This window comes from Salvia miltiorrhiza, chromosome 7, assembly GCF_028751815.1.
Source record: "Salvia miltiorrhiza cultivar Shanhuang (shh) chromosome 7, IMPLAD_Smil_shh, whole genome shotgun sequence".
NCBI classification, from domain to species: domain Eukaryota; kingdom Viridiplantae; phylum Streptophyta; class Magnoliopsida; order Lamiales; family Lamiaceae; genus Salvia; species Salvia miltiorrhiza.
In genome coordinates this window covers 8,438,596-8,496,593 of record NC_080393.1, presented here as the reverse complement: position 1 = coordinate 8,496,593, position 57,998 = coordinate 8,438,596, and the positions used below count along the sequence as shown (strand labels likewise).

General features: G+C 34.7%; 5 protein-coding genes and 1 long non-coding RNA gene across 6 annotated transcripts; 4 read left to right on the top strand and 2 right to left on the bottom strand.

Moving 5' to 3' along the window:
• The first annotated feature begins 15,965 nt into the window (after nucleotides 1-15,965).
• Nucleotides 15,966-17,159, top strand: LOC130992304 (uncharacterized). Its single transcript, XR_009091267.1, has 3 exons — nucleotides 15,966-16,469; nucleotides 16,551-16,885; nucleotides 17,038-17,159. It is a non-coding gene; the product is annotated as an uncharacterized LOC130992304 (long non-coding RNA).
• A 6,570-nt stretch (nucleotides 17,160-23,729) lies between these two features.
• On the top strand, nucleotides 23,730-26,809 carry LOC130992303 (DNAJ protein JJJ1 homolog). Its single transcript, XM_057916872.1, has 4 exons — nucleotides 23,730-24,338; nucleotides 24,444-25,661; nucleotides 26,246-26,304; nucleotides 26,382-26,809. Exons 1-4 carry the CDS (start codon nucleotides 23,853-23,855, stop codon nucleotides 26,434-26,436), a joined length of 1,818 nt encoding a protein of 605 aa, XP_057772855.1. The 5' UTR covers nucleotides 23,730-23,852; the 3' UTR covers nucleotides 26,437-26,809.
• A 1,010-nt stretch (nucleotides 26,810-27,819) lies between these two features.
• On the bottom strand, nucleotides 27,820-31,171 carry LOC130992302 (probable polygalacturonase At3g15720). The gene is made up of 10 exons (XM_057916871.1): nucleotides 31,020-31,171; nucleotides 30,823-30,948; nucleotides 30,576-30,722; nucleotides 29,641-29,811; nucleotides 29,523-29,546; nucleotides 29,211-29,418; nucleotides 29,042-29,123; nucleotides 28,839-28,944; nucleotides 28,622-28,738; nucleotides 27,820-28,170 (listed from the first exon to the last, which is right to left on the bottom strand). Exons 1-10 carry the CDS (start codon nucleotides 31,020-31,022, stop codon nucleotides 27,940-27,942), a joined length of 1,215 nt encoding a protein of 404 aa, XP_057772854.1. The 5' UTR covers nucleotides 31,023-31,171; the 3' UTR covers nucleotides 27,820-27,939.
• A 13,751-nt stretch (nucleotides 31,172-44,922) lies between these two features.
• Nucleotides 44,923-47,170, top strand: LOC130992300 (butanoate--CoA ligase AAE1-like). Its single transcript, XM_057916868.1, has 2 exons — nucleotides 44,923-45,371; nucleotides 45,543-47,170. Exons 1-2 carry the CDS (start codon nucleotides 45,045-45,047, stop codon nucleotides 46,992-46,994), a joined length of 1,779 nt encoding a protein of 592 aa, XP_057772851.1. The 5' UTR covers nucleotides 44,923-45,044; the 3' UTR covers nucleotides 46,995-47,170.
• Nucleotides 47,171-47,615: 445 nt separating this feature from the next.
• On the bottom strand, nucleotides 47,616-49,096 carry LOC130992301 (embryo-specific protein ATS3B-like; the record flags this gene model as incomplete). The annotated part of the gene is given in 4 exon segments (XM_057916869.1): nucleotides 47,616-47,933; nucleotides 47,935-48,018; nucleotides 48,688-48,795; nucleotides 48,896-49,096. Coding segments are annotated over 4 exon segments (582 nt in total), but the record flags the coding sequence as incomplete, so codon positions are not given.
• Nucleotides 49,097-50,099: 1,003 nt separating this feature from the next.
• LOC130992299 (large ribosomal RNA subunit accumulation protein YCED homolog 1, chloroplastic) lies at nucleotides 50,100-53,857 on the top strand. Its single transcript, XM_057916867.1, has 2 exons — nucleotides 50,100-50,692; nucleotides 53,366-53,857. The coding sequence occupies exons 1-2, from the start codon at nucleotides 50,181-50,183 to the stop codon at nucleotides 53,763-53,765; spliced, it is 912 nt and encodes a 303-aa protein (XP_057772850.1). The 5' UTR covers nucleotides 50,100-50,180; the 3' UTR covers nucleotides 53,766-53,857.
• The last annotated feature ends 4,141 nt before the right edge of the window (nucleotides 53,858-57,998 follow it).

Genomic DNA, 57,998 nt, shown 5'->3' with positions numbered 1-57,998 from the left:
TAAATATGATCACGTGATAAAATAGAGCCGACATTGTATCATATAGTTGAATATAAACGACGTTGTTTCAGGCATAAATTTGGCCAGAAAATGGGCGAATATGCAAAATGCAAAAAAAAAAGAATAATCTTAATACATATTTTAAAGTTGGCGTGCAAAATGAAAATTTGTTGAAAGCTCAATAACTTATATCCAATTAATCTTACAGATTAATGATCATCTAAGGGCTAATTCATTGTAGACAATCAAGATGTGGGCTAGTAACATTACGAGCAATTCCAAAAGCATTCAAGCAAATGGCCGTAGCTTTGCTCTCATCGCTTGTCTTTATGTCCACTCCATCAACTATAATGTTTGTGCACGGAACGACGTCGCTGCAACGGAAGCTGATCGCCGGATTCTTGGGCTCCGACGTTCCCAAGAGCCCGGTTAGTCTCACATCGCTCACTTTGACCGCCGATTTCTGAATCAACAACGCGAGATTGTTAATAGGAATTCGAATTCAAATTAACGAGCTTTCTTTTAATAGAAATTGCATACTTGAATCGAACATGTCTTATGAGGGCAGTAGAATTGGTCGATGATTATAGGATTATTAACCATTGTGAAGGTTATATTTGAGAAGCTGATATTCCTTGCAAAACCAGAGCCTCCCTACATTTAAAAATGAACAATGTAAGAATATTCATATTGTTTTACTATTATTATATTGGAAATATAGGTTTAGCTTGATAATATCATCATTTTGTTACAATTTTAACTTACCAAATCATTAATATATTATTGAAGCAGAATAAATACGTTTTGAGACAATTGTAGCATGGAAATGATCCAACATAGGAGAGTACAACTTGCAATCAAAGATGACACACGAACGTTACACGATGATGTTTCACATTTGATCAACTGCACTGATTTAGCCCCATACTATGACTTTTTTTCATAGTTTTAATAAAATATGGGTGGAATTGTGTGAATCTTACTAATATAAATAAAAATAATACAATTTTTTTATGAATGAACCAAAAAAGAAATTATAGTGATAATTTTTTATGGACGAGGGATTATATATTTGCTCATTATTGTATTACATCTGTTCAGTTTTACCTGCCATGTCTTGATCCTGACCCCATTCGTAGTTCTACTAATATTGGAATTATATATGTGTATTGCTTCGACTTCGTCGTGTTTTCCACCTTGTCCAAGACTCCCAATGCTGCGAATTATGATGTGATACATAGTTAATAAATAAATATTAATTCAGATTTATTAATAATATTTATAATTTAATACTAATATTTAATTATGATTTATTCGTTTGGAATTATAATTCGATAATTAACTTAATTAAATAGATAAAGGCACGAGAAATTGTTGTTACTAACCTTATTCCATGTCCGGGCCCACATGCTATCTCAGATATATTCATATTTGAAGTGCCTCCTTTAATCGCGATACAATCGTCTCCTATTTTTATGTTGATATTTACATGAGATATTAAAAATATTAATTTTTTTAACTATAGATGTATATATGAAATAGTTGAATTCGACCTGTTTCCATTATACAATCGTGAATGTTAATATTGGTGGAAGAGAGTATATCAATCCCATCAGTGTTGGGGCTATTTGCAGGGGCAACCATGTGAAGCTTAGAAAGCGTTGCATTCTTACAATCAGATACTGAGAGATGGAATTTTTGGCTGTTTTTATGTTTCAATCCCATGATTTCGAGATTATTGCATCCAACAAATGACATTGCCTGCAAAAATTTCATATATCAAGGCCTTGTATTTTCTAATTACTCTACCCAAAATAAAATGGAACATATATATGTATATATATGTGTGTGAATCTATGCGGGCTTACAATTGGTCGAGAGCCGTTACCCTGAAATAAAACACAAGACAAGTATGTTAAAAGGGCGGCCACATTATATTTTATGGTCAGAAATCTTTGTTCAAATTTCGAAATGGTACAACTTTGAAAAATAAAAATAAAAAATTGACCAAATCGTTTATAATATAGTAAGTAATTATAAAAGTTAAAGATAGTTGAATTTAGTTCATACAGTAATTTATGAAAATAGTGAAGAGTATGAACTTACAGAGTGCCACCATGAATCTCCTTGACCGTCAATTAACCCTAAACCATTCCCCACAACAGCAAGGCCATCCACTCCTTCAAACTTCAACCATGCACTTTTATTTTTATTTGTCCATGCTCTTTTTGGTTGAGCAACAATGCTTCCTAATATCTGTCTCATACACACACATGCTCAAACTTTGCAGCTTTTGTATTCTTTGCATGCATATATAAGAAATGGTTCAAACAAAAACTTTTAATTATCGTGAAAACGAAAAATTATTTTAGATATCCTCAAGATCTATCGTTAATGCATCACATTATTGAATAAATGTATTACTTAAGTTTAAATCTCATAAGTGGCGGATTTTTTTTTGTTGAATGCAATAAATTTTACTTGTAAATACAATAACTTTATATATCCAATGTATTGTTCTCACATGTAAGGTTATGTTTTTCCATATCTGTGGTGATATCTCCAAACTCTATACCTTTTGTTATGAAAAGATAATATTTGAATATTTTGATTACCTCAAATTTAAGGTGGCGAGATTTGCATGGACCTCCAAACTCTAAAGCAGAAACCAAAAATGTCTTCCCATTGGGTACACTTATCTCAACACTTTCCGCTGCTTTCTGGCAAGCTGCTGCCCACATCTTATTAAAACCCTGCATTTATATGTCTAATTAATTCATTTAATTAATAGTGTTTTTACGTATATTATACAACTATCCACAACGCGCGATCTTTCATCATGCATACGATATATAGCTCATACCATACTATTAATTACTCCATATACTCTACGACACACAATAGACTACAAAAATTAATAAGATGTCAAATATAGAGTACCAATAAGATAATTTTCCCTTTTAAAACGATTAATATGCTTGTCTAGTCAACGTCTGAAAAAATGAAAAATTGAAAACAAAAAAAGACGAGAATAAAATTGTGGCATGAAGAAAGGTTAATGGAGATTACGTTAGAATCATCTGTTTTTCCATCTCCCACTGCCCCAAACGTTGTAACATCAAATATTGTTTCTTGAGCACTAGAGAAATGCATTGCCCACAACAAAATCGAAAAATAGGCCAAAATTTCCTGCAAAAAAATATTGTAACAAAAATAGATACAAAAATAAGGCCTTGTGGAATTAATAAGTAAATCGATCCAAGAAGACAATCAATTATTTTACATGCACACAATGAAATAATAATGTTTGTTATTAGTATTTCATCATATCGACAAATATTTAACACACATAGAAAATTACAATTCCCGATGGATGATTATTCTTGGAAAAACACTCTAGCTATTTTTTTTACCATGTTTGGGTACGGTGTGAATGTGTGCAGGTACTTACAGTGCAAAATATATAGATTAGTTAATTTTTCTTACCATTTTTGGTTGTGTGTGTGGATTGTGGGGCTAATGTCAATGATCCAAGACCAAATATATAGATTGTGAGGACCCATTCAAGGTCAATAGAAATTAAAGACATTGTAAATTATATTTGAATAGATATGGGGATTTACATAATCATGCATGAAAAGATAACAAGAGAATTAAAGGTCTAATTCCATCTTACTCGATCGGTCGGTCACCAACGCAAAATAAGTGTGGTTTTTGAAGTCGTGTAAGATGGTTTGATGTGTTAATATATATATTCACGATTTAAATGTATATATTTGTAATTTTATCAGTGTTATATAGTGTCTTGTTCCGTGTCATATCTATTAGAACGTCTTACATAAAACTCTCATTTACTTATTTGACAAATTAATTGTCGAGTTTTGTGTTAATATATAAAATAAGAGAGTATTTGGCTATCATATACAGTTTGGTTCTTCATAACAACTTGCCAATTACTTATACTAATTTACCTTATAAATATCATATGACCTTTTTGACTTACTAATATACATTGAAGTAACGAAATTTATTTCAAATATGTATACAAAGCGTCAAACCCAACACATATTATCACCCGCCTTCAAAAAAAAAAAACACGTATTATCACCAAAAAGGCAAACCAGTAGTTATCATCAATATATTTTTAACGGATTTTCGTCTCATGCAAATCTGTATAGTAGAAACATGTGTTGACTTCCATAATTGAACCATTTTTGTAATGTTGATATCTATTATATAATAGGATTAAGCCTTAACCTATGTGGCATATCTAAAATCTCACAATTTCAAAATTTACCATATATAATCTTCATCACTTATTAATTAATTAACTATTACATTCTATATAAAGATTCATTAATCATAATAAATATAATTAATATCTATATATATATATAATATTAACATTACATATAATCTAAATTAATAAATTTTATTATTTATTTATTTTAGATAAAAATTAGATTTACATGTCTGATAAGAAAAAAATTATAATCTATATACGATAAATTATTTTAATTGAATGTTAGTGATTAGATGTATATTTGTTATTAATTTTATATTTCTCAATAGCGTACATATTATATGTATATGTTGCAATATATTGTATTGTATGAATATATATATATATATATATATATATAATATTTATATTCTTAGTTTTCAATAAAATTAATTTTAAATTAAGTTTGAATTGAGGCATGCACGTATATGTAAATTATAAACGGGTCCGGTCATTGATTTACATGTTTGCATAATAAGGCACAAATTCTATAAACTGATTACTTTAAAACAAAATCTTATTTTATGTCTATCAAAATAATTAAAATTTTATTTTTATTTTTTATAAAATAAATCCATACATTTTATTTATATAGGGAAGAAAAATATATTTTTCATTTCTGCAAACTTTATTTGTTTCTGTTCGTCCATTACTATAATAATAATAATAATAATAATAATAATAATAATAATAATAATAATAATAATAATAATAATAATAATAATAATAATAATAATAATAATAATAATAATAATAATAATAATAATAATAATAATAATAATAATAATAATAATAATAATAATAATAATAATAATAATAATAATAATAATAATAATAATAATAATAATAATAATAATAATAATAATAATAATAATAATAATAATAATAATAATAATAATAATAATAATAATAATAATAATAATAATAATAATAATAATAATAATAGGATTAAGCCTTAACCTATGTGGCATATCTAAAATCTCACAATTTCAAAATTTACCATATATAATCTTCATCACTTATTAATTAATTAACTATTACATTCTATATAAAGATTCATTAATCATAATAAATATAATTAACATCTATATATATATATATATAATATTAACATTACATATAATCTAAATTAATAAATTTTATTATTTATTTATTTTAGATAAAAATTAGATTTACATGTCTGATAAGAAAAAAATTATAATCTATATACGATAAATTATTTTAATTGAATGTTAGTGATTAGATGTATATTTGTTATTAATTTTATATTTCTCAATAGCGTACATATTATATGTATATGTTGCAATATATTGTATTGTATGAATATATATATATATATATATAATATTTATATTCTTAGTTTTCAATAAAATTAATTTTAAATTAAGTTTGAATTGAGGCATGCACGTATATGTAAATTATAAACGGGTCCGGTCATTGATTTACATGTTTGCATAATAAGGCACAAATTCTATAAACTGATTACTTTAAAACAAAATCTTATTTTATGTCTATCAAAATAATTAAAATTTTATTTTTATTTTTTATAAAATAAATCCATACATTTTATTTATATAGGGAAGAAAAATATATTTTTCATTTCTGCAAACTTTATTTGTTTCTGTTCGTCCATTACTATAATAATAATAATAATAATAATAATAATAATAATAATAATAATAATAATAATAATAATAATAATAATAATAATAATAATAATAATAATAATAATAATAATAATAATAATAATAATAATAATAATAATAATAATAATAATAATAATAATAATATCTATTATATAATAGGATTAAGCCTTAACCTATGTGGCATATCTAAAATCTCACAATTTCAAAATTTACCATATATAATCTTCATCACTTATTAATTAATTAACTATTACATTCTATATAAAGATTCATTAATCATAATAAATATAATTAACATCTATATATATATATATAATATTAACATTACATATAATCTAAATTAATAAATTTTATTATTTATTTATTTTAGATAAAAATTAGATTTACATGTCTGATAAGAAAAAAATTATAATCTATATACGATAAATTATTTTAATTGAATGTTAGTGATTAGATGTATATTTGTTATTAATTTTATATTTCTCAATAGCGTACATATTATATGTATATGTTGCAATATATTGTATTGTATGAATATATATATATATATATATATATAATATTTATATTCTTAGTTTTCAATAAAATTAATTTTAAATTAAGTTTGAATTGAGGCATGCACGTATATGTAAATTATAAACGGGTCCGGTCATTGATTTACATGTTTGCATAATAAGGCACAAATTCTATAAACTGATTACTTTAAAACAAAATCTTATTTTATGTCTATCAAAATAATTAAAATTTTATTTTTATTTTTTATAAAATAAATCCATACATTTTATTTATATAGGGAAGAAAAATATATTTTTCATTTCTGCAAACTTTATTTGTTTCTGTTCGTCCATTACTATAATAATAATAATAATAATAATAATAATAATAATAATAATAATAATGATGATGAGAATAAGGCTTGTATTAATGGAAAAGTAAAAGAGTACAAAACATCCAAGAAAGCGCAAAAGAGAGCAAACAAAAGACCGAGCCTCATTAAAACCTTCTAAGAAGAAGAGACCTTAGAAGGAAAAAGAGTACTCGTGAAAGACTCACATTCGGTTCAGGAGCGGGAAGAGACAACTTCAGGAGTTCCGGCCTAACCATCACCCCTAAGAAGCTCGGCTCAAGAAAACCGGAAGAAGAAGAACCAAGAAAGAAAACAGGAGACCAACAACAAAAGAAAACAACCCAACCAAAGCCTAAGGGAACCAACGAACCTGCTTATATAACCATACGGATATGACTATGCGTCGACATATCCCTTGCAACCGCAATCCTAATCTCCTCAATCGCAAAAGGCCACCAGCCTTCCTGCCGATCATCATTGGCCATAATATCTGCCGGTTGATTACCCTCACGGTAAATATGCGAGACCATCAAAGAAAAATCCCGAAGCAGGCGAAGAGTATGCTGCCAAAACGCCCTAAATCTCCAAGGAACATCACTCGAGCGAGAGTACAAAAGGTGAACCACATACATAGAGTCAGCCTCAACCCACAGATGCCGCCAGCCTCGGGTATGAGCAATGTGAATAGCATAGATCACAGCCAACAATTCCGCCTCGAAAGCAAAGCCGTTGCCGCCTTTAAAATGAAAACAACCTCGGACATGAGACCACTTGTCTCGAAAAACCCCACCCGCAGCAATAACTCCAGGAGCTCCCGCCGCCGAGCCATCTGTATTAACTTTAATCCATTGACCAACGGGAGGCCACCAGTGAACCTCCACCATACAGGGGGGAGGAGCAGCACGGCTCCTCACCCCAATCGCACGAGTGATCGAATAGTCAGCCCAAGAATTAGAAATATTACCCAACTTCCGGAAAACCCCATCAATCTCCATAAAGTAAGCCTTGACAAAGGCCAAAACCGCACGTCTATCAAAGCACAAATCCTCAAAAATAAGCGCATTGCGTCCCGACCAGATACGCCACATCAGAGTGATAATTCCCGCCTTCCAAAAGGAACCAATTTGGGAACTCCAAGAGAGATTCCAAGCCAGAACTAAGAAGGAATGAATATCCATGCACCCCAAGAGATTCTCTTTACCAAACCAACCTAAAAAATCAGTCCAAATAGGGCGAACACACGAGCACTCCCAAAGCACATGCGAAATCGTCTCACTATCTTGGAGACACAAAGAACAAGCATTGGGCGCAATTAACCCTTGCCGGATCAGAACATCAAAAGTAGGCAAGCGCCCATGGAGGACACGCCAACAGAGAATAGATCGCCTCATCGGAATAAAGTCCTCCCAGATCCATTTGCCCCAGCTAACAGCAGGAAAACGATGGCAAATATTAGAAAAAGCCAAAGAGGCCGAAACCTCACCCTTAACCGACTGTTTCCAATATCTCGTATCCCTCTGGCCGCCCATCGGAATACGCAGAATATCATCCACAATATCAGGAAAACGAGAAACAAAGGATGTCGTGAAATGCCAAACACCATCATAAAAATAATCACTAACCGAGAAGCTATAATAATAATAATAATAATAATAATAATAATAATAATAATAATAATAATAATAATAATAATAATAATAATAATAATAATAGGATTAAGCCTTAACCTATGTGGCATATCTAAAATCTCACAATTTCAAAATTTACCATATATAATCTTCATCACTTATTAATTAATTAACTATTACATTCTATATAAAGATTCATTAATCATAATAAATATAATTAACATCTATATATATATATATATAATATTAACATTACATATAATCTAAATTAATAAATTTTATTATTTATTTATTTTAGATAAAAATTAGATTTACATGTCTGATAAGAAAAAAATTATAATCTATATACGATAAATTATTTTAATTGAATGTTAGTGATTAGATGTATATTTGTTATTAATTTTATATTTCTCAATAGCGTACATATTATATGTATATGTTGCAATATATTGTATTGTATGAATATATATATATATATATAATATTTATATTCTTAGTTTTCAATAAAATTAATTTTAAATTAAGTTTGAATTGAGGCATGCACGTATATGTAAATTATAAACGGGTCCGGTCATTGATTTACATGTTTGCATAATAAGGCACAAATTCTATAAACTGATTACTTTAAAACAAAATCTTATTTTATGTCTATCAAAATAATTAAAATTTTATTTTTATTTTTTATAAAATAAATCCATACATTTTATTTATATAGGGAAGAAAAATATATTTTTCATTTCTGCAAACTTTATTTGTTTCTGTTCGTCCATTACTATAATAATAATAATAATAATAATAATAATAATAATAATAATAATAATAATAATAATAATAATAATAATAATAATAATAATAATAATAATAATAATAATAATATCTATTATATAATAGGATTAAGCCTTAACCTATGTGGCATATCTAAAATCTCACAATTTCAAAATTTACCATATATAATCTTCATCACTTATTAATTAATTAACTATTACATTCTATATAAAGATTCATTAATCATAATAAATATAATTAACATCTATATATATATATAATATTAACATTACATATAATCTAAATTAATAAATTTTATTATTTATTTATTTTAGATAAAAATTAGATTTACATGTCTGATAAGAAAAAAATTATAATCTATATACGATAAATTATTTTAATTGAATGTTAGTGATTAGATGTATATTTGTTATTAATTTTATATTTCTCAATAGCGTACATATTATATGTATATGTTGCAATATATTGTATTGTATGAATATATATATATATATATATATATATATATATATAATATTTATATTCTTAGTTTTCAATAAAATTAATTTTAAATTAAGTTTGAATTGAGGCATGCACGTATATGTAAATTATAAACGGGTCCGGTCATTGATTTACATGTTTGCATAATAAGGCACAAATTCTATAAACTGATTACTTTAAAACAAAATCTTATTTTATGTCTATCAAAATAATTAAAATTTTATTTTTATTTTTTATAAAATAAATCCATACATTTTATTTATATAGGGAAGAAAAATATATTTTTCATTTCTGCAAACTTTATTTGTTTCTGTTCGTCCATTACTACAATAATAATAATAATAATAATAATAATAATAATAATAATAATAATAATAATAATAATAATAATAATAATAATAATAATAATAATAATAATAATAATAATAATATCTATTCTATAATACGATTAGGCCTTAGCCTACGTGGCAGGCCTCAAATTCTTTCTTTTCGATCTCAATCTCCAACGTGGCATTTGAGAATCCAATCTATATATTCTCATTGTCACTTTTAAAACAAAACTCACGCCTCCCTCTTTCTCACCCCATCGCCGCCGTCCCTGAATTCGGTCAGCGTCGTCTCCCATTTCACTGTGTCTCTCTTCTCTCAATCCTTTTCTCTCTCTAAAGTCGATTGCACACTCAAATCGAGCCCTAATTCCCCCATTAAACTGCCCGTCTCTCTCTCACTCTAAATCCAGGCGTCGCCGCCATCCTAAGGGCGGCGTTGCTCCGCCTCATCTCTGACTCCCTCTTCCATTCCTTAATTAGTTCGATTCTGTTTCCACTTCTTAAACCCATGAGAATTCTCCATTCGAAGCAATTAATACAAGAGCCCTAAGATTTCTTTTTCCTATAACCCGTTGTCGTTTCTTCTTCTAGACTCCGGCGAAATAGTCGCCGCTGAGCTTGCGGTTCGTCTGCCGCCGAGTCACCGTTGAGCCCTGGAGTTCGTCCACCGTGCCGTCGACCCCCACCCCACCGACGACTTCTCTGTTTTGATACCTCCATTTCCTGATCTGCCGTGATTCTTCCTACACATCTTTGGTAAGTATTAAATTAGTTTCCTAATTTAATAACGCGTTTCACTATTTTAAATATAGAATGATTATTATTTTAGAAAGAACAAATTTTGGAAAGAATTTTGGCATCTGCTATCAAGCGTGTTGTGATTGTTGCATGAAAGCAATATGATTTATCAACTCTGATGAGGGGTGAAATATGCAAGGTCCTAAGATCAGGACACGTGACTTTGCTTGGAATACCAAAGTGGAATACCAAAGATGAGCAGCAGGGAGCAAAGAAGCTGTGAGAAATAGGCAGAGGGAAAAGTCTAGAGCAGAGCTAACCAGAGCAGAGTTGGCAGAGCAGAGTCGGCGGAGCAGAGCTTTCAGAGCCAGAGCTAACCAGAGAAGAGCTTCCAGAGCAGAGGGCCAGAGCCAAGTTGCCAGAGCAGAGCTGCCAGCAGAGATGCCAGAGCCAGAGCTAACCAGAGCAGAGATGCCAGAGCAAAACTTCCAGAGCAGAGTTGCCAAAGCAGAGCTGCCAGAGCCAGAGCTAACCAGAGAGCTTCCAGAGCAGAGGGCCAGAGCCAAGTTGCCAGAGTAGAGATGCCAGAGCAGAGCTGCCAGAGCTAAGTCATTAAAGTCAGAGCCAGAGCCAAGTCGCCAGATCCAGAGTCAGAGCTAAGTTGTTAGAGTCAGAGCCAGAGCTAAATCACCAGATCCAGAGTCAGAGCTAAGCTATTGGAGCCAGAGCGCGGAGCCATACGCCAGAGACAATTCGCCAGAAGGCGGAGCTACTTAGCAGAGCGGAGCCAAAGAGTAGAAGTCTGCCCCAAGGAAGGAAATCCAGAGCTACTAGACAGAGCGGGATGATGAGGACAGAATCCAGCTCTGTAATTAGGGGACAACGACCTGACAAGTTATAATCTAATAATAGCCTTAATTAGTTTAATGGCAAGCATGCGGAATAGATGACCAAACGAATTTACTACTTTACCCCGACTGTAATGCCTATAAATAACTACGATGATGAAATAAAGCACACGCTCTCTCTTTTACTGCTTTAAGAACTCTTCTCTTTCCTTTCTCTCTAGAGTTTGAACTAATAAAATTACATATATAAATAAAATATCTAAATTGTTAGAGTTATGTTTGTTAGATAGTTGACAATTGGAGTCATGGTTGAATATAATTTCATATTTGATGATGCTCAAAACTCCAGACGAGATGATGCTCTTTCAAGTTTTAGACGAGATGATTCTCTTTCAAGTTTCAGACAAGATGATGTTCAGAAGTTAGAGGTGATCTGTCAAGTTTGCGCGACGAGATGATGCCCACAACTTGGTTGATCTTAAAACTCCAAATGATACAATGTTCGATAAATCAGTTATGGTCTTTTAAATATCAGGCGAGATTATTTTTATAATTAGTTATGCTTTTAGAAGTTCGGAATTATATGATACTCACAATTCAATTATGATTTTTCGAGCTCCATATAAAATTATGGTCAAAAGGCAAAATAAAAAAAATTGAACAAAATTAATAAATCTTGTAACAACAAATGCAACAAATCAATCCTCCATCATACCTATGTCAAATTTATATGTATTTCTACTCTTTTTTTTTTCTTACGCGTCAACTTTTTATAAAATTTCATATGAAAACTAATGGGTATTTTTATGATCTCAACAAAATTAATAATTTAATTGCTAAAAGTTGTTGAGATTAATATAATTTAAAATGTATTACTAATTTAATTTAATTTAATTAATTATATAAATAATTTACATAAAAAATTATTTTATATAATTATCATAAGAATAACATAAAATATATAAATTACAAGAAAATATGTACCCGTCGAATTTCGACGGGTAATACACTAGTAACAATTAAATCATATATGTTAAATTGAAAGTGTGATTAATTAAGTATTCCCACAATTAATTTTCTTGTATTTTTACAGCTCCGGCAAATTAATTAGTAAAGGGTTTTTTCCTTTGTTTTAGTAAATAGTATTTGGGATGCAGAGATGGGGTGGTCCTAAACATAGAAGATTCCACCTAGGTCGGATGACTTAGAAATTAGAATCGATCTAGTAAAAAAAATAAGTACTAGTATAAAAATGTTCTATTTGGTTAAATAAAAATGGGCTGATATATCATATAAATAATTAAAAGTTAACAAAACTATTAATTCCGTTAAAGAAAAACTCGATAATGTGAAATATAAAAGTACGAGGATCTATTAATTACAATAAAATAAAGAAATAATAATTTATGGGGACAGGGGACCTTTCCTCAGTCATGCATTTTTTCTCTATCACAAATTATTTTTTCATCGCGATGCTCGATATCGTGTATGTTGGTTGTATTTATTTATTTGAAGTTTATATATGTCACAAAGTACAGATAACAAATTCTAATGAAAGGTACTTCCTTCATCACACGAATCTTCACACGTTTTTTCTTTTTGGGCCGTCCCACGAATCTTGACACATTTTTCAATAAGGTAACTTTTCTCTTCTACTTTATCACTTTTATTACTTTTATTATTTTCTCTCTCCTATTTTATCACTTTTATCACTTTCTCTCTCCTACTTTATCACTTTTATACTTTATTAATTACACACTTAAAACACTAATCTATAATTTCTTAATTCTCATGCCGAAACCAAACATGTTAAGATTCGTGGAACGAAGAGAGTATCATTTTTTCTCGATAATTCTTGTTCGTGTGTAGCTATATATAGCTAATTTAATATATTCAGATTGTTCGTGGGGAATGACCACGATCGGAGCCTGATTGATTTCCGAAGGTGAAACAGGTGAAATTTGGACAAGTGATAAGAATTGAGTTAATATGCAAAAATATTCTTAACGTTATCATCCCAACTACACTTAAGCCCCTAACCTAACGTTGATAACAACTAACACCCCAAAGTTCATTAAGTACTACAATTAAACCACCCATAAACAAACAATTTCTTTCACAAAATTAAGAAATTTATTTTTTTAATCTATATAATATATAAAAGAGGCGTTTTCTCCCTCCATTTTTTCCCACGATTTTTTCTCTCTTCTCCCATCATTTTTTTCATTATTTTTCATCTCTTTTTTCTTTTACAATTTTAATACTTTTCTAAATAATATCAAATTTAATTTATGAAGAAATATTTAATAAGCATCTAATGTTGAAGTTTGTAACAAAATATTTAATATGGTATAAAAATTATTAAAAATAAATAAGTTATTAAAATTTTAAAATATTCTATTTTCTTTCTCTTTCTTAAAATTTTACAATTATTTTATTTATGTCTGTGTATGAAAATATTTATTTATATGAAAAAATTGATGGGAGAAGAGAGAGAAAAAATGGAGGGAGAAAACTCCCCTTTTATATATTATATAAATTAAAAATAAATGAATTTCTTAATTTTGTGAAAGAAATTTTGTTTATGGGTTTAATTGTAGTACTTAATGAACTTTGGGGTGTTAGTTGCTATCAACATTAGGTTAGGGGCTTAAGTGTAGTTGGGGTGGTAACGTTAGGGGTATTTTTGCATATTAACCCATAAGAATTTTAATGAGTTAATTTAAATGGATAAAATACTTGGTATTTTAATTAAAATTATTGGAAATTTTGAATTAAAATTTTAATAGTACAAAACATAAATTAGTAAGTATCAATACAAAAAACACGCCAAATACCGAGAAAAAATATCAAGAGCAAGCTTGCTCTCAGTAATTACCTACTACTTAATTACCGAGGGTAAAAAAGGCGGGTCGGTTGTAATACACTTGCCTTAGGTAATCCGAGGGCAAGGTCTATCCTCGGTAATTACCGACGGCAAATGTCATACCGAGGGCAAACGCCGTCGATAATTACTGAGGGTAGACCTTGCCCTCGGTAATCACCGAGAGTAGTCCCTGCCGTCGGTAATATTATTTGTACTATTATTTTATAAAATGCAAATAACTTATTATTATTATTATTATTATTATTATTATTATTATTATTATTATTATTATTATTATTATTATTATTATTATTATTATTATTATTATCATCTCGACATATTCTAAGGTTATGAATGAATGATATTGCATATGAAATAGAATTTAAATGAATTAATAGGTATTAGTTATACCACTAATACGCGTGTTCTGTACTGATGATCACTCGAAAGGAACTTCAAGGTTAATCGTGTTTGACTTAGAGCACAACTAAGATGGGTAACCCACTGGGAAGTTCGTCTTAACGTATACAATTAAGTTCGAAATACAGTATAAATACCAAAATACTTATGGGGTATAAGAATAAATAAATAAATAAATAAATATTTTCTGAAAAAAATACCGAAGGCGCACCGGTTCCCTCGGTATCTATCGCCGGTGAGATGCTCGAAAACCACCGGAGATCGCCGAGGAAGCTTGTCAACGGTGTTAGGGGTATACCAACGGCGTTTTACCTTCGGTAAAACACGTGTTTTTTGCAGTGTATTTAGTTTGATGCAATTTAAAATTTAGTAATTAATTTGATACAAGTAACATGGTTTAATAGTAATATTTTATGAAATTAATCTAATAAATCTTATGCAAAAAACATGTTGTAAAACTTATTACTATGGTTTTAGAGGAAATTATATTCTACATCTTTTTTTTTTAATCAAGAAAAGAGAATTTTATTGAAAAACGTCAAAGGTACCAGAGGTACCTACAAATTGATACAAGAAGAGAGCGAGAACTCGCTTGAGCACCACACTGGGAAACTAACATCCGTCTCAAGAACCTTGAACATGATAAGCCAGCTCCACACTGTACCTTTAATCTCCGCGATCAGATTTTGCACCTCCCAAACTTTCCATTCAAAACGACTTTCATTCCTTCGTTTCCACAAAAGCCAAATTGTGCACATCCATAAGGCTTTAAGAAGATTTTCAGTCCTTTTACCTCATCCTTGATTGATGAACAGGGTGAAATGCTGAGTAATATTGCTAGGTCTTGTCGAGCTATACCCCATCCACCTCTCAAGAGCGTCCCACACCTGCTGGGCTTTCGGGCATAGAAGAAAAAGGTGGTCCGCCGTCTCGATTCTCCAAATGCATCCAGTACCACTACTACAAAATTACACATACATAACACTTCATAGATAACGGTTTTTTTAAAAAACCGTTATGTATGAGCGCATTTTTAGAATAGATAACGGTTTTGCAGAACTCCGTTATCTATGTAGTGTTATCCATAGGCATAGATAACGGTATGATGTAATACGTTATAAATAAGCGTTATCTATTAGTTGCATACATAACGGTTGATTTAACTGTTATCTATGAGCGTCTAAAAATTGTTATGTATTATTTTTTATATTTATTTTTAAATTTAATTCAATTAATAAATAAAAATTACAAATTTTGATATCCTAATCTACCCAAATCGCGGTTCCCCCCAAAATCTCTCCTAATTTCTTCTCTCTCATTTTCTTTTCACACACCACGATAATCACAGTTTCTTCTCCGGCGACCTCACCGGTTTGCTCCACCTGCTCGCCGCCGTCACAGCGCCATCTCGGTCCCCTCTCTGTCTCATCTCTCTTGCATCCACACAAACATAGTGCCGCCCCAAATTTCTACTGGAAAAAATCCCAAAAATTTATACAAAAAGCCCCAAATTTCTCCTCTGATTCCGTAGTTAACCGTCGATTTGAGGTCGCTAGAACCCCACCACCGCCACACGCCGCCATGGGCGCCGCAGAACCCGTGAGTCAACGCAGTCTTACCTTTTTCCTTTAAGCTCCAGTAATCTCTCTCTCTAATTTTTTTTGTGATGTTTTTTTCCAGGTAGTGTTGCAGGGAGGGAACGAGAAATTGGAGAGAGAGAATGTGGAGTTGAAGGATTTGGAAATGGGGGAGGCCAATGTTCATAGGGAATCAGTGCAGACACATCCCCAAATACGTTTCACATGTCGAGAAGGCAGAGATTGAGCGCCACAAACCCTCTCAGGCTTGTGATGGATAATGCGACGCGAGTCGCCTCTCCAGCTCGCCCCCCACCGCACCCGTCCCCGGCTCAGCCGCCGTCGCCGCCGCAGCGCGGCTCATCCTCGCCCCCTCCTCCTTCTCCTCCCATGGAGCAGCCGCCGCCGTAGCAAACTCGCTCCATACCCGCCCCACAGGTAAAAAAAAAAAAAAAAGAGTCGAAAATCGAAATCTCTTGTGATAATAAATTAATTAAGGATTATTAATTTTGTGTTCACTGAGCACCAATCGGTGCTGATGTTGAATTCGAGGAAATACACAAACAAGATCTCTCTGTTCGTCTTCACAGTGCACATGGTGGCAGCGGTGGGGCTGGTGGGGTTCTTAATATTTAGGGGCGTGAAAGGGTTGTTGGAGGAAGGCCGAACTCGCCGGAGAGAGAAGCGCATGTTGAAGTATTTCCTACCTCAAGTAAGATAGATTTGCATAACTTCATGCACTATCTTTCTTTGATAAATCAAATTCTCTGTAACTTAATTTATAGAAGTTATCTTGTGGTTGCCGTGAAATCCATCCTTGACTATATTGCCGTGAAATCCATCCTTTGATAACACTATATTAAGTAGTTTTTTTTTTTTTTGAGGTAATATAATTAAGCAGTTAGATGTCTAATTTAGTCTTCATTTGACTGCTCCGGTAATCCAAATGCTTTCCTCCAAAGATCATAACATGATTTAGAGTGCAGTCTATGCATGAAAACACTGAAATGCTTCATGTCATGATTGAGAATATGGCTCTGATACCATAATTTGTTGGTTATGAAAACAAGAAATGTAGAGAAATATGATATGAACATATATATATCTAGCTATCTTATAACTTCATCAAATGGCGTAGCTTACACAAAGTTATTTAATTTATAGATACCTCTAAATATGAATTAATTACCAATGAATAAAATACATGACTCTTTATTGAGTAGATGAATGGACAGATACATCTCTCCTCAGCATCACGCTCGCATTCGTGTGGCAGAAGACCGTGAGAGTGTGGCCTAACATCATGGTGCACATCATAATTCAGGAATCGACCGAACGCTGTGTTTCTTATTGTAATATTTTTGTTTTTTATCATATTCTCAATATCTCTTGGACACCACGTGATTAAAATTGAGCTTCTTCACATTTGTAGGGGAAATGGTTTTCTTTTTGTTTTGCCTAATTTGTTCAATAAGTTAAGTGTGTGGGATACTAATTGATTTTATTGCTTTTATTATTACAGTGATGGTATTGCAGTTGGCATTTGTTTCTTGCTTATCATTCTTTTTCTGTGATATAGGTTGTGGAAAATGGAAATCCCATTGAAAGGAAGAACTGGTTTACTGATATTGAGCCACCGTTCAAACACCTCAGTTATGAGAATGTACCTCCTTAGCTCAAGGTTCTCCTCACCGGTTTTAGATGTTATCCATAATCTAACGATATTTCTTATTGAAGAATTATGCAATAAGAGGTATTTTGTTTAACGGATTAGAAGTTTGCAATGTTTTAACTATTTTTGCAGCGTCTCCTCACATGAATAGGATTCACCGTGTTCTACGGCTGTTTTTCATTTTGCTAGCTTGCTCCTTCTCAGCTGATTATTTGTGTGCGGTGGCTTCTCTCAAGAATACGATTCAGTGTATTCTACAATCGTCGTCTATCATCTCCCTCACTTCACCCTCTCCACAAATCGTATTCTCAACTGATGATTTGGGTATGGCACTGATTTCTCTCATGAATACGATTCTGGGTAATCTACTATTGTTTTGCATTTCATCCATTTCATCTATTATTCTGCGGAGGAACCCTTAGGATCCTTATGATTATGAGTGGCTAACTTGCATGAGGCTTCACTGGTTAAGAAAAATGAAGTTGTAAATATACTTCTGTGGGAAATATAGTCTTCTCTCTTTGTGATTGACTAATTGATGTAGTAAGTTACATAATGCATGATGTATTGATTTATGTAGTAAGTTACATATAGTTTATACTTTGCTTTTCATTATGTAGCAAAATACAGAATGCAAGATGTATTGATTTATATATAAAATTAGATAGAACAATGTCTCTTTCCTTTTTATCATTTCTTCAGAAGGGGATTTTCTCAATCAATGCTAGTATATGCATAATATCTTTTTCTAACACTATTTTCCTTTCATATAACTGAGTATTTGACAAGTGGCGTATATGTTTGTATGTTATCAAGGGATGTTACTTTCAAAAAGGGAGGAAGATCAAGATGGAGATGAGCGCGAAGGAAGCCTTTGAGAGGTCGATGAGGACTTTGTCGGAGTGGATAAGCCAGGAAGTGAATCGAAATATATAATGATCTTAGATACTTGATACTTGGTTCATTCGGATGATAATGTACGAATATTTTGAATAATATATAATATTGTTATTGTTGATTTTATCATTTTGTTGTTTTAAAGTTATTTATTTATTTCTTGATATAAATAACATAAAAATTGAGAAAAAAATATTAAATATTAAAGATAACGGTTAAAATCGTTATAAAAGGTACAAAAAACCGTTATCTATGTCTTACAAAGATAACGGTTTAAACCGTTATAAAAAGTATAAAAAACTGTTAACTATGTTATGAGAAAAAAGAAATATTATATAATACATAACGGATTAATTCTAATACATAACAGTTGAAAACCGTTATCTTTTTCTTACAAAGATAACGGTTTAAACCGTTATAAAAAGTATAAAAAACTGTTAACTATAATATGAAAAAATATATATTATGGAATAGATAACGGATAAATTATAATACATAACAGTCGAAAACCGTTATGTATAATCAATATAGATAACGGTTTTATAACCGTTATGTATGTGTGGTTGTACTGTTATCTTTTCCCTTCATAGATAACGGTTTTTAAACCGTTGTGTATGACACCTATAATAGATAACACCACTATACACAACGGTTTTTTTGCTCATAGATAACGGATAAAATCCGTTATCTATGAGCGTTTTTCTAGTAGTGTACACCACTCCTCTCCATCCGCCAACGCCACCTTCCTTTTAACAAGATTGTCACAAGTTGCAAGTCGATTTCTTAAGCATCTCCAGGCTGTCACTTGTACCTTGTGTGGAGTCGGGGCATCCCAAACTTTTGCAAGCAAAGCATTTGACTCAGAATCCGAAGATGGCACGTTTCTAGTCTCCACAGAAGTCTCGTAAGCAGATTTGGTTGAAAACGTTCCATCCTTGGATCTCTTCCACCTCCATACATCCTTCTCACCTGCATTTGGAGCACATTCAGAAATAAGATCAGTTAAGGCGTTAGACATCTCCTTCTCCCACTCAAACAACTCCCTCCTCCATTGAAATTCCCATACCCACGTTCCTCCCACCCGCCTCCCTGACTCCTCAATGGAAGCATTTTTATTAACACAAAGAGAGAAAAGTATCGGGAAGGCCAATCTGATCGGCTTATCTCCCAGCCACCTATCGACCCAGAATTTCGTATCTCTCCCATTCCTAATACGTCGTGTTAAGTTCTCCAGAAACCATCCCACACCCGACCTCCCACCTATTGACAGAATTTTCGGCCACCAACCCTCACACTTACTTCTCCTGCCCTTACAGCTCACCCCATCTTCATCCCATTCCACCTCTCCGTATATCGACTTCACAATCCTAGCCCAAAGTTCCTCGCCCCCCACTAGATATCTCCACAGCCACTTAACCACCAGAGCATAATTAAATCCCCCAAGGTCCCGAAAACCCAACCCTCCCTCCCCTTTGTTGTGACACAAATCGCTCCATTTGATCCACGTAATAGCTCCCTTATTACCATACTTGATAAACATGCATTTTTACCTCTTGGTGTGTCATATTTGATGTTTAGTTATGAGGATTTTGTGTGTTTGATGGTTTATTTGAGCTTATATTGGTTTATGGTCAAGAACTTGTTACTTGCTTGTGTTTGAACGAATTTTCAGAAATAATGAAGCAGAATTTGGAAGAATTGGATGAAATACAAGTTGTAGCTAATTTCGATAGGAGTTCGTGAGCGCAAACGGATCATAAATAAGAGTTCGGACGAGGGATAACGAGCCAAAACAAAATCGCTGCGCAAAGCTGTCAAGAGTTCTGTTTCGTCACGCGGGCCAGCCATGTGGCCGCGCGAGTCGCCGTTTTTCCACCCAAAATTCGTTTTTTTAGCTATTTTGGGTATTTTTGAGAGCTACAAGACCTAGGGCATATAAATACTTCCCAAGAACTTATTCTCTGCACATTTTTATCACCTTTCATCATATTTTACTTTTCCTGAGAGCTGTGAGAGACGGAGAACGGAGCAAGAGCAAGATTGAAGATTCTCAACTCTACTACGGTTTTATTGTTGAATGTTTATTTGTATTTTTGAGATATTGATTTTTAGTCATATGTCTATGTGTGGCTAGAATCCTTTTTCCCAGGGTTTAGGGAGTAAGCATGATTCAAATTTCTGACTGTTTGATTCAATTAATTGAGATTGTTATTCCTTTTTATGTTCTTGTTATTATTGTTTGTTTTATTGATTGGCCATCAATTTAGCATAATCATAGGTTTTAATTTGAGATCGGGAGATGATGATTATTACCTGAACTAAGAACATAGAACATATTTATTTTAATTATAAAGGGAATTGATAACTGTGAGGGCGTTAATCCTAGGAACTTTTAGGAGTTACATGTTAGAAGTGCGATCCAGGGATGGTAGCCTTGCATGTAATCAACGGTTTGTATGCCACGGGAGTGGGTATGGACTAGTTTAGAGATTGCCTTAGGAATCATCTGATTAATTGAATTGTACATGTTAGTTAGGAGAATCTATTGAAACCTTTACCTTGGGAAATCTTCTCTTATCTATTTATCTGTTTCACAACTTGATTTATTTTGTTTCCAGTATTTATTTATTTTTTAGTTTTAAAAACAAAACTCTTATTTTCGTTTGTCCAGATATAGTAGAATAATTTAGGATAGGAATTGGTTAACTCAGTCTCTGTGGAATACGACCTTGCTTGCTACTATACACAATTGCACCCGTACACTTGCGGGGTGTTAAAATAAAATAGCGAACAATACTCTACCCCCCACAGGAACTGCCCGAACAAAGAATTAAGGTTCCTCACGATTGCTTTTGGTATAAAAGAGAAAGAAAGCTGAAAGATCGGTACAGCCTGCAAGACGGCTTTGACCAAAGTAATGCGCGCTGCCAGAGAGAGTTTTCTCTTTTTCCAGCCCCCAATCTTCTTCTTAACTTTTTCCACGAGATAATTCCAATCGACGACACTATTCCTTCGACCACCAATTTTGATCCCTAAATATTTAAAAGGAAGGGATCCCATCTTGCACTTAAGAGTCGAGGCCATCCTTCTCACTGACTCGGCATCCATTCCAATTCCAACAACACTGCTTTTGGAGAAGTTGACCGCAAGACCTGATAAAATCTGGAACAGAAGCAGCGTATTCTTCAACACCCCTGCGTTGCTCTCCTTATCGTCAAGCAAAAAGATGGTATCGTCAGCATACTGTAAATGAGAAACAGGAATTTTGTCTTTGTCAATCACCGCAGGATAAAGCATCTTCCTTGTAGTCACTCTCGCGATTAAGGCGTGGAGCCCTTCCGCTGCAATAAGGAAGAGAAAAGGTGAAAGCGGATCACCTTGCCGCAACCCTTTCTCCAGTTTGAACTCCCCTGTAGCAGACCCATTAACCAACACATTGGCCGTCGCCGAAGAGAGACACCCCAAGATCCAATGTCTCCATATAGGATCGAAATTGAGGTGCTGGAGCATAGCATCTAGATAATCCCACTGAACTGAATCATAGGCTTTAGCAAAATCTATCTTGAAAACAACTCGCCCCAATTTCATATTCTTCGCCTCAGCGATCATCTCGTTCAAGATAACCACCCCATCAAGTATGAAACGCCCACTGACAAAAGCGCTCTGGTTGTCAGAGATAATCGACCCCATCACCTATTTCAATATTCCTGCAAGAATCTTAGCGACAATCTTGTATAAGCTGCTGATCAGTGATATCGGTCTGAAATCTTCCACAGTACCTACATCTTCTTTCTTTGGTATGAGAATGATAAAAGATGCGTTGCTCCCTCTTGGAATTTTTCCATTCGCATGAAATTTCTTCAACACCTGCCACAGATCCTCTTTCACAACTTCCCACGCCGTTTTCCAGAATGTGAAATTGAAACCGTCCGGTCCCGGACTCTTGCTGCCATCACAATCCCAAATTGCTTTCTTAATTTCGTCTTTCTCGAACTCGCGAATCAGCCACTTCCTTTCCTCATTAGACAGCTTCCTGCTCATGAAATTATATTCTACATCTTCAGCTTAATATTCCCTCCGTCCATGAAAAATGAGCAATTTTATCAATTTTGACGTCCACAAAAACCATGACACTTTCATTTTTAGTACATGATTCTATATTTTTTCTTATCTTTTACCTTTACAAATATTTTTGTGTACACAAAAGAAAAAAGGAACTACCACCTAACTTAATTCAACCTTAACAACTTATTTTTATACAATAAGGAGACCATTTATCCACTATAGAAAAATCAACAAATAATGCATTAAAATTTGTGTCCATCAAAGTTGCCCCACTTTTTATGGACGAAGGGAGTTACAATAACGCTATTTGGACAAAAAATTAATAAATACTTTAAAAATCAATTTATTTAAAATTTTTGATTCAAAATAAAAAAATATTTAGTTAGTTTTATTGTTTTCTCAACATTAGTAATTTTTTTCGCAATTTTAAAATTATTATTATTTTTTAAATACAAAAATTATAAAAAACTAATAAAAATTAAAAAAAAGTATTAATAAAATTACAATGTGGAGAAAATAATAAATCTAATTAAATCCTTTTTTAAATTTGGATAAAAAATGTTAAATAAATTATTTTTTAAAATATTTAACTTTTTTTTTTTTTTTTTTTTTTATCTAGATATATTTTGTTCAAATAACACTAGTGAATTGTACTCCATTTGGCACGTGGTGAGCTGAAATCTCCGGCACACCGACTCCAACCCTAACGTATTTATACGCAAATGCAAAGACGGCGAGAGAAAAAGAAACCCCGCACCACACCGTCGCCAAATGGCGTCGTCGGAGAAGCGGTGCTTATACGAAGTCCTCGGCCTCAGCCGCGACTGCTCCACCGACGAAATCCGCTCCGCCTACAGGCGCCTCGCCCTCCAGCGTCACCCGGACAAGCTCGTTAGGAGCGGCCTCCCCGAGGCTGACGCCACCGCGGCCTTCCAGGAGCTCGTCAACGCCTACGAGGTTCTCTCCGACGAGCGCGAGCGCGCCTGGTACGATTCCCACCGCAATCAGATCCTCTTCTCCTCCTCTTCCTCCTCCACGGCCGCGGGCGGCTCCTCGGCCTTCGTGCCCGATTTGTTTTCCTTCTTCTCCAATTCGGTCTACTCCGGCTACTCCGACTCGGGGAGGGGGTTTTACAAGGTTTATAGGGATCTCTTCGAGAAGATTTACGCGAATGAGTTGAATTTCGCGAAGAAATTGGGGATGCCGCTGCCCAGGGAAGCTCCGGTCATGGGCAATTTGGAGAGTCCCTATGTTCAGGTAACCGTTTCTGTTGGAATTCTATCTTTTCCTTTGTGAAATTGGATTTTTATGATTCGATTGGATAGGAATCATGATTGAATTAAAAAATAATTAATTATGCAGGTCACAGCATTTTATAGTTACTGGTTAGGGTTTACAACAGTACTGGAATTCTTTTGGGCGGATCAATATGATGCTATGGCTGGCCCAAACAGGAAGTCAAGGAGGTTAATGGAAGAGGAGAACAAGAAGTTGAGGAAAAAAGCGAGAAGGGAGTATAATGAAACAGTTCGGGGATTGGCTGAGTTTGTGAAGAAGAGGGATAAAAGAGTAATCGATATGCAAATAAAGAGGAATGAGGAGATGGAGAGAAAGAGAGAGGAGGAGAAACAGAGGAAGAAAGAACTGGAGAGACAGAAAGCAGAGAAGGCTAGGAATTATGAGGAACCCGAGTGGGCTAAAGTAGAGGATTTTGAGGAGGATGAGAGTGAAGACGCCTTGGAGGAAAAGAAAAACGAATTCTATTGTGTAGCATGTAGCAAGAAGTTCAGGAGTGACAAACAATGGAAGAATCACGAGCAGTCCAAAAAGCACAAAGAGAAGGTGGCAGAACTGCGGGAAGCATTCCGTGAAGAGGATATGGAATATGAAGCAGAAGGGGGCAAAGTGGAAGAGGCTGATGGAAGTGACATTGGTTACTTGTCAGCAGATGATGGAATGAGTAAATTACAGGAGCAGTTTGAGGGAGGGCTTGGTATTCAAGAAGACTATAGTGATGATGGACAGAATGAGTTCAGTGAAGCAGTGGAGTTCGAGGATCCTAAAGACTTCAGTGGAAGGAATGGAGTGGCCGAAGGAATGGGACCAGAGGTAAAAGATGATGACGACAATGATGATGGTGATGAGGCGAGTATCTTTGAATCTATGTTGTCAGGGCGTAGGAGTAGGAACAAAGCAAGAAATCAGCCTAGGTCTCCGGCTACCAAAACTCAGATGGAGTCTGATGGTGACGAATTGGATTTCATGGAGTATAATGACACAAAGGGTTCACGAAGTAACAGGGGACGCAGGAGGCGAAGAGGTAGAAGACAAGAAGAAGCAGAACTAGCGAAACCTAGCACTGCGGAGAGAAAAGATAGGGCTGAGGAAGATGAAGAGTGTGATGATGATGCTGCGGAGTCAGTTTCCCAACCTTTACGAGAATCTGAGACTATCAGGACAACAGATGATGTAAGGGAAAAGGTTCATAAGCATGCAGAGCAAGCTGTAAACAAGAAATTTACAGCAAAGAAAGAAAATGCTTCCAAGTCGAAGGTTGCATCCAAAGGAAGTAAACAGAAGGTACTATGTCCTAACTTGTATTGCTCTAGAATATGTCAAGAAGCATTTTAATATCTTCTGATATAGATATGTTGAGAAATTGACGTGCTTTGTTGTGCAACTCCATTGCTGGATGTCTATTGTTCGTGTTGTGTAATCAGTATTTTCATTGATCTTGTGTATAAAGTCATAGGAATTGAGTGATCAATATAATTCAATCTACAGGAGAAAAGAAAAGAAGAGATTCAGAATTTGGTTATTAGCAGATGTGCCCCACCCTTCACCCCCCTTAACTAAATGGGCTTTCTTTAAGGGAGCATTTACTTTGAAAGATTAGCGTTGATAGATAGTAAGATTAATCCCTTGTTTACTTAGATAGATTGCAACTTTGGGATATCCCAAGGCCCTTGACTATTTATAATTTAAGCTAGTTTTGCTTGATTTTTATCCCATTGAAATGGTGGGATTGGAGAAATCCTACTCTTAAGGATAAAAATATTCAATTATGCATCTTATCAATCATGTAAAGTAAACGCCCCCTAACTTCATATTTTTCCTGAATTTTTTTTCAACAATTTTTCATCTGTGAGTTTGTTGTTATTCAGGTTTCAAAAAGAGGTCCTGACAACATATGTGAGAAGTGTGGAGAAGAATTTGAATCCAAGTAATGACCTCCTTTCAAAACTCCTCCCCTTTTGCTTCTCTTGAGTACCTCTACTAATCCTCCCACCCCTACTACAGGAATAAACTTCACAAACATTTGGGAGAAACTGGTCATGCCTCACTAAAACGTTAACGTATGATTATCGAGCAGTCATTTTCTATTGCTGGAATGAAGCTGCAGAATATTGCTCTTGCTCAAAGGCATGGCCCTAATATTTGGTATTCATTTGTGCATACGAGAAGCCAATGAGAAGGTACTTATCTCAATTTGTGCAATGCAAACTGGAGCCTTTGGAAGGTAAGAGCTTCAGTTTCTGAATTTCTGCAGTTGCGAGAAAATTCCATGGACTGGAACTTAGTTGTAAGTAGTTTAATAGGAAAAATACTTTCATCATTGATTCATGAAACTTGGATTTTTGTCATATAAACATAGGGTCCCTAATCCCTATTGCATCTATAGTTACTTGTTAGTATACGAACTAATTTCTTAATGAAGATTTTCTCTATGAGATGTGTAGGAGCTTTTGTTGAAAGATAGTTGAAACAATAATGTTTGTTAGCATCAAAGACGAACAAACAAATGAACGAGTAAAATGTAAGAGCATACGTTCTTGGCTGCTTATTGGTGTGTTTCATGTGTATCGAGAAACCAATAGAGTGACACACTCTCTTGTGCAATTTGCGGTAGTTGTTCACGGCCATCTGTTTGGACCGATGATTTTCCTACTTGGCATAGGGAAGCTCTCTTGGAAGATCTTTCTAATTAATATTGTCGTTTAGATTCGGTTCAAAAAAAAAATGTAAGAGCATATATAGGACCCATAAACCAAAAAGTAGAAAAAGAAACACGCAAACAAGAAATCGAAAAGAAATAACAAAAAAAATAATAATAATTCCCGATCGCTTACCAGTTACTACTTTGTTACTCAATTGGAAATGTAGAAAACAATGTAAATTGTCATACCATCTTGGGGTAAATGTGTTCGTGTGGGGTCTGACAATCAAACTTAATTCCAGCAACTCGAGATAAAATGTTGTTTTAGAATTCGTCAATATTTCCATACATCCTTGAGAAAGCAATTGAGCATCCATTTTATAAATTAATCGCAAATCAAATTATCAATTATACATGCATGCATAGCATCCAAGTTTAATTAGAAATCATTAAAAGACAATCACATATGCATGCTTGACATTCAAATGTAGAATCACCAATCAATCATTTATGAGAAATCATTTACTACATATTTTTTTTAGTTTTTTTTTTTAATTTAATAGGATCAATATTGCATCTATCCTATTTATTTATTTAAGAACTAAATAAAACTAAACGGCTATGATTGGATCAATATTCAAATAAGAACGCATATTAACCTTACATCAACCTCAAATAAACGGCTATGATTGGAAATTAGTTGAAATTTTGCTCATTCAGAATGTAAATATCCAAAAACAACAAGAGGAAAACATGACAATCTAAACGACATATATAAATGCAAACGTAGGCAACCGTGGCTCATTAAAATCACCGTTTATTTATCCAGAATTAACATAAACGGAACGAATTAACACACGTAACAACAATAATTTACATAAAAATACAAAATAATAGACATTTATGAAAAAGAGTTCCTCTCTAAGGCAAAAGACACTTGACAGCTGGTTTTGTGTGAGTGGCTATTCCATGAGCATTGAAACAAACCGCAGAAACTTTGTTTTTGGGATTGGACGGTTTTATGTAAACTCGATCTAATCTTATATTTTTGCATGCGTTTGTTTGGCTGCATTTCAAACTAATCACATTCTCTGCAATTGATGTTCCACTTATTGCACTGAACGTCACATCGCTTATCGCCACTGATGATGTCTGCATAATTGAGTTTCAAAACATATGGAAAATCATACTATTTTATTTCTCATCAGATTTCAAATTAAATGAGAGATATGTAAGTAAGATACATAGTCTTTGTTTGAGAAAGGCTTTATAAAACATGAACGTTGAGAAAATTAACTTTTAATGGTCTACACGCATACAGCAGTAATGTTTTATTTATGATAAGAAAAAAAAAAATTGGTACTATACAATAATACTTTCTTACATAGTTTATTCACAGTTAATAGAATAAGATTATTTTCACCAGAAAATACACACACACACACACACACACTTTTTGGGATTGATTTATACTCCTATATAACAATAATTTTTTCGCTCAATAATACTTTTTAATGTATATAATAATGCTTCTATATGATAATGTTTTTTTTATGTGAGTATTATATATGAGCCTCCTAAGTTGCATGCAAATTATACGTACATCATTTCTGCAATTCTGTTGAAGAGGGCAATAAAATTGTTCTATTTGAATGGGGTTATCCACAGCCTCAAACTTTATTCCTTGAAATGATATCTTTCTTGCATATCCTTTGCCTCCCTGCAGCCAAACATTTAATTTAATGCAAGTTATTACTCAAAAGTCAAAAGTAGTATAAAAATAGTGTAATTAAAGTTAATTGAATGTTAATTAATTATACCTGCACGGTCTTAATTCTGACTCCAGTGAGAGTGTTTTTGAGAGTACAATTTCGGACGCGTACATTCTCAACCACATCCAACCCTCCACCTCCCAACGATCCAATACTGATACCATTAATCATAATTTCTCAACATTTTACATAAGTGTAATCAAATCAAAATATTTATGAATTAATTTGAAGAATTAATTAAGAAAAGTGACCTGATACCATGACCCGGCCCGCATGTAATTCCACTAATATCAATATTGGAAGATCCCGCAGTTATAGCAATGCAGTCATCACCTACATTAAATTTACCATTAATTAGTGAAAATGTAAAGAATATAACTAATCATAAGTTGTTTAAATGAGAGAAGGGTGATTAAGCACCTGTTGCAATGAAAGAATTCCTAATTTGTACTCTAGTGGAGCCGGAAATGTCGATTGCATCTGTATTAGGGCTATCTCCGGGGGCGATTATAATGAGATTAGAGACGACGGCGTCATTAGTAGACATAATTACCATATGGCTACCGGGGCCATTAATTTTTGTAAATCCATCTAGCCTTAGCCCGTCACATCTCCGGAATATCATCCCCTTAATTAATTAACCAAAAAAAAAATATACATTTAATTACAAAAAATTAATGTATAAGCGTATAATTAAATTATGAAAGATGCAATCAATAAAGATTCACTCACAGCTGGTCCCTTGCAGAGAACACCCTGCGGATTAAAACATAAACGTAATTAAATTCCATTCTAATTCATGAGTTAGTAAATAAATTCTTGAAATTATATACTATTTGAGATGAATTACATTAGCTGGATCATTGTAACAGGGTGTAGAAGGCCACCAAGAAGCGCCTTTCCCATCAAACACGCCTTTTCCTTTGATAATAAGGCCATTCACACTAGTAAATATGATCCATCCTTCTACTTGTTTCCCACTCCATGCTGTTTTCACCGGTGCTACAATATTTCCGGACACCTGCATCCCAAATTAATATTTTCTTTTTATTTCACTAAACAAAAAATCAAAAAAATATTGATTACATATTATGATGAATAATGTCTGAGTCTGCAGGTGGATATTTCTAAATCTCGAAAAACGGTGGATTAAATTCCCGTATATTTGTCTCATGTAGTGAGAAAGGACTTTTAAAAAGTTTATTTTACTGTTGCATATAAATTACTGAATTTTAAAAAAATTTATATTAAAATTATTCAATTATTAATTTATTTTTATTTTGCAGATTCATCCATTTTTCTAGTGTAGTGATATAACATAAATATGCTTGCGTGACATAGATATGACCGCATGAAAAAATAGAACCGACGTCGTATTGTATAATTGGATGGAAACGAATTCGTTTCAAGCACAAAGTTAGACTAGAAAATGGGCGAGTATGCAAAACGAGGAAAGATTGACAGCTGGGTAATTTTAATATAGATTTTAAAGTTGGTGTGCAAAATAAGAATTTGTTGAAAGTTCAATAATTTATATACAATTAACTTAAAATAATAATATGAGGATATGTATATACATATATGTTTATCATGAGAACGCGAAAATAATGCATTTTTATATAAAATTAATGCATTCATTACTAAATCTAATGCATTAAAAATAAAAATTACGGTCCTAAGTGATGCCCTTATCAATTAAGATGATGCATTCATCGTAAATTTTTATAAAGAAATAAGAATAATTTTCAATATTTATTTTAAATAAGAGTTGTGGTTTAAAAATACCAGCATGTAAATACGAGAAGACTTGCATGGGCCCTTGAAGGTCAAAGGGTCCAAAAGAAAGGTCTTCTTTGCAGGTACATAAACTACAGGGATAACACCCGATCTAACCGGAGCTTGGCATGCTGCATTCCACGCCTTCAAAAATGCCTGAAAATTTTAATTCAATAACAACATTATTAATTATATTCTTCAAATAATTTCACACACACACATACCTATAGAGAGAGTGTGTGTTTGCTTGAATTACTTGCGAATCATCGGCTTTTCCATTTCCGACAGCTCCGTAACTCAAAACGTTGTAAATATTTGTTGCTCCAATTGCAGAAGAAGCAATCCACGATAATAACAAGAATATGATGACATGATCATAATCCTGCACAAAATTATAATTAGTGCATGTAATGTAATGTAATGTAATGTTGTGTGTGCGAAAATCGAACTCACCATTATAGCTTCAAAAACGACGACTTAAATTAATACATATAATTTTGCTATGATTGTGAATGCACCAAACCCACTTATAAAGAGAGGATTATGATCAATTTTCTTCAAAGAGATTGATTAGCGTGCCTTCCACATTACATCATTATTTAACTCTTTTCTTGTTTCTTGCACCACAACGCTACATTTCATATACGATACAAAGCATACCATTTTTATATCTTAATTTTCTTTAATTATTTCCTTAGCAACGTAACCAAAATTAAGTATGTTAATGGATGAATTATTAAGTAGAGCGTAAATTCAAGCACAAAAACTTGCGTACATTCGGATGTACGGTACACTCGGGTCGTACTCGACCCGAATCATGACCCGGATCCGACCCAACTGGACTATCCTACCCGAATATCAAGTGTTCGTGTTATTTCAATACAGTGTTAGTGTCATTTCTAAAACAAAATAGTGTTAGTGCTATTTTCGAAATAATGTCATTTGTAAAACAAAATAGTGTTAGTGTCATTTCAAGATCGTGTCAGTGTTAATATCATTTCATGTTAGTATTAGTGTCATTTAAAAGAAAATAGGTCAGGATAGTTTAATTGGGTCTAGATTCGAGTCGGGTACAACCGAACTGTACAGTCTGTACATCTAATTGTACAGAAGACCACCTCAAAATCAAATTTCTCCGTACTTACGTAAACAGCCAATGTCAAGGTATGTAGCTAATTTAATGATCAAGTTTTGAGTTAAAATAATAGTGGGATCACATGCAAACACATGGCACGATGAAGACGTTAATTACGCGTCAAGATTTTGAATGTTTTAGGTACCTCGAAATTAATCCTGCCTCCAACTCTAATTATATTTGGATATATTCTTTAATTTGTTCGAATTCAATTCAGTGATATATGCACGTAAACTGGAAATGTTAATGGTCGTTTTGGATATTTCAAAACCATTGATTAGACATCATTGAAAGTTGAAACGATTCGAGATAATTAATTTGTTGTAACAAATATAGATACGGTGATTTGTAACACCCCAATTTTCATAAACTTTTCAATATAAAATCTTTGAAAACTAATAAATAAAATAAAATTTCTTGAATTATAAAAGTTTAAATCAATTTAAATTCAACTCAAACTTCTATAGAATTACTAAATCTCTAGTCATTCTCGACTTCCATGGCCGCCTCAACTCCAGAACTGCAAAATTGAAAAGATAAGGGGTGAGCATATTCAAAATATACTCAGTGAGGAACATAACAAAATATTCATATATGTCACATATATAATCAAAACACGTTATCATACTTGCAAACATACGCCAAGAGACCGGAGCCCCTTAACAAACATAATCATAGTTTGAGTCGATGGCTTAAGTCCCATGACCAAACACATACATAGATCAATGGCTTAGGTCCCATAATCAACTTATCAACATAGATCAATGGTTTAGGCCCCATGATCGCACATAACATCATAGATCAATGGCTTAGGTCCCATGATCACACATAACAACATAGATCATGGCTTAGGTCCCATGATCGCACATAATAACATAGTCATAAGATGCACGTAAACAAGTAATCAAGCGCGATAATAAAAATATATATAACTATATGAATAAGCGTAAAATCCCTCACCTTAAAGTCGAAGCTAAATAAATCAAATCCGGAACGAGGTTTCTAGTTGCACCGCACCTAATTAAAATCGCAGCTGAACAGACCAGTCAGCTTCAAGCCTTCGTTTGAAGCCTCAAACGTCCTCAAATCGTATTTTTTCCAGAAATACGACTTCTTCGTCTTTGAGAGAGCTTTCCGTGGCCGCCTGTTTCGCTTGAATCGGAGTTCTGTGGAGGAAGTTATGGCCTTTCTCCCGAAACTGCCAGAACTTGATTTCCTGCGAAAATCTGACTCCAGCTCAGATCTTCTGAACTGTATCCCGCTCAGCTTTCACCGTTGGATGAACAACGTTTTATGAAAGTCCCAAGGGAGAAACTGCCTACACGTTTCTGGCCCTCTCTGCTCTCTCTAAAACCCTAATTAATTAGTGTGTCCGTCTGTTTTAGGGTTTGAAAATATATTCCATATTTATACTAGTTTTTAAAGAGTTCTAGTTATAATAGGAAACAAAAATAATACTAATAATAATAATAATAATAGTCTAGATAAAATTAATGGTGCATGTCTATATATATCATGTAATTATTTTAAAAAATAAGCTATACAAGAAAATACTATTAATTAAACTTATAAAATAAATCTAAATTATCGGGGTGTTACAGTGATTATCTCAAATATGGATATATATTTCAAAACCATTAACGCCATGATTATCAAAGGTATTCTCATATTGTTCGAGATCTCATCTGGACTACGTGTTAATTTTTCTAAAAGCTCAATCCATGGCATCTATGTGGACAACCAATATCTTGTCTCCCTGGCTGATATCATTGGATGCAAAACTGGAAACCTTCCCTTCTGCTGCTTGGTGACAAACATGGTTTTCGTACCTCAATTCCACATGATTTGTTGTCATTTTCCTTCATGTTTTGTTTGCCAATGCGTGTTTGTACCATAATGTTGAGTTTTATGAAGATTTGATGTCTTGGTGTAGTTTTGGAGTAATTTCAGGAAAAATCAAGGATTAATTGGAGGATTTTGAAGATATGAGATTGAAGTACGTCTCGAGAGGAATCCGTGAGCGCAAACGGCGACCAAATCCGAGTCCGGACGAGGGAGAACGGAGCAAAACGAGCGGACTGTGCAAAACGCCCAGTACCCCGCGGTCACCACCCGCGGCCGCGGGGTGGGACCGCGGGTCAGCTGTTCCCGACTCCAGGAGTCACCCGCGGTCACCACCCGCGGCCGCGGGGCGGGACCGCGGGTCCCCTGAGCATCCCCCACGTTTGAAGGCCGCGGACGCGGGCCGTGACCGCGGGAAAAGGGCGGGGCTTCCCCCAAGTGGGCCCCAGACGCGATTTTAGCCCCAAAACTCCATTTTTCCCTTCTTTTCTAACATCATTCACCACACACACCCACTTCATCTTCCCCAACTCTCCAATCCCAAACCCTAGCCTCCATTCTCTACCATTTTTTCTCTCTTCCACACACAAAAACAACACCAAAATCAAATAAAGAAGGGGAAGACTTGGAAAGGAGCTCATCAAGACTACATGATTGAAGATCAAGATTATAGGATTTGTCTATGAATCTCTATCTCTCTATATCTTTATTTATGTTTTCTTATGACTTGAGATTTGCTTTTATTATGAATATGCTTGGCTAAAATCTCTTATCTTAGGGATTAGATTAGATGGATTTGTAATGGATTGATTTCTTTGTTCAATATATATCTTGATTGTGCTTATTGTTATCTTTTCAAGTCCTAGATTTATCTCTTGTATGATTGGTTGGCCACCTTTTGTGCATTTCTAATTTGTGATTTGAATCGGGAGAGGATAATTACAATAGATTAGGAGTTTGATACATATCATCTCAATAAACCGGGAGGTTGAGAGGTGGGTGAGGGCGTGTTGATCTTTTGTGCTCTTGGGAGTTATAGGTTAGAAATTGACCGGGGACGGCAATTATGACCCGTAATCTACTGTTTTAGTCGTCCGGGAGGGGGCTAAAACTAGTGGGGAGATCGCCCTAGATAAGTAGGCCATATCAAGATTTATATTGATTTAGATTGAAGTTCATTACGATCCATCGAAATCTAGTCCCTAGGATAACTTTCCTTCGAGTCATTCCCCAATTTATTAATTAAGTTTATATTTTTGTTATTTAGTTTGCTTGCTTTAATTTAACTTTGATTTAACCTTCAATATCTCTTCATCTTTGGTTGTCTAAATAGATTGAAAACAACTTATTAATGGTATTTAGAAGTTTGAATTCACCAATCCTTGTGGGATACGACCTTGCTTCCCTTATATTGCAACTACACCGTATACTTGCGGCGTGGTGAAAATAATTGCGAACAAGTTTTTGGCGCCGTTGCCGGGGATTGGTTGAGTTTTTACTTTTGATATTGTGAAAAGTTGTTTTTATCTAATTTAGATATTGTTTTTATGTTTGTTTATTTGTTTTTGTTAGAGAAAATTGCTCCACAACCGTAAAAGCGGCACCAAAAATGGATGATGGAAGGAATGAGTTGGTTGAGCAACTCCAACTACAATTGGCGTTGATGCAACTTAAGTTGCGTGTTTTGGAAGCCAAAAGAAATTGTAGGCAACCAATGATCCAAAAAGCCTTCCAACCAACACCTTCCTATGGTGACTTTTATGACATGGGGTGCAATGCCATGGAGTGGCAATCACCATTGGAGTATGAGGACCATTTCAATAGTTGGAATTATGAAATTTCTTATTCCACTCAAGAAGGCTTCCAAGGGGGAAATCGATACTATCAAGAGGATAAATCAAATTCAAAAGACGATCTCCTTCAATGCTTCATAGCTACACAAGCTTGGATAGAAAAAAGTCTAGCAAAATCGGAGGTTATGCTAGAAGAGCAAAGAAGGTCTTTGGCTACCACTATGGAAAATCAAAAGCGAATTGATGATTTGTGCATGGCCATTAGCCTTCAAAATGGAACCTTGTATGAGGAACCAATGCCAATGCTAAGTGAAGAGCCTCAAGAAGTTGAAGAAGAGTATGAAGAAGATGAGGATCAATTCTCCAAACCCCTTGAAGTCGAGAGCCCAACTTTTCCGACACAATCTCTACAATTTCAAAAAGATGAAGATTTCACAAGCTTTAAAGAAAGCAAAGTCAAAAATTTTGTCGATCCTTACCTCGCCACAGGCGATTCTATGAAGGCTTGCTTCTTTCACTTTTATTTATCTTCATCTTTTGATTTTCACTTTGATTTGTCTAATAAGGAATTGTTTGAGTGTGGTGGTACTCTAGATGGTGAACGAGATTACCATGACGCCCGGGATGTCTCAAGAATTGCAAAGCCACCATATTTTTGGGTCGCGGTGGATGGAGCATGCAAATTTGATGAGAAATGGCCACCGCCTAAGCCTCCACCTCGTTTGTGAGTACGAGACAAGTAACCATTTTCTCCTTCATCCAAACTTATTTCTCCTTTGTGTGAAATAAGTTTGGGAGGAGGGTGAAGATGGGTTACTTATCTCGTTTATCCGTTGTTTATTTATTTAGTTAGTTTAGTTTTCGAATAATGAGATTTTGTCTCTGTTTTTGAGCTTTTCCTTGTCTTTTGTTTTTGAGCTTGATTGTTGAAAAACATGAGTTGGATGAAATGTGTGTTGGGCTTATGATATGAATGTTGCTTTTGAAAAGAAATTGTGTGTATCACTTGTGGATTATGCATGAAAAGTTTGAACTTGTGACAAGTGAGCTAAATGTTGTACCTCCAAGAACTTGAAAAAGAAAATGAGCTTGTGAGAATTGAGCCTTTGATTGTCATACATTTACAATCTCATTTTGTTCTTGAGTGTAAATCATTTGAGCATGTGTGTTGATCTCTAGAACTTGCCATGAGTCCTCTCTTGAAAATAAAAGTAGATGTGTTGTTAATATTGAAGTGATTTAAGGCCATCCTTGTTAGCCACTTGACTTAAATTGTGTCCAAATTCTCATATGATCCTAGTTTACCCTCTTTGTGCCTTGTAGCATTTATTTGAATTAACCAATGATGGGTAGAACTTAGATTGTTAGTGGTTACTTTGATGAAAATGTTTGGGAAATGATTGAAATTGCTTATCAAGCTTTGATTGAGTGAAAATCACTAGTCCCCTATGAGCTTAAAAAGAAAAAGAAAAAAAAAAGAAAAAAAAATGAAAATGAATGTGAATAAAAGAGCATAAAGGGGAGTGATTTGCCTTTTGAATCATAGCCATGATAGATATCACTAAGGATGAAAAGATGAAATGTAGGGATTTTGGTTTTTGATTGATAAGAGAAATGGTGAAGTTGATTTGTTCATTGTGATTGATGGATTGTGGGATGAGTCACTTTGCCTAAAAAACTACTCACCTTACCAAAGAGCCCTCATTACAACCCAATGAAAGCCCTTTTTGATCTCTATTTATAACACATTGAAGCATAGAGAGTTAGGACAAATGGCAAGCCTATGGTAGATTGCATGCATTGTTTCGAATTGAGTGTAAACACGTCCATTCTAAACACTTGAGAGTCGAGTGCATCATTGAAACATTCACCTTGTGAGGATTCAAGCTTGGAGGCTATAATGTTGAACTTACTATCACTTGTGACTTCTTGAAATGCATATCTACTTGTGATACACTAGTGAAATATTTTGAAAAAATTGAAGCCCTTGAAATGACACCAATTCATTCTCACATGTTTGTTATCTTTTATTTCTCTTCTCTTTGTTGTTTGGGGACAAACAACGCTTTAAGTTTGGGGGCTTGACAAACATGGTTTTCGTACCTCAATTCCACATGATTTGTTGTCATTTTCCTTCATGTTTTGTTTGCCAATGCGTGTTTGTACCATAATGTTGAGTTTTATGAAGATTTGATGTCTTGGTGTAGTTTTGGAGTAATTTCAGGAAAAATCAAGGATTAATTGGAGGATTTTGAAGATATGAGATTGAAGTACGTCTCGAGAGGAATCCGTGAGCGCAAACGGCGACCAAATCCGAGTCCGGACGAGGGAGAACGGAGCAAAACGAGCGGACTGTGCAAAACGCCCAGTACCCCCGCGGTCACCACCCGCGGCCGCGGGGTGGGACCGCGGGTCAGCTGTTCCCGACTCCAGGAGTCACCCGCGGTCACCACCCGCGGCCGCGGGGCGGGACCGCGGGTCCCCTGAGCATCCCCCACGTTTGAAGGCCGCGGACGCGGGCCGTGACCGCGGGAAAAGGGCGGGGCTTCCCCCAAGTGGGCCCCAGACGCGATTTTAGCCCCAAAACTCCATTTTTCCCTTCTTTTCTAACATCATTCACCACACACACCCACTTCATCTTCCCCAACTCTCCAATCCCAAACCCTAGCCTCCATTCTCTACCATTTTTTCTCTCTTCCACACACAAAAACAACACCAAAATCAAATAAAGAAGGGGAAGACTTGGAAAGGAGCTCATCAAGACTACATGATTGAAGATCAAGATTATAGGATTTGTCTATGAATCTCTATCTCTCTATATCTTTATTTATGTTTTCTTATGACTTGAGATTTGCTTTTATTATGAATATGCTTGGCTAAAATCTCTTATCTTAGGGATTAGATTAGATGGATTTGTAATGGATTGATTTCTTTGTTCAATATATATCTTGATTGTGCTTATTGTTATCTTTTCAAGTCCTAGATTTATCTCTTGTATGATTGGTTGGCCACCTTTTGTGCATTTCTAATTTGTGATTTGAATCGGGAGAGGATAATTACAATAGATTAGGAGTTTGATACATATCATCTCAATAAACCGGGAGGTTGAGAGGTGGGTGAGGGCGTGTTGATCTTTTGTGCTCTTGGGAGTTATAGGTTAGAAATTGACCGGGGACGGCAATTATGACCCGTAATCTACTGTTTTAGTCGTCCGGGAGGGGGCTAAAACTAGTGGGGAGATCGCCCTAGATAAGTAGGCCATATCAAGATTTATATTGATTTAGATTGAAGTTCATTACGATCCATCGAAATCTAGTCCCTAGGATAACTTTCCTTCGAGTCATTCCCCAATTTATTAATTAAGTTTATATTTTTGTTATTTAGTTTGCTTGCTTTAATTTAACTTTGATTTAACCTTCAATATCTCTTCATCTTTGGTTGTCTAAATAGATTGAAAACAACTTATTAATGGTATTTAGAAGTTTGAATTCACCAATCCTTGTGGGATACGACCTTGCTTCCCTTATATTGCAACTACACCGTATACTTGCGGCGTGGTGAAAATAATTGCGAACAAGTTTTTGGCGACCGCGGGGTACTGGGCGTTTTGCACAGTCCGCTCGTTTTGCTCCGTTCTCCCTCGTCCGGACTCGGATTTGGTCGCCGTTTGCGCTCACGGATTCCTCTCGAGACGTACTTCAATCTCATATCTTCAAAATCCTCCAATTAATCCTTGATTTTTCCTGAAATTACTCCAAAACTACACCAAGACATCAAATCTTCATAAAACTCAACATTATGGTACAAACACGCATTGGCAAACAAAACATGAAGGAAAATGACAACAAATCATGTGGAATTGAGGTACGAAAACCATGTTTGTCACTTGGCTCTTCCCATTGGTGCTAAGAGCATTGGCAACGCCCTTACTCGAGCGCCTACTCGAGTAGAGCGTTGCACTCGAGTAGGGCGTTGCAGGGGGGGTTACTCGAGTGCTACTCGAGTCTTCGAGTATGCACGAGTAATTTTCTTTTTTTTTTTTCTTTTTTTTAATTCTCTTCTCCTCTTTAAAAATATATCTCTCCTCTTTAAAAACTAAAAAAATCAAGTAGGCTATCAAGTAACCCCAATACAGCACTACTTACTCAATAACACAATCCACTATCAAGTAAGCTATCAAGTAAGCCCATTGCGAATGCTCTAATCATAGAAAAAAGAAACTTGGAATGTTGTGATTGAGAGATTTCACAAGAGGTTATCAGGGTGGGAAAAGAGATCTCTTTCATTCGGAGGAAGAATTATTCTCTTAAACTCGGTGTTGTCAGCTCTACCGCTTTACTACTTTTCCTTTTTCAAAGCCCCAGTGAGTGTTACCAAAACTTTGATCAAAATTCAACATGAGTTTCTATGAGGAGGAAAGGAAAATAGTAATAAAATTCCTTGGGTTAGTTGGGATAGAGTCTGTAGAAGCAAATCTGAGGGCGGGATGGGAGTTAGGGACCTAATAAGAACCTTTAATGTGGCTCTTCTTTGTAAATGGTTCAGAAGATTTGCTAAGAACCAAAATGCTCTTTGGGCTAGAGTCCTTAGATCTAGGTATGGATAAAAGTAATAGGTAGTCTGCTTATGGTAGTTTGGAGTCTTTCTGGTGGAGGGATTTGAAGAGTATCTTAAACGGGAGATGAGGGTAAAAAATTTTGTGATAATATTGTTGTTTCTCTTGGTAATGGTCTATCCATCTTATTTTGGGACGACCCGTGGTTCGAGGGGGGATTGCCGTTCAAAGCTAAGTATAGAAACCTCTACAACCTCTCTTCATAGAGAAGTTTTAAAGTTGGGGAGATGGGTGTCTTTAGAGAGGGGCAATGGGTCTGGAATTTTGCTTGGAATAAAGTCTTTAACTATTTTGAATTTGTTGAGTTTGTGGATCTGTGGTCTCTTTTGTGCAGGACCTCTCCCCACCAATCGAAGGATGATTCTATCTCGTGGAATGGATCAAATTCTGGAAACTTTTCAACAAAAGAGATGTACCTTCTTCTTCACAAAGACCCGATGATGGTGGATAATATCCCGACAGCCTTCAAGTTCATCTGGATGAAATGCATCCCGTGCAAAGTTTCATCTTTCATCTGGAAAACCCTGCTTGATAGAATCCCTATGAGAGAGAATCTGATGAAGAGAAGAGTTAGCCTGGAGAACAATGATTACAGCTGCCCATTATGCTCCTCCCAAGTGGAGTCTTCCAAACACATTTTGCTTTAGTGTCCATTTTCTGGTATGGTTTGGAAAATAATCTGTAGTTGGCTCAGATTACCCTTCATTCTTTCGTCTTCAATCTTGGATCACTTCCATGAGTTTGTTGAGAAGGGTGGAAACAAGATGGGAAAGAAGTTATTCAACTGTATTTGGCAATGTGCATGTTGGAAGATCTGGAAAGCCAGAAACGAGAGAGTCTTCAAACATAAAACTCCTGATATTGCTAGAACGGTGTGGATAGCATCATTTTTTGCACATGGAGATGGATTAAGGCGACGAGTCCCATTAATTATGGCTACACATCACATGAATGGGCTACCGATCCAATCAGCTGTTTCCCGGACTAAGTCCTTTAACTTCTCCATGTCTTTTTGGTGTTGTTTTTTATTCTTTATGTAATGTATTGGTGGACTGTGTGGTGGCGTTGTTCTTTCTGTTTGCTTTGTGTCAGCAGACTGCTTGATGGACTGTGGGTAGACTGTTTGATATTGTAGTTTGAGTACTCCTTGTACTCACTTCTTTAATAAAATTCTTTTACCTTTAAAAAAAAAACAAATATAGATACCAGAATCATATATGGATGTGGAGATTGGTACAAGCGTCGATATGTATGTAGTCGACTTATAATTACGTTACGACACGTCCATATTCTTGAAGAGCATTCTACTAATCGATCGAATCAAATAGTTGTTATGTATAATGTAATTCCTTTGCATGTGACATTTTCTTTTGTATTACATCAACTTGCGATAGTTCTTGGATGTTCTAATCGTCAAAGATCATAATAATTGATTAACTCTATTATGATATATCCATGTTCGGATTTAGTGTCTCAATATTATATCCCATTCCTGCCCTGCTATCAAATTTGTTTTTTAACACTAAAATTTAATTAACAAAAATAAAATATTAGTGTAATATATATGTATGTATATAATGGATCATAATTACCATTTATAACCAAATTGAAATTTCAAATTAGAAAAAGTACATCTCATACTTAATTATTATAAATTTATTAACCCTAATAATCAATTACTAATAGAGGCAGTAATTAACTTTTTTTTTTTATCAGAAAAAGGATTAGATTAAAGAAGAATCCAAGGTACCAGAGGTACCAAACCAATTACAGCAAAAAAGGAGAAATAGTGTAAGAAAACCAGCTCCTAAAATTGATCTCCACATCAACCAAATTAAAGACCTTGTTCCAGCTCCACAACCTTGCTTTGATTTCGCCCATCATTTTCTCGACTTGTCAGTTCTTGTTTTCGAATCTACTCTCGTTACGACCTTTCCAAATAAGCCAAATGGTGCAAGTCCAAAGAGCCTCAAGGAGTTTCTTGCTTTTCTTACCTCTGCCCATGTGAATAAAGGAGTCAAAGTGCGCCTCAATGCTGTCCGGCCGTGCGGTGTAGAACCCGGTCCATTTCTGTATCTCGTTCCAAATCATTTCTGTCTTCGGGTAGGAGAGAAACTAATGAACAGCCGACTCTTTTTCCTGGCAGCAAGCATTGCACATGATTTCCACATCGCCAAGCGGAATGTTTCTCTTGCTCAAGTTGTCGCAGGTAGGCAGCCTGTTCCTTAAAATTCTCCAAACCGTAACCTTTGCTTTTTGGGGAGCACAGATCTTCCAAGCTTTCTCTGATCTTTTATTGAAGGAGGTGCTCCCCACTTCATTTTTCCTCATGTCTTTGATCGCCTTGTAAGCTGAACTTGTGGTAAAGACCCCCACCTTGGAGGCGCGCCAACACCATCCATCGTCTTTGCTTGCTACAGGAACAAGTCCAGAAATGAAAGACAATAAATCGTTAACCATGGGTTTTTCCCTATCGAATAATTCCCTTCTCCATTTAAGATCCCAGATCCATTCCGAGTTTGCCCACCTTCCCAAGTCACTAATCACAGCTTGCTTTTCTACACAAAGTTGGAAAAGTCTAGGAAAGACGAACTTAAGAGGTTTGTGACCCACCCACCGATCCTCCCAAAACAACGTATTCTTCCCATTCCCGATCGTGCGAACACCATTATTCGCAAAAACCTTCCCCTCCAGCCCCCCGCCTAAATCAACGACCTTCGACCACCACCCTCTCCTGCTCCCTCGGTTTCCCGTCAATTTCAAGCCCTCTTCCCTCCATTCTAACTCTCCATGCACTGATCTAGTTGTATCATGTATGCATAACATGCAATTATCTCGGCTTAAAAAAAAACATGCAATTATCTAGGGCCCTAATTTTGAGGGCCCCATTTTTTAGCCCAAGTGTGTATGTATTTTTTTTTATATATATAAAATTTATTTCAATCAAACAAAGGAAAAAATTCACTGACACTCCTCTTAGGGTTACTCGAACCCCCGACCTATTGATTGGAGGATAAGCGTCTTACCAACAGACTGCACTTCATCGTCCCCAAGTGTGTATGTATAATAATAAATAAATTACTCCTATATTAGTATGAATTAACAATTAATAGTCATTATTTTTCTCTTTATTTTTTGTTCCAACGCAAATAAAGCACCGACGAATGATGATAAAGCAGAAAGGTGAGTGTTGAGTTCTTCCACTTTTTTTTTCTTCTTTTTTTATTTAATAAAATATTATATTTATTAAATTTCATTATATATATTTGTTTGTCTTTCATTTTTCAGTTAGCAACTGAGCATCCATAATCAAGATATAAAAAAGGTTGGTGGTTTTTCTGTTTTGTGCTAGATATTAGTAAATATTAGTAGCCCAACATTGTTTGTGTCCCAGTTTAGCGATTTAACGCACATGCATTAGCAGGATAGCAGAATAAAGTCTAGCTAGCTACGTTGCGGAATTTAATTTATTGGGACCAATCTATCTATTATTGATATTGAGGTGCAAGCTATTATATTCTTCAAGAGCACTCTACTAATTAGTTACTTCAAATACTTGTTACGTGTAATTTAATTCGCTTGCATGTGATATTTGCTATTGTATTACGTCAATTTGTGACAGTTTTGTATGAAGAAAAATAAATAAGCTAGTTTAGACGTGCGGTGTTGAGTGGGGGGCCTAACATATTGACATCCATCCCAACCCACCCTATATATAGGCTATATATACATATATAAATATATAAATGCTACCCTCCTTCATGAACTTTAACTATATATTGCTATTTTCATTTTGAATAATGACGAATTGATGATTCAAATTACATCAAACATACTTTGGTGATGATCATTTATATCTAAAATGGACATTTTCACAAACACTTTTTGATACACTACATTGTCATTACTAAGTTTCTTCTTTACTTTAACTAAAAGTAATATCTAATAGTTTAATGAAGAATGTAATTTACGTATCCTGTGTAATTTGCATGTTATATTAAAGGTAAGGATAGAGATAATAGCAGCCAGCAGGCACGGAGCCAGGGGTTGAAGTCTCTTCCCAATTTTTTTTTTAATATATGGAGTACAGTTTATATTTTAAAAAGTATTTTTATCTTATCTCACCCCTATATATATATATATACTTAAAATTATATATATATATATATATATATTTATAAAAAATAACTATAATGTGAATAATATACTCCCTCCGTCCCAATAATCTCTCTATTTTACTTACTTTTTCTTAAACATGTGGGACCTTATATTTTACAACACTAATTTCACACTTCTTAATCTTCGTGCCCAAAAGAAAGGGGACAATTAATATTATTGGGACAGAGGAAATAGTAAAATAACTAAATATTCTTTAAAAATAAATTAAATAAATTAAGATTTTATCAATTTAATTAATATGTGAGTGACCATGAGATGAATCTTTAGCATTAGGGTGTGTTATCTTTGGCTGTAAATTTATCATGAAAAAATGAGGGATAAACAAAATTTTACCCTTTTAAATTTTTCATTTTTTTTCCCTCATTTCCTACAAAATAGAATTTGACCCTTATTCATTCCTCTTTTTCACTACAAATGAGGGATGATTATCCCTCCATTTTTGGTGTAATAATATTATTTATCATTTGTAGTGAAAACAAAGAATAAGTAAGGATCAAATTCTATTTTATGTAAAATAAGGAAAAAAAAAAGAAAAATTTAAAGAGTGAAAGTTTATTTATTCTTTATTTTTTTATGGTAAATTTACGAGTAACGAAAACGCAGCCTGCTGAAAAAACTTAAGTAAATCTTCATAAAAGAAGTTAGGAATTGATAAAATTGATTGGGACTTCCAAGTAATCCGTCCATTACTAATTTTGCATTAAGTAGTGGTGACGATAAATATTTTTAAAATAAAGCAACGGTCAATAGTGGGCTCTAAACAGACATAAGAAGCGTACAAAAATGAATTTTATGATGTCTCGCAATCATGAAGTCATGCTCATGCATGCACATTGTCCTTTCCGCATTTTTTACTTTAATTTCCCCCAACCCAACTTCATGCCCATACTAATCCTCTTCGTCTCCGTCCAGCCATGATTCACTTTTTCCGGCGACGGAGTTCAATCTGCACCGCCTGGCTCTTCAATGGAGCCAACCAAATCCGCCCTACACAAATCTGGAGGAGTCTTTGTGAATTGCCAGAAAATATTGAAGATTCGTCGTGGAAGTCAATGGAGAGGTCGCCGGCTAATTACGTGCCGTTGTCGCCGGTGAGCTTTCTGGAGAGAGCTGCCAAGGTTTACAGAGATCGAACTTCAGTTGTCTATGGTTCTGCTCAATTCACTTGGAAACAGACTCACTTGAGGTGTGTAAAGCTGGCTTCCGCCCTCGCTCACTTGGGCGTTTCTCGCGGCGATGTGGTTAGTGATTCTCTTAACCTAATTTGGGAAATTGCGATCAATTTCAGCTCCGATTATGGAGGAATTTTGGGGATTTTGGGTGGTGATGATGATTTATCATGTTTCGATTTATGCATTATCATCTGCAAGACAAATTCATACTAAATTTGTTGAACTCCTTGTTATGAACAGATAGCGATATTGGCCCCTAACATACCTGCAATGCAAGAGCTGCATTTCGCAGTGCCTATGGCGGGAGCAGTCATCTGCACGTTGAACACGCGCCACGATTCATCCATGATCTCGACCCTGCTCCGCCACTCGGAAGCCAGGATCATCTTCGTTGATCACCAGTTGCTCCACACTGCTCAGGGCGCGTTTGATCTTCTAGCAAAGGACACACTCAAACCCCCACTCCTCGTCTTGATTCCTGACCCCAACTCCCCGTCTCCCTCCGCCTCCATCCCCGACCACACTCACGAATACGAGACTCTCCTGGCCGGGGGAGACGCTTCATACAAAGCCAGGCGGCCTAGAACCGAATGGGATCCGATCAGCGTGAACTACACCTCCGGCACAACGTCTCGCCCCAAGGGGGTCGTCTACAACCACAGAGGCGCGTATCTGAATGCCCTAGCGACCTTGTCTATTCATGGGATGAGCTCGATGCCTGTCTACCTCTGGACAGTGCCGATGTTCCACTGCAACGGATGGTGCCTCATTTGGGGGCTGGCAGCGGTGGGTGGCACTAACATCTGCCTACGCCGTGTCTCCCCTAAAGAAATATTCGACACTGTTGCTGCAAAACATGTCACCCACATGGGAGGGGCTCCAACGGTGTTGAACATGATCATAAACTCCCCTGACCGGAAGCCGCTGCCTCGCAAGGTTGAGATCATGACCGGCGGCTCACCACCGCCTCCCTCGATTCTAGAGAGGATCGAGGAGCTCGGATTCAGAGTGTCGCACTTGTACGGACTCACAGAAACTTATGGGCCGGCCACGTCGTGTCTGTGGAAGCCCGAGTGGGACTCGTTGCCTCGCGAGGAGCAGTACCGGCTCAAGGCGAGACAGGGAGTGGAGCATTACGCCCTCGAGGAAGTCGATGTGAGGGATCCGGTGACGGTGGAGAGTGTGCCTGCGGATGGCGCAACAATGGGCGAGATAATGTTTAGAGGCAACACTGTGATGAGTGGGTACCTGAAAGATGTGAAAGCCACGGAGGTGGCTTTTGCAGGGGGGTGGTTCAGAACCGGCGATCTTGGCGTGAAGCACGACGACGGCTACATAGAGGTGAAGGACAGATTGAAGGATGTGGTGATCTCCGGTGGCGAGAACATATGCACCGTGGAGGTTGAGACGGTGCTGTATCGTCATCCGGCAGTTCTTGAGGCTGCGGTCGTCGCGAGACCGGATGATCACTGGGGGCAGACGCCCTGCGCCTTTGTGAAGTTGAAGGATGGGTTTGAGGTTAGTTGTGAGGAGATAATGGAGTTTTGCAGAGAACGTTTACCTCATTATATGGCGCCAAAGACTGTTGTTTTCGAGGATTTACCAAAGACCTCAACAGGTAAGATTCAGAAATTCATTCTCAGGGAGAAAGCAAAGGCCCTGCCCCATCTTTCTTCAGCTTCATCTCATTGAGAGAGAGAGAGAGATTTCTAGAACTGGACAATTAACTTGAAAGAATTCTATAAATCTATGTTCAGTTTAAAAGCGTGAAAGTCTAAAGCTCTGTTCTCGTAAAGTGATCACCTAGTTTCGAAGAGATTGAGGGGATGTTTGGTTTTATTTTCATCTCAAATTTCCAATTTCGTGCACTTTTCTAAGTACATAAACTTTTTACTATAATGGTTTTTGTATGACTAGTGATTTGATATTATAAATTTCGAAACCGAAAATATTTTGGTTGATTGCATTTTGAGTGTGATCAACTTTAAATTTTGTGGTCAAAATACAAAGAGGCAATATTTCTTGTGGCTTGTGTGAAGAAATGAATATTTAAGTGATGGATGGATGAAATGATGATAACACAGGGTTGAGAAAGTGTCAAAAAAAAAAAAAAAAAACAGAAAATGAATGAAACAAACATGTTTAATGTTTTTCAGTTTTTAGGGGACTGTAAATAAAAACACCAATGTCCTTATCCCCCACTCCACTTAGAAATACTTACAAGACTATAACTGAAATTTACTTTGTGCAGTATCTTTGTTATTTTATGTGATGCAGAATCTAATATACAAGTTAAATAAGAAGACTTAAACATTTAAACATAAGACCAACGAAGTTGGTATTCATTCAGGTAGAAGAAAGAAGTGATCATCATCAACATCAACATCAACATCCTCTTATTCTAGACGTGGTATACAACCATGCATCAACCTAAAACTAAGTTTACTTGGCTGCTGATGAAGTAGCTCTGGTGCCGGAACAGTAATTATAGCCGTACCAGATATCCGAGGGTATATTTACATTGTAGAAGAAAGTGGAGGGCTTCGAGTTATACCCGTAGACTGTTACATCATATGGGATCCATCCATCATACCCACTTCTGTAGAGGTACAAGTAGCATATCTGGTACTGTACACGGTCCACTGATTTGGAACGTGTCAGTCGAGCAACTCTCAAACGTCCTTGAGGACGGATCATCTAGATGTGGAGCATAAACCTATAGTAGATCAAGAGTCAGAGCAGAGCAGACACTAAGACAACCTTAACTTTAACCAACTTTTCCTTTGGTTCTTCCATACACTACATTTTGGTTCTTCTAAAGCTTTATGTTGAAACAAATAACCAAAAATGGCATGGCTGTGTGCTAACTGCCAATAGTGATATACAGAGAAGTAACATACAAAATGTAGGATCTGATGAGGAAGTCTGATCCTGAAACAATCACAGTCGTATACTATTTGCATTAACAAAACTTGTTACATTGATTTAAGTTTGCTAACTAGTATGTGAAATTCGTTGGTAATTTCAACAAATGCACAAGTTCAGAAACCATTCAACACTCATTTTCATGTGATTAACTGCCAGCAAATCTTGCTTACACACACTACTTGAAAAGAGACTATTAATATGAATTAACTGTCGGAAAATCCATATCAATTTCCGACTAATCTGAGCTAATTGATCTCAGCTCTCAACAAACAAGTTCAAATTACATGGCACCACTAATTTATCCCAATTCATAAACAAATTTTTAGCTAGTGTATGATGTCATTCCAAAAAGGCCAATAAATTGGTTTAACATATAAATTCATCAATACAGATTAGAAGATATAGTTATGAGATAAAAGCCCCCAAAGCTGATGAAATATTAGAAGCAGAAATGTACCTGAGTCCCATAGGCATCGCCGAAGGCAAGGCTGATATGATCACGTGTGAATCGAGTAGACGAGCAACTGGTCCTAATGCTTACAGTAAACGAACAGCTTCTCGCATTCTGCATAAACCCATCGAAATTTAGGATTTCAAAAAATTAATTAAAAATATATACCGAGAAAGTGGAATTTTGCAAACGAAAAGAAGACGAATTTGGAAACCTGGGTTGTGTTGATTTTGAGAGATGGGGGGTGATGGATCTTGATTGTGCATAACAGAAGACGAGAGCATGAATTAGCAGGAAAATTAGGGGTTTCATGATTCTTAACAAAAACTTGAGATCTGTGAAGTAGGCGCTGCAGATGAGATGGTTCGAGAAATAGAGATGCAACAGCCACGTCCCAGGTTTGGTGGCGATTCAAGAGTCGTCAGCTACCGCTTTTATTTGACCCTTGATTTTCTGTACTCTAAAATTTGGATTTTTGTTGATTTGTGCGAAATTGTGAATTCAGACTATACAATACTTGGTTAAGAGCAGCTCCAACTCCAACTAGTGATGCCCACGACTCCCAAACCGTTTATTAACGGTTCATCCAAAAGGTGAATCTCAATTGATCCGCCAAGAGATTGAGAAGGATCGGTTTCGGACCGGCGGTTTTTCTTAATTTTTTATGTACATATTATTTAATATATTAAATATGATAAAATTATTGAAAAAATTATAAACAAAATAAAATTATAACACATTAACACTTAGCCCATGTTTGATTGAGTGTTTTTGGAGATTGGAAATGGAATCAATTAATTGAATCCATTTCTTATTATTTGGTTTGGATAATAAGGTAACTATTACCTTACTTGGGGTAATCCAATTACTCAATTTATTACCCCTCAAAATAAAAGAGAAATAAAAAAAAATATTACTAATGATTCATTTTCATTGTTAAACCAAACACTCAATAAAAGTACTAATATTTATTGTTACCCTTCCACCCTTTTATTTGATTTCATTCTCTTTCCATTCCTTTATTCGAACCAAAGGACCACTAAAATATAATAAAAATTTGTATATTAAATTTAAAGTAAAAATTACTCAGTCCGTCCCATGAATATGCATAGTATGAGATGACATAAAAATATTTTTTTTTATTAAATTACATTATTTAATACTATAATATTACATGTAACAAAATTGTTGAAAAACTATAAACAAAATAGAATTATAAGTTATAACATTCGTATTTTTATTAAATTTTAAAGTAAAAAAATTATGATTTGCCGCTCCCAAATTGGATTAGTCGTTCAAAAAATAGAGAATCCCTTAATAATTTTCATCTCAAACGTGTATATGAATCAATTAATAAAAATTTGCCCCCTCAAAAAAAATGCTGAAAAATACAATAAAATGTTTTATTTTTATAATTGGAAAATGATAATCCTGTAATCTGTTGTAGCAAATGAAATGCAGTGAAAGAAGCTTAAACCCTGGACCTCCACGAAGCAGAAATGCTCCGCCCTATCGCTTCCCCTTTGCCATCTCCCCCTCCCATCAAATTCAGCTCCCACCACCGCCCAACTCCCCACAAACCCTTCATACCGAATCACCCCGCCAACACAACCCTAAACCAACGATTCACCCCATCAATCACCAAATTCTGCAGTCTCTCCGCGCAATTCGATGATTTCTCCGGAAGCGACTGGGAACTCGGCGACGAAGAAATCGAAATTCCCGGAGACGACGACGAGGGCTGCCCGTGGGAAGGCGCGATTCTGTACAGACGGAACGGCGCCATCTCGCATTTGGAGTACGCCACCACTCTTGAGAGCTTGGGCTTAGCAAAGGTCTCTTCGGGCCTGTCCAGAACTCGGGCTTTCGAAATGGGCTTGCGGCTGGTGAAGCCCGTGACCGATTATCCGGACGGGACACCGGTTTTGATTTCGGTGGATGTGACGCGGAGGAAGCACAAGTTGAGGCTGGATGGAATCGTTCGAACCGTCATTGCTCTCAATTGCAATAGGTAACCCTTCTTTGGGTGTTTGTGTGGATTGATTTTGTGTCGTCTGATTATGTGGACTTGTGTTAGAAGATGGCGCGGAGATAGGATGTTAAGATGAGGATCGATCGGGTATAAGCATGTTTGCGTAGTTTTCAAGTGTTGAATTGCCAATCTAATAAACCTAAACTATATGAGGAATAGATGGGTTTTATCATATTGATAGTTTACAACCTAATTTCTCGTAGCATGGAATTATAGCTAAGTGTAAGCCACTTTAAATAGTATAAAATTGTTGAATTATGAAATGGCATACATCCTGTATTGAGGGTTTTGGCTCGTTGTTTCGGACTTAAGCATCATAGGCGTGAGGTTGTGCTTATTTTTTTTCATTGATAGATAAAGTATCTAGACAGGACTTTATTATGTTCGTCTGAATCAGAATGTGTTATGATTCAACCTTTTTATGCTTATTGGGCACATCTAGTCATTGTTTATGTAATGGTGATTTTAGGAAAAGAAAAGGCCTATTTGTTTGAGTTAGGGCTTTTTCCAGTAGTGGTGTCTTGTTGTAGAATTTCATACTTCTCATTGTTATGCTTCTCTCCATTTGCTTTCAGGCATTTAGATAGTAGTATATCTTTTGAGGGAGTTCACTATTTCAATGCTTTACGCTTTAAATTTGTGAATCTAGTAGTAATCTTCATGCCTTCAAATACAAGTGTGAGAATTGTTGCATTGTGATTCCGACTCTTGCCCAACCATAGTCCGATGTTTCTAGCTGTTACTTTGGCCAAATATTTTTACAATCTCAATTGCTCCCATTTGACATATTTCTTGGATAGGACTCATACCATTTGAAATTTTAACATACATTGCAGCATGAATGTTAGATAAAAGTATATTGTGAGGGGAAAATGGGTCTCACTTTATGAAAAAGTAGAGATAAAAAGTAAAGGGATTGTGGTGTGGTAGTGTACAAAAATAGAATTGTTCATGTTTTTGTGAGACGGCTCAAAATGGCAAAAAGTTCATGTTTTTGTGAGAAGGAGGGAGTAGGGAGTAGAATATATGATTATTGATACAAATATTGGTTATAGAACAAGATTCTCTTAACATTAAGGTTTACCCAAGCCTAGGCCATGTTTGGATATTTTGGGAGATTTGGGGAGTGTTTGATTAAATGTATTGGAGAAATGTTGTGTGATTGGTTTTTTATAAGTTTGCTCAGATATGACTACAATATCTTATGCCTTGGGGTAATAGAAGATTATTTTGGAGGGAAATGTTCTTAGGAATGTGATGTATCATGTATGCAGGATCTCAAATGGACAATAAACACTGGTCCCTTTGTAATATTTCAAGTATAACATACTAACGTATGAGTCTAACATAAGTTAATTTTAGTGTACAGTTGCAATCATTGGAAATTATCCATGTCTCCTATGTCATTGCACACCCCGTGTCATTAAATTCTGACAACCTTATAAATTGACTGAATTGCATCAGATTGACCAAATCATGTTTAAATTAACTATTTCTCAAGAATCTGCCTCTAGGTTTTAGGTTTCTTTTGGGGCAACTAAAGCTTCATCATAATTACAATCTTTCTTTCATAAATTTTAGTACTGATTTGTGACTAATCATTGGAGTAGTCCACATGGGGTGGTTTCTATAGAGACTGTAGATGTGAGGGACATTGTACTATTCTCAAATTTGTGGAGGTGCTATGTGCCAAATCCTATCAGTATACTCCATTTAACATGCCTTTCCCTGAAATGTCACTTGTCGACACTCGACTGTTTGAATGCTCTTGAATGACATGACAAAATTCTTTATTTACCATTGTTAATCCCGCTCCCTCTCCCAAAAAGAAGTAAAAATAGATAAAAGTCAAACTGGTTGTAAGCCGATGCAACAACTATTTCTGGAAAACACATGTGCTGTCTGCTGAGCTTCTTCATGGACTCGGAAGGGATCGTCTGTAAGCCTTAACTGACTGTCAAAACCACCTACTTTTCACCTACAAGTTGCTGTGTTTTTCACATTTAGTTGCAAGATTGAAGCTAGTTGACAGTATAGTTGTATGTCAAATGGTATCACTGTGTTGTGATACTGAATAGTTTGTAGGCAATAAAATCAGTTCTGGAAGGAAAAATACGATTTGATTGACTGTAAAAGGTGAATTTCTTAATCTAACTTGAAAAGATTGAAAGTAGGTGTTTTCTGTCTTATACCCTGCAAAAACTGCAAAAACACAGTCATCTATCTCTCTCTGGGTTTCATATTATTTAGTCCTCCATGTCTTCTTGTTGGGTCTAAATTTAGTGAGTAGGATGGGAGATGTCTCATACTATCTGTGGCTTCATGACTTGTCTTTGGCACCATTTATTAGTTTTCCATATAATCTTTATATTTTACTTTAGAGGGCATTTACTTGGGGTGATTGACTAGATTGACAATACATAGGATTGAGTATTTGAAGAATTACATGATCGAAGAAGCTCAAAATTGTTCAATCCATTAAAGTATTTGGTGAATTAGCTTATACTTTTAATCTAAGCTATCAACCAAAGTAAACATTTCTCTAGTGATCTTTTGATTTCCATTCATGATCTTATAAATGTGTAATTTCTTTTTTTTTTTTTTTTGAGAATTTACAAATGTGTAATTTCATTAACTATTTGTACGATGAAGGTGTGGCGAGCCAGCTGCTCAGAGCGTCTACTCAAACTTTGCGCTTTTATTGTGTGAAGAACCCATAGCTGAACCGGAGACCATAAACATAGGTATGATATTTGGGGAAGAGAAGCTGAAAACTTTTGAAACAGAGGAAGATGATGATGCTTCAATCGACTTAGATGATCAGTTGTATTTTCCTCCTGAACAAAAAGTCATCGACATCTCAAAGAACATACGGGACATCATACACGTAGAGATCACGATTAGCGCTGTCTGCGATCCTAACTGCAAAGGATTGTGTCTGAAATGTGGTGCCAATCTCAACATTAGCAAGTGTACATGTAGGCAGCAGAAGGTTGAGGAGAAGGCTCATGGACCCCTTGGAAATTTACGAAAACAAATGCAGCAAACGTGATATTGGAATTTTTTCTTCTTTTTTTATTCTCCCCTTTTATGTTGTAACTGGTAGTAACATTATTATCTCAATATGATTGAAGTTTTGTATCAGCATCCTTTTATGGAGTTCCTTTGTTCTTTAAATTATTCTATCATGTTTTCTGTTTGTTTGCTCTAACCATATAGATGGAAAGAGCGGGTAGTTGAATGATCAAAGCATATATTTGTAACTCAACACCGCTTCATCATGTTAAGATTCAAATCCAATTTATATTTCAAATGCTCTTTTGTAATTTTCTCGGTATTGATAGTTGAGTAGTGGTCGAAAAACTTCAACAAAATAATAATTGAATAGACACTTAATATGTTTTTCCAATATTAATTATTGAATATAACAAAATTTAGTCGTTCCTTTAATTTTCTTTTAAAATTTGTGCTCAATGAGTATAATATGTTTTGGTTTCGCATTCTATATTCATCAATTTATTTTGTTCTCATCGTACCAATGTCGTTTTTGAAGTCGATATTTCCTATCTGCATCAAACCAAACCACAACTTTTTTTGTTCATAAAATAAATTCTTTGAATTATTTATCACTCCCAACAACCCAAATCACACAATAATTTGACTCTCTTTTATTATAAAAATATTATTTTCTTGCATCAAACACGTCATTTCAATTGTCTTTTTCGTATATCACATAGCATTATCTTTTATTATATATAGAAGAATGCACAATATCATTACATAGTAAACGGTGATGTAAATGGTCAATGGCGAGAGGCAGAAATATAATTTGGAGAGCTTATATAAAAAAAAATAGGCAAAGAGTGCTAAATATTTCCAAAAAAATATAAAATTATAAAGTAACAAAAAATGGCCAGGAGAGCCCAGCTCTGTCCCAATAAATAGCAAATTTTGTGCTTGAAACTTGAAAGGCAAAGTTATTCTAAAAGACATCATGAAACAATCAATCTTAAAATCTACGTCACATATGTATAAGTTATGAATATACACACTTAGATATTGCAAAAGTAAAATATAGGGGAAGACCTATATATATGAGACTAATCATACTTGTTTGACCAACTAGAAATATAGAATTGATAAAGATTTGAAAATAAATAATTGGGAAATTAATAGAAACGATAAAATTCATATCTAACCTACTTCTTGTAGGTCTTCCCCACTTGAAAGGCCTTTGTAAAACTTAAGCCAATCGAAAGGAGCTGGATTTGATTCAGTGGAATCTGCACCACATGGCTTTCTTCCCCTAATTCTGCAACTTTTCTCCAAATACTTTGATAGCTCCAATTACCAATTTTTTTCAGCTTAGTGAATGACTTCTATTTATTACACACATAACATAGCACCGCGTTATTTTTAAATCCTAGTACTATACATCAAGTCTACTTACAAAAAATCTCATTTTCTTTCTTCTAATTTTGCAGCTGGTTGTGACATGACACTTAATCAAGTATTTTTAATTTATGCGCCAAAAATTCAATCACTTTTTCTATATTTCTGCTTCTGCGTGTACTCATTATTTATGTCTTAGGTGTATTCTGTATTGTTGTTAATTGCATCTTAATTATTCTCGATACCATATATAGTCGTTAGATTTGTAACAACTTTTTTTTTTAGATAATGATTTGTGACAACTTTGACATAATATATGTACCAACATCAGAAAATTGACTGACGGTTTGGTTGTGTGCCTTTGTATGATTTGATGTTATAACAAGTAGATTTGTTAGTTGGTTTGAGACTTTTACATGTAGTATATGATTAGGTTATAAGTATAAGGGATCAAATAAAAAATACTACTAGTATATATTTAAAATATAAATTAAGAATTATTTTTGGCTTTTACATTGTGACGAATTATGATGGATTCCTTGTTATATTGAATAGATTCATGGTTTTAGGTTCGAATTTCATGAAAGGAAAAAATTTCATTATTTTGAATCGTCCTATTTCATAGAAAGTTCGTTGATATATGTGTTCACACTTTATATTTTATATTTTCAAATTAATTTGTAGTCTGTTTCTACTATGTCTTCTAATATTGTTGAATACGTGTTGTCACACTTTGCAAATATTTGGTTATATATATCCTTAAGGTCAGATATAGTACTCAAGTTTTAGATGATTTAGATGCATTAATAGTGAATTTTGGATGATTTAGATTCATTTAATTAACGCAAACTCCATTTTTCCTTTCTTTTTTCTTTATTTAAAAATGCATACCCCGTGAATATTTGTTCAACAATACATATTCTGTTTAACCATATGTATTTTTTTTTTGTTTGGTTTAACCATAAGCATTAAAAATGTAAAAAATCTCAACTATTATATAAACAAGATCAATGGATGAAATTCGGTATTATATACTACCAAAGCTTAAATACTATATGTTGTCGCTTATTTTATTAACACGTCAATATCTGAAAAAGACATGACTTAAATTGAGACAAAATACAAAATGAATATATACCGTTTTACAACAAAACATCCCAAATCTAGTGGTAGTATAATTAATTCCTAAAATCAAAGGTCTTTGGTTCAAAAATATTTATAAAAGTAAAAATTATAACTATATAATAAACCCAAATTAACATTTATTACAAAATGGTTCAAAAAAAATTATATACCTCGATTTTGGAAAAAATATTTCTAACTAAAAAGAAAATTAAATATAAAAAATAATTATCAATTATAATTGAATTAGTGAAGTATATATAATTGTAAAATGAAATTTAATCATACTTATTCAAATTAAGAGGGGTGGAATGAAAATAGTTATAAAAAAAAGTGATAGTAGTAAACTACAGAGCGGTACACAAAAGTTGGCATATAAATCCCAAATGAAATTTTGGGGATGAGTTAATGGAATTGCTATTGGTCGATAAATAATTCATAAATCATTGGCTAATTAGTAAGGGACTATTTCAACAGAATCCAAAGCTAGCTTGCTAGACTTTTTAATAGGTCATAGCTAGCTAGCTGCCTCTTTAGATAATTATTTCTAGCTATCTATTAATTAAAATTGTATGTATTTCTCTTAATAGCCAATAATTAAAGCAATTTTGAATGATTTAGAAGAAATGAAGAACCTTGCATGTACGAAGTACTGCATATGAAAAAAAGAAGATGTAAGAGAGAATTAATCATCATGCATGTAATGTCAAATTGCACACAATTATTAGTAATTATCTCTCATAATTCAGAATGAGGATGAGGATATTGGCGGCAGTTAAGTTAATATTTGTCGGAGACGATTTTGTTAATTAAACTTTATACTTATTTTACCAAAGAAGGCATTAACTAGGTGGGGATCTCTCTCTCTCTCTTCGAAAAAAAAAGGTGGGGATCGATCTAGTGTAATAATTAGAGTTTAACTACTACTGTGCTTCGAATAATGCTTCATTTCAAAAGTATGTCATAAAATTGACTTTATAATATTTTTACAATTTCCACAATTGATCTTCCTAAAGAATTAAGAAGAACAAATTAAGGGATCTCAAAGATCATGAAGGCATTGTATTAAGAATAACAACATATATTTTTTAATCTATAAATGTATATCTTTAGTTTTTTTACAATTTCTGTTTTATTATGAATTCATTACTTTATTGAAGGAATTCATGGCCCTGAGCTTGAATTCGATGGAGGGCGATTTTTTTTGTGAATTCATGACTTTTCACAACTAATGCATCCTATTACACGTAGAATTCATATATTTGCATACAATTTATTTAACATTAAATCTCAACAATTTAACACGAATATTTCAGTGCAAATTTATTCATATTTTATATTCTAAAAGTTGTTTTTAGCTTAGTCCTCCCATATATATATAGGGATTAATGGTTTCAATGGGATCCTCCATATATGGTGAGATCTTAGATTGGTAGGTGTTGATTTAATGTATCATATGACTGATATTTATCTGGATGGAGAAAATCTTTACTTGGATTCGAATCGGGAGGGAGCAAATTTTTTTACTAATTTTTTAAAAATCAATCGTTGTTCAACAATATATACTGTCTTATTCACCATCATATACTGATTTATTCATTAGTCTCACGTTTTACGAAAAATAACAATCTCATTAAAACCTAACTATGTGTGTTTATATGTGGTTGAGATCTATGGAGAAGTCAATATATTTCGTTTTGAATAAGTCAATAACTTTACCAAATAAATCAAGAGACCGCATGAATATACATTTATTCATAAACACGCCACC

What these genes read in the sequence shown, in the direction of transcription:
- LOC130992303 (XM_057916872.1), top strand. Translation starts at nt 23,853, where the DNA reads ATGGCGTCGTCGGAGAAGCGGTGCTTATACGAAGTCCTCGGCCTCAGC. An exon ending in CCAAAGGAAGTAAACAGAAG is followed by an intron (nt 25,662 to 26,245) that starts GTACTATGTCCT and finishes GTTGTTATTCAG; the next exon opens with GTTTCAAAAAGAGGTCCTGA. An exon ending in GGAGAAGAATTTGAATCCAA is followed by an intron (nt 26,305 to 26,381) that starts GTAATGACCTCC and finishes CCCCTACTACAG; the next exon opens with GAATAAACTTCACAAACATT.
- LOC130992302 (XM_057916871.1), bottom strand. An exon ending in CTTCTCGTATTTACATGCTG is followed by an intron (nt 29,812 to 30,575) that starts GTATTTTTAAAC and finishes TTTGGGATGCAG; the next exon opens with GTGTCCGGAAATATTGTAGC. An exon ending in AACAGAATTGCAGAAATGAT is followed by an intron (nt 28,171 to 28,621) that starts GTACGTATAATT and finishes TCAATTATGCAG; the next exon opens with ACATCATCAGTGGCGATAAG.
- LOC130992300 (XM_057916868.1), top strand. Translation starts at nt 45,045, where the DNA reads ATGATTCACTTTTTCCGGCGACGGAGTTCAATCTGCACCGCCTGGCTC. An exon ending in GCGTTTCTCGCGGCGATGTG is followed by an intron (nt 45,372 to 45,542) that starts GTTAGTGATTCT and finishes TGTTATGAACAG; the next exon opens with ATAGCGATATTGGCCCCTAA.
- LOC130992299 (XM_057916867.1), top strand. Translation starts at nt 50,181, where the DNA reads ATGCTCCGCCCTATCGCTTCCCCTTTGCCATCTCCCCCTCCCATCAAA. An exon ending in ATTGCTCTCAATTGCAATAG is followed by an intron (nt 50,693 to 53,365) that starts GTAACCCTTCTT and finishes TGTACGATGAAG; the next exon opens with GTGTGGCGAGCCAGCTGCTC.